General features: G+C 42.1%; 1 long non-coding RNA gene and 2 pseudogenes across 1 annotated transcript; 2 read left to right on the top strand and 1 right to left on the bottom strand.

The window, feature by feature from the left end:
* The first annotated feature begins 15,652 nt into the window (after nucleotides 1–15,652).
* On the top strand, nucleotides 15,653–47,815 carry LOC110742265. Its single transcript, XR_002519726.2, has 3 exons — nucleotides 15,653–15,884; nucleotides 33,143–33,279; nucleotides 47,127–47,815. It is a non-coding gene; the product is annotated as an uncharacterized LOC110742265 (long non-coding RNA).
* Nucleotides 47,816–58,885: 11,070 nt separating this feature from the next.
* Nucleotides 58,886–62,170, bottom strand: LOC101013235 (annotated as a pseudogene).
* On the top strand, nucleotides 62,032–64,382 carry LOC110742264 (annotated as a pseudogene).
* The last annotated feature ends 7,707 nt before the right edge of the window (nucleotides 64,383–72,089 follow it).

Here is a 72,089-nt window from a genome sequence, read left to right as displayed (position 1 = left end):
TCTCACTCTATCACCCAGGCTGGAGTACAGTGGTGCGATCTTGGCTCACTACAACCTCCACCTCCAGGGTTTAAGTGATTCTCCTGCTTCAGTCTCCTGAAGAGCTGGGACTACAGGCACACACCACCATGCCCGGCTAATTTTTGTATTTTTAGTGGAGGTGGGGTTTCACCATGTTAGCCAGGCTGGTCTCGAACTCCTGACCTTGTGATCTGCCTACCTCGGCCTCCCAAAGTGTTGAGATTACAGGTGTGAGCCACCACGCCTGGTGAGTCAACACCTTTTGTTATGTTCAGTCTGAGCACACGAGTCACAGTCTCAGTGGTTGACTGGATACATTAATGAGAGCCTCAATTGTTGCTGGGGACTGTGTCCCCTTAGTGGAGTCAAAGCTGCACAGGTATGCTGAATCTTGGTGTGAGAGTCACCAACCCACATTTGAACCAAATCCATGTATGAGAGTCAATTTTCCCACTTTTGGCTAAGTCCAGGTGTGATATTCAGTACTTCAACAGCTGTGTTCCTGTGGAAAGATGACAATCTTTACTGTTGGCTGGGTGTGCATAGGAGTGTCACAATGTCACCTGTGCACTGGGCCCTGTTACAGAGCTCTCTGTACCAACTGAGAGCTTTATGCAATAGGCATGATAGTCACAATTTGTTCTGAGACCTTAGTTCTAGTATGGACTCATAATCGTGCCTGTGGACCTAAGCCCATGTATTAGAATCAACATCTCTCCAATTGGCTGAGTCCAGAGAGAAGAGCCCTCACCTGCCTATGAGCTGGGTTTAGAAATGTGTCACTAACTTAACTGTGGTCACATAATTACATGTGACAGTCACAGTTTTTGCTGTGGAGTGTGTTCAGGTTGCAGCAAGCTGAGATCACTCCACTACATGGCAGCCTGGGTGACAGTGTGAGACTGCATCTTAAAAAAAAAAAAAAAGAGTGGTGATTCTCTATGACCTTTGCAAATAGGGGAGATTCAGGATTATGTTTGCTTTTCTAAGCCTGGCTAAGAGAGAGTGACAAAAGCCGAAATATGTCACAAGACCTCCTGTGGGCAGCGCCCAGGCAGGAGCCTCCCATTTCCTAATGTCAGACCAAGTGATATGTAACAATATGCAAAATACATAAGATTCAGGCAAAAGATGAAAGCTACATCATCTGGGTGCTGGGTCCAGTGATACATCATAATCTTTTTTTTTTGGCAGGCTGCAGGCTAAAGAAGAATCACATCACCTACGTGATGAATGAAAAGATAGGTCATAATACTCTTGCAGTCAAGGCTTATGTAAAAGACTCGCATCACTGGGCTGACAGACCCGGCTATATGTCACAACACAAAATCTATGCAGAATCCAGACAAGAGAAGAGAGTCCCATCACATAGGTGCTGGGTCCAGCGATACATCACAATTCCTTTTTGGTCAAAGTCCAAGTAGAAGAGGAAGGGTCACATCACCTAAATGCTGCCTCCAGCAACATGATACAATACCCTCTGAGAGGAGAGTCCAGGCAGAAAAGTCACATCACCAAGGTTAAAGGCCCTGAGCTATTTTATTTTATTTTTTTAAAGAAGACTTTTATTATTATTATTATCATTATTATTATCATTATTATTATTTTGAGATGAAGTCTTACGCTGTCACCCAAGCTGGAGTGCAGTGGCATGATCTCATCTCACTTCAGGCTCTACCTCCTGGGTTCACGCCATTCTCCTGCCTCATCCTCCTGAGTAGCTGGTACTACAGGTGCCACCCACCATGCCCGGCTAATTTTTTTGTATTTTTAGTAGAGATGCGTTTTCACCGTGTTAGCCAGGATGGTCTTGATCCCCTGATGTCATGATCCGCCCGCCTCTGCCTCCCAAAGTGCTGGGCTTACAGGAGTGAGCCACCGCGCCCGGCCTGTTATTTCATAATGTTATCTGTTTGTAGGGCTCCAGAAAAAGATAGAAGTCGGATAACACAGGAGCTGGGCCCACCTATATAGCACAATCACTCCAGCGGGTAGGGCCTAGGCATGAGAGAAGAGTCACATCACAAAGGTGCTCGGCCAAGTGATATGTTACATTTCCCCCTGTGGACAGATTCAGGAAAAAAAAAAAAAAAAAAAAAAAAAAGGAGAGATCTGTCATCTAGGTAATCGGCCCAGAGATATGTCACAATGACCACTTGGGCAGGGACCAAGCAATAGAATTACAAGGACCAAGTGGAAGAATTACATCCCCTGTGTGCTGGAACCTTCTGTCAATAAATCACTCTCCCTTCTTGGGCATGACCCAAGCCCAAAGATACATCACAATCTAACCTATGGACAAAGCCCAGAGAAAAGAGGAGAGTCACATAAAATGGGCTCAGAGATATGTCAAACTATTTTCAGTAAGTGGGATCCACGCAGAAAACTCACATTATCTAGGTGCAGGGCCCAGCAATATGTCACAATGTCTTACATGGGCAGGACCAAGAAAAGAAAAAGAGTAATATCCCTTTAGTACTAGGTTCAGCGATATTCCACAATCTGTTTTGTAGGAAAAACTAAGAAATAAAAGAAGAGTCACATCAGCTATGTGCTGTGAAAGGTCACAATCCTTCCTGTGAGCAGAGAGCAGGTGACAGAAGAGTCACATCACGCGTGTGATTGATGCAAAGTCATTCCAAAATGCCCCCTGTAGGCGGGGCGCAGGCATAAAAGTTGCATCACCTGGTTGTTGGACCCAGTAATATCTCACAATGGCCCAAGTGGGCAAACTGCAGACAGAAGAGTCGCATAATGTCTGTGCAGGGTCAGGCAATATGTCATAATATCCTCTGCAGGCAAAAAAGAAAAAAAAAAAAAAAAAACAAGAAAAAGATTAGGGTAATACCAGCTAAGTGCTGGTCATAGCAATATGCTATAATTTTCCCATATTTGTGACAGGGCAGAAGAAATCACATCACCTGGATGCTGGGTCCAGTCATATTTCAACAATCTTTCCTGTAATAAAGACCCAGGCAGGAGAACCACATCATCTGGTTGCTGGCCACAGCAACAAGCTACAATTTTTCCTGTAGGCAGGGTGCAGGCAGAAGAGGAGAGTCACATCTCCTAGGTGATGAGTGCAGAGATATGTCACAATGTCCCCCATAGGAAGTGCCCAGGTAAGAGACTCCCATCCCTCAGGTGTTGAGCCTAGCAATATGTCACAATACCCAAATATGTGTAGCCTCAGAAAAAGAGGAGACTTACATCACCTAGATGCTAGGCCAGTGACATTTCACAATTTCTCTGTGAGCAGAGACCAGGCAGGAGAAGAGAGTAACATCGCCATGGTGATAGGCATTCAGTTATGTCACAAATATGCCTCCTGGCAGGGCCTAGGAAAATAATGTTACCTCACCTGGGTGTTGGACCCAGCAATATGTAACAATGTCTAATGTGACATATTTTGCCACAATATGGCACAAAATATAGGGCACAGTGGCAGAGTCACATAACATGGGTGCAGGATCCAGCGATATTTGACAATACCCAAAATTTGTGGGGTCCCCAAAATAGAGGAGAGTCACAGCACCTAGGTGCTGGCTCCAGTGATATATCACAATCTTGCCTTTGGGCTGTGACCAGGTAGAAAAGTCAAGTCACTCAGTGCTGGTTAGAAGCGTTATGTCACAATCACAACTGCTGCAGGAAGGTCCAGTGATGAATTAACAGTCCTACACAGGTCCCGGTTCCAGGTATGAGAGTCACTACATTTTCTATGTTGGGTCTAAGTATGATAGCGACAATCACACCAATAAAGTGGATCCATGTATGAGATTCTGCATACCTCCTGTGAACTGTGTTCACTGTGGCCTTAAGCCCAGGGATGACAGTCAGCATGTCCCCAATTGGCTGGGGGACATGTTGACTCCCATCCCTGGGCTTAGATAGATAGAATACTCACGGGTTCAGTTACAAGAATTCTCACCTGCCTATGAACTGGATTTAGAAATGAGTCGTCATGCCAGGGCCGGTGGCTCACGCCTGTAATCCCAGCACTTTGGGAGGCTGAGGCGGGTGGGTCACCTGAGGTCAGGAGTTTGAGACCAGCCTGGCCAACATAATGAAATCCCATCTTTACTAAAAATACAAAAAATTGGCTGGGCATGGTGGCGGGCACCTGTAATCCCAGCTACTTGGGAGGCTGAGGCAGGAGAATCACCTTAACCCAGGAGACGGAGGTTGCAGTGAGCCAAGATAATGCCATTGCACTCCAGCCTGGGCAACAAGAACAAAACTCCATCCCCCCAAAAAAAGAAAGAAAAAGTCATATTTCCAACTCTGGCAAGATGTTCACATATGACAGTCACAATTTCAACTGTGGTCTGTGTTCGTATGTGAGATTCGGGACCTCACCAGTGGGCTCTATCCATGTGTGAGGGTGACCATTTTAATAGTTGCTGGGGTGTGCATATGAGAAACACAATGTCACCTGTGTTCTGAAGCCTAGAATGGCACTCTTTGTACAGTTAGAGATTTATATAGTATGTAAGAAAGTGGATATTCCCTATAGCCTTTGTAAAAGAAGGAGAGCCAGCATTATACTCATTATTTTAAGCCTAGCAATAAGAAACAGCATCTCTCCTACTGGCTGCTTTGAGGTATGAGAGCCACCACGCCCAGCATGATGGCCCATTTCTAAATCCAGTTCATAGCCAGGTGAGAATTCTTCCATCTGAACCCGTGAAGTATGAGGTATAAGCGTCTTCATCACACCTGTGAGCTGGGCCAAATTCTTTTAAAATCTCACCTGTGAATATGGAGCGAGAAGAGTCACATCACCTGGGTTTTTGGCCAGGAATACATCGCAATCTTTTCTTAGGGCAGGGACCACACAGGAGGGTCACATCAACTGAATACTCAGCCAGGAATATGTTACGACTTTCTCCTGAAAGCAGGACACTGACAGTAGAGTTGTATCTCCTGGGTGCTGAGCCCAGCAATAGGTAACAATGCTCTCTGTGGTCAAGGCCCAGGTAGGAGAAACACATCACCTGCTATCTGGGCCTAGTGACAATTCTCAATTTTTCCTGTGGGCAGAGTGCAGGCAAAAATGGAGAGTCACATCTCCTAGGTGAGATTGATGAAGAGATATGTCACAAGGCCCTCTGTAGATAGGGCCCAGGGAGGAGCCTCTCATTTTATAGGTGTTCAGCCTAGTAACATGTCCTAATATGTGAAATATTCAGGGCACAGGCAAAAGAGAAGAGTCACATAACCTGAGTGCAGGGCTTAGCTGTATGTCATAATCCATCCTGTGGGCAGCACCAAGGCTGGAAGAGAAAGTCATATCTTCAAGGTGCAGAGACAAGCGATATGTCACAGTCTTATCTGTGGACTGGGTCAAGGCAGGAGACTCAAATCACTAAGGTGCTTAGCAGATGGACACAATCACACCTGCAGGAAAGTCCAGGGATGAGGTTAGAAATTCCATATGTGCCCAGGTTCTAGGTATGAGAGTCAACACCTCCTGGATGTTGGATCTATTTATTTATTTGTTTGATTTTGTTTGTTTGAGATGAAGTCTTACTCTTGTCCCCAGGCTGGGGTGCAATGGCGTGATCTCAGCTCACTACAACCTCCACTTCCCGGGTTCAAGAGATTCTCCTGCCTCAGCCTCCAGAGTAGCTGGGATTACAGGCGCCTGCCACCATACCTGGCTAATTTTTGTATCTTTAGTAGAGACGGGGTTTCACCACATTGGCCAGGATGGTCTTGAACTCCTGACCTCCAGTGATCCGCCCACCTCACCCTTTCAAAGTGCTGGAATTACAGGAGTGAGCCGCCGTGGCCAGCCTTGGATGTTGGATCTAAGTGTGTGAGTCACAGCCTCAATGGTTGACAGAATTTTTGCAAGCGAGCCACAATTTATTCTGCAGACTTGTCCTTTCAGTGCAGTCACAGCCTCACATGTGTGCTGAATCTTGGTCTGGGAGTCACCAACCCACCTGTGGACCAGATCCACATATGAGAGTCAATTCTCTAACTTTTGACAGCCTCTTTGTGTGATATTCAGAACCTCGACAGTGGGATGTATTTATGTGGGAGAAGGACAATCTTTACTGCTGCCTGGGTGTGCATTCGAGAAACACTGTCTCACCTGTGTGCTGTGTTCCCTTATGACACTCTGTGTGTCACTTGAGGGCTTTATACAATATGCAAGAATGATGATCCTCTGTGACCTTCACACAAGAAAGAGATCCAGAGTCTTTCCTGTGGTTCTAAGTCTAGATATGAGAGTCAACATTCGCCAATTGGCTGGATCCAGAGAGGAGAGTCCTCACCTTCCTACGAGCTGGGTTTAGAAATGAGTCACCATCCCAACTGTGGCCAGAAGTTCACTTATGACAGTGACGATTCCAACTGTGAACTGCATTCATGTGTGATTCAGGACCTCACCAGTGGGCTCTGTCCATGTGTGAGGATGACAATTCTGAAGGTTAGTGGGGTCTGCATAGGACAAACACAGTCTCGCCTGTGTGCTGGGTCTTGTTATGACATTCTCTGTTACACACTAGGTCTTTATAGATGTCAGAAAGTGTAATTCTCTATGACTTTTGTACAGAAAAACTTCCTCATTTTCCTAAGCCTACCTAGGAGCAACATTATCTCTCCTATTGCCTTCTTCAAGGTATGACAGTCATCATGACATCTTTGTGCTTGGCCATGATATATGCCACTATCCTACCCGTGGGTAGACAGCAAGGACAAGAGTGACATTAACTGTGGGCTGGGCCAGTTCTTCCCTGAGGGCATGGACCAGGAAGGAGAATCACATCACTGGGCACTCAACCGAGGATGTTACAATTTCCTCCTAAAATCAGGACATGGGCAGAAGAGTAAGATCACCTGGATGCTGGGCCAGGAGATAGTCACAAGACTCACTGTGGGTGAGGCCCAGAGAGGACAGACACAATACCTGGTTGCTGGGCCCAGCGATTGTCATGATCTTCCCAGTGGGCAGGATGCATAAGTAGACAGTTTCACCTTCTGGGTGATGGATAGAGAAATATGTCACAAGGCCGCCTGTGGGAAGGGCTCAGTCAGGAACCTTCCAACCCCTAGGTATTTGTTCTAATGATATGTCACAACATCCAAAATATGAAGATCTCAGGCAAATGAGGAGAGTCATATCGCCTAGGTGCTGGACCCACTGACCTGTCACAATCTTTTCTTTTGGCAGGCCTCAAGCAGAAGAGAAGAATCACACCACCCAGATAATAAATGCAAAGATGTGCTATAATATATCTGTGGGAGGGTCCATGCAAGACAGTCACATCAACTCAGTGTTGGACCCAGAGACACGTTGCAGTACACAACATATACACGGCCCAGGCAGTAGAGGAGAGTTACATCACCTAGGTTCTCAGTTCAGCAATATTTCACAATACCTCCTGAGGGGAAGGCCTGGGCAAGAATGTCATATTACCTAGGTAAGAGGCTAGGGATATGTCACAATGCCTTCTGTGGGTAGGGCTCATAAACAAGAGGAAAGACATAACCTAGATGCAGGGCTCAGCTTTATGTTCAAATCACCCCACTGAAAAGGGGCCAAGCAGGAAAGAAGAGTCACATCACACAGGAGCTACATCAAGTGATATATCACAATTCCCACTGTAGACAAACCCTACACTGTAGAAAAGGAGAGTCACATCATGTAGAAAAAGAGGACATTTGCCTGGGCTTTGCCCATAGGAGAAATTGCAATGGGTCGAGAGATATGTTACAATGCTTCTTGTGGTCAGGGTTCAGGCAGAAAACCCACATAATCTTGGTGCTGGACCCAGCAGTATGTTTCAGTGTCTTCTAAGGGCACAGCCAGAGCAAAGAAGTAACATCACCTTAAGGTTAGATGCCATGATATGTCACAATCTCATTTGTAGGCAGAAAGTACCCCCGTGAGTAGAGAGAAGGCAGGAAATAAAAAAAAGGAACATTCCCTCAGTGATTGGTGAATATATATATATATATATTACAATGACTTCTGTAGATAGGGTCCAGAATGAAGTTACATCACCTGGGTGTTGGACTCAGCCATATGTCACAATAGCCCATGTGGGAAGGACACAAGCAAGAGAGTCACATAACCTAGGCCTAACAATATGTTACAGTACCCCTGTGGGCAGCGTTAAGAAGAGGAGACTCACATCACCTGGGTGCATGGCCCAGTGATATGTCACAATGTCCCCTGTGGACTGTATCAAGGCAAAATAGAGTGACATTACCAAGGGTCTGGGTCCCATGATATGTCACTACAAACTGGGCCCAGGTGAGAGAGTCAAATAACTCAGATGCTGGGCAGATTCACATGTCACAATCACACCTGTAAGAAGGTCCTGTGGTGACATTAAAAATGAGATTGTCAGCTGGGTGCGGTGGCTCATGCTTGCAATCCCAGCACTTTGGGAGGCCAAGGCAGGTGGATCACGTGAGGTCAAGAGTTCGAGACCAGCCTCACCAACATGGCGAAACAAAAAAAAAAATGACATTGTTTTGAATCAAGGAATGAGAGTCAACACCTCCTACATGTTGGGTTTAAGTACAATGAGTCACAACCTCAGTGGTGGACTGGATTTGTGAATGAGCCTCAATTTCTCTTGCAAACTCTGTGCCTTAGTGAAGTTACAGTCACAAAGGTGTGCTGAATCTTGGTTAAAGAGTCACCAACCCAACTGTGGACAGAATCTATGAGTGAGAGTCCATTTTCCAACATTCAGTTGCCTCCAAATATGAGATTCAGAACCTCAGAAGTGGGTTGCATTCATTTAAGTGAATGATTTGCTGTTGACTGGGTGTGAATATGAGTGTCACAATCTCACCTGTGTGCTTGTCTCTGTCAGGACACACTCTGTACCACTTGAGGGCTTTGTATGGTCTGCATGAGTCACAATCTGCTCTGAGACTTTTGTGGTCCTACGGACCCATGATCTTATGTGGCTGTAAGTCTAGGTATGAGAGTCAACATATCTCCAATTGGCTGGGTCCAGAGAGGAGAGTAGTCCTCACCTGCCTATGAGCTGGGTTTAGAAATGAGTCACCATCTCAACTGTGGCCAGATGTTCACATATGATAGTCACAATTTCAACTGTGGACTGCATCTGCGCATGAGAATCATGAACTCATCAGTGGGTTCTGTCCGTGTGTGAGAGTGATAATTCTAAAATTGGCAGGGTGTGCTTACAAGAAACATGATCTAACCTGTTTGCTATGTCTTCATCTCTCTCTGTACCATCCAAGGGCTTTATACAACATACAAGAGAGTAGTAATTCTCTATAACCTTCATGCAGAGAGGAGACCCAGGATTTTACTCCTTTTTCTAAGCCTAGCTGTGAGAGACAGTATCTCTTCCATTGGCTGGTACAAAGTATTACAGTCATCATCACACCTGTGATCTGGGCCAAGATATGTAACCAACCAACTTGTTGGCAGAAAGCACTCAGGAGAATCACATTTCCTGGATGCTGGACCAACGGTATAAAAAATTCTTCCCCGAGGGCAGTGACCAGGCAGGAGAGTCACATCACCTAGGTTCTCAACCAGTGATAGGTGACCATTTCTTCCTGAAAGTAACACATGGAGGAGATACACATCACAGATCACCTAAGGTCAGGTGTTCGAGACCAGCCTGACCAACATGGAGAAACGCCGTCTCTACTAAAAATACAAAAACAAACAAACAAACAGAATGTCACCTTAGTATTAGGCTCACTGACATGTCACAATATCCCCTGCGAGCAGAACCTAAGACAAGGAGGAGAGACATGGCAGCTAAGTGTGAGCCCAGCCATATGTCACAGTCCCTTCTGTGAGCAGGGGCCAGGCAGTAGACGAGAGCTGTATTACCTGTGTGATGGGTGCAGGTATATGTCACAATGTCCTCTGTAGGCAGGGCCTATGCAGTAGAGTTACATCACCTGGGCGTTGGACCCAGCAATATGTCACAATGACCCACATGCACAGGGCACAGGCAGGAGAGTCACAGAATGTATGTGTGGGGCCCAGCGATATGACACAATGCCCCCTGTGGAAGAGCCAAGGCTGGAGAGAAGATTCACACCACCTGGGTACAAGACCCAGTGATGTCACAATGTCCCCTGTGTGCAGTGCCAAGGCAGTAGAATAATCGCATCACCTCAGTGTTGGATCCAGTGATATGTCACAATCTCTCCTGTGGGCTGGGCCAGGGCTGGATCACCAACTCTCTCTGGTGCCGGGTAAAGTCATATGTCATAATCACACTGTCAGGAATGTTCAGGGGTGAGATTATGCATCTGGACTGGGAAGAATCAACACATCAAAAATATGACCAGACCATCCATGGTGGCTCATGCCTGTAATCCCAGCAACTGGGAGGCCAAGGTGGGAGGATACCTGGAGCTCAGGAGTTCCAGACTACCCTGGGGGCTACATGGTGAGACATCTTTATTAAAAAATGATAATTAAAGTTTAAAAAGTAATATATATAACCAGAGCCTGGACAACATACTGAGACCATGTCTCTACTTTAAAAAAAAAGGTAGGTAGATAGATAGAGCCAGGCATGGTGGCTCACGCCTGTAATTCCAGCACTCTTGGGGCCAAGGCTTCACTCAAAAATGAAAAAAAAAAGAGGAAAAAAGAAATCTAAACAGCAATTTCAGTGTACAGGAAGGAGCATGCAAGAGATAAAAGAAAAAGAAAAAATAAATAAATAAAAATAAAACAGCGGCCGGGCGGGTGGCTCAGGCCTGTAATCCCAGCTCTTTGGGAGGCCCAGGCGGACTGATCACCTGAGGTTGGGAGTTTCACACCAGCCTGACCAACATGGAGAAACCCCATCTCTACTAAAAATACAAAATTAGCAGGTGTGGTGGCGCACGCCTATAATGCCAGCTGCTTGGGAGGCTGAGGCAGGAGAATAGCTTGAACCCAAAAGCGGAGGTTGCGGTGAGCCGAGATCGCGCAATTGCACTCCAGCCTGGGCAACAAGAGCAAACTTCCGTTTCAACAAACAAACAAACAAACAAAAAACAGCAACTCAATGTACTGTGGAAACAAACTTGATGTGAGGCTAGGAAAACAAAAAACAAAACAAAAACAGAAAGATCCCCCGAGCCTCAGCTACTCGGGAGGCCGAAATGAAAGGATCGCCAGGGTGAGCCCGGGAAGGTGGAGGCCACAGTAAGCAGTAATCGCACCCTCTACTGAATTTTAGCGGTTCTGCAGCCGATGAGAGCCATCTGGTCCACCTTAAACATTTCAAGCTGGTGGCCAAGTCCTACACTATTGGCCGACATCTGGTGGACCTGGCGGCCGGACTGAGAAGCCAGCAGGCAGAGGCCCAGCGGATCCACCCTACAGGCCAAGGGTGGCGCTCGCGGCCTGAAGCTGTTTTTCTGGCATCTAAATCGCCAACCTTCCTTCTCACCGCGCCCCCAACCCGCGTCTGCTCATTAATGTGGGCAGTGTAAAGAGGAGGAAGGGTTCAAGGGCAGGGACTGCACCCCCGGTGACCACCCCACCCGTGGGGTGGGAGAGGGCCGGGACCCAGACGGCCACCCCCGGGCCCTCACAGTCACACCTGGGATGGGGCCTGCCGGGCCACACCCCCGGACACCTGCGCCTCAGTCATCCACACCATGCTTCCCCAGCGCTGCCCCAGCCCGGGCATCTAGCTGCCGCCACCCCCACTTCCAGGAATGAGGGGAGGAGCCAGGAACCAGAGGGGCAGGAGGCCAAGCAGGGGAGCCCTCCAACCCGAGGCACCCACCGCGAAGCACGCCGTCCCTTTCGGCGCTCGGAAAGCCCACGGGCGAACCCCTCCCGGGCCCGCCCCTCTCGGGCCTTCAGAAAATGGCACAGGACGGCCCCGACTCTCCATGGGGACTTGGAAATAAACTCGGCAGGAGCCTCAGACAGCAGGACCCGCGTGGGCGTCCCCGGCCCCGTGCGTCAGGCCTGGTGGGTCCAGCGGGTCAGGCCTCGGCAGTTGCGGTGCGCTTGGGATCAGCCGGGGCAGCCCCACACTCGGCTTGGGCTGGGAGCGCGGGGACAGCCTCCCAAGCCACAGCCCTACACGCCGGACCTCCGACTCACAAGGGACGCGCCAGAGCTCTGGCCCCAACGAGACAGTTCAGCTGAAGGCTGCGGGCCTTCCCGAACTCCGCCCGGCTCACAGCCGGGAGTGTCCCTCCCTCGGCAGCTGCCGCTGGAGCTCCAGAGAACAAGAGAACTTAGACAGGTGGCCTCAGATGGAGCCCCACAACCGGCGACAACCGGCGACAACCAGCGACAACCGGCGCGAATATCTGCAAGACAGATCGAGATGGCAAGGGCAGCTTGTGGACGAAATGGATCCACTCGATCCCAGAAATGATCCCCAAAACGTGGCTCTGCATAGACCACTACAGAGTCCAGTCAAAGACAACCCCTGGGTGTGGGTGTTTGGAGATGCATCTCGGACAGAGAAAGAATGACCAGAACAGGGTAGTGGGTGGTTTAGGACACACGGAGATACAGAATGAGGAGACTCTCCCAGAATCCACACAAAGACGGAAAGAGGAGGGTGGAAAGGAAGGAAGGAAATAAAACAGAGAGAAAGAAAAAGAAAGAAGAGACAAAAAAAAAATGAAGAAGGAGAAAGAAATATCAAAAGAAACATAGAGAAAACAATGAAAAGAAAAAGGGAAGATGAAAAAGGAAGGAAAAAGATGGAGAGACACAAAAAGAAAGTAAAAGAAGAAATGAAGGAAAAAACGAAAGAAGAAAGAGAGGGCAATAAATAAATAAATAAATAAATAAAATAAAAGAAGGTAGGGCATGGGGGCTCATACCTGTAGTTCCAACACTATGGGAGGCTGAGGTGGGAGAATCGCTTGAACCCAGGAGTTTGAGACCAGCCCTGACAACATAGTGAGGCTCTGCCTCTACTAAAAGTTAACCAGGCATGATGCCACGTTCCTATGGTAAGAAGAAAGGAAGGCAGGAGAGAAGGAGGAAAAAAAGGGAAGAAAGTAGGAACATAGAAAGGCAGGAAGGAAGAAAGGAAGGAACAAAAGAAGTTAGGAACCAAGTTCTACAAGGAAGAAATGTTAAAAAGAAACAGAGAAAAAGAAAGGAAGAGAGAAACACAGGAAGAAAAAGTGAAGGACAGTAAGGAAGAGACAGAAAAGGAGAAATTAGGAAAATAGAAAGAAAAGGAAAAAAAAAAGTAGAAAGATGAAAATATATCTCTGAAAGAATAATAGGCCGGGCAGGGTGGCTCACGCCTGTTATCCCAGCACTTTGGGAGGCCCAGGAGGGTGGATCACGAAGTCAAGAGATCAAGACCATCCTGGCCAACATGGTGAAGTCCCATCTCTACTAGAAATACAAAAGTTAGCTGGGCGTGGTGGCACGCACTTGTAGTCCCAGCTACTTGGGAGGCTGAGGCAGGAGAATCATACACATATACAAAACCTGCTGCCTCAGGTTTTAAACATGCACATGTATTCTGTAATCCAGGCTCATTTGATTATGAGGGCTGTTGTCAGAAATGTTACTGAGAGGAATATACATGAATTAAACCACATTTGAGGTGATACTTATAATGCCACTTGAGTGGGAAGTAAGAGTGGAGTTACAGGCACCCAGCTGGGGTTTACCCATACCAGGTTGTTTCTATCTTTGTTCTTTTTCTTTTTTTCTTTTCTTTTTCTTTTTCTTTTCTTTTTTTTTTTTTTTTTTGAGATAGAGTCTCGCTCTGCCACTCAGGCTGGAATGCAGAGGCATGATTTTGGCTTATTGCAACCTCTGTCTGCTGGGTTAGAGCAATTCTCGTGCCTCAGCCTCCCGAGTAGTTGGAATTAAAGGCATGTGCTACCATGCCCGGTTAATATTTGTATTTTTAGTAGAGACGGGGTTTCACCATACTGATCAGCCTTGCCTTGAACTCTTGACTTCAAGTGATCCAACTGCCTTGGCCTCCCAAAGTGCTGGCGTTACAGGTATGAGCCACTGCACCCGGTCAACCAACGCCAGTTTCCAGGCTCATGAGAGTGGGGCCCAGGTAAACATCACCTGTCATTGGTGACAGAAGGAAAAAGGCTGGAGGGAAGACCAGGTCGGGGAGAGGTGCTAGGCTGCAGGGCTAGGCCCTGGGCATGCTGGACCCATTAGGTCACTGAACATCTGTCTGGCTGGCCACCTGCCCCGTCACATCAGTTGAGGAAAGGGGATTGGGCCGCACTCTCCACAAGTCCCACTGTGCTGTGAGAATGGAGGAGTGCTTACAAATTGCCATCTTAGGGTAGGTTTCAGAGGGAGCTGGACTCTCTTGGAGAGCTAATGAGATGGGAGGAAGGCAGTCCCCCAGGTAAACCTTAGGGACAGAGCCTGTGAAGTAAGAGGGGGTGTGTGGAGGTGGCCTGTCCCTATGAGAGGGGGAGTTTAAAGCTATTACAGTCTGGGTGCGGTAGCTCACGCCTATAATCCCAGCACTTAGGGAGGCTGAGACGGGTGGATCACTTGAGGTCAGGAGCTGGAGACCAGCCTGGCCAGGACTGAGAAACCCCAGCTCTACTAAAAATACAAATACTAGCTGGGCGCTGTGGCACACACCTATACTCCCAGCTACTCAGGGGACTGAGGCAGGGGAATTGCTTGAACCTAGGAGATGGAGGTTGCAGTGAGCTGTGATGGTGCCTCTGCACTCCAGCCTGAGCAACAGAGTCTCACTCTGTCTCAAAAACAAAACAAAAAGAAAACAAAGAAAAGAAAAACATATTTCAATTCTACTATCTGTCAGTTCCTCTGAGCCAACTGGAAAATAGATGTCCTTCACCTTGAAGTTTTTTTGTTTTATTTGGTTTTGTTTTGTTTGAGACAGAGTCTCACTCTGTTAACATATTGGAGTGCAGTGGCCCGATCTCGGCTCACTGCAACCTCCTCCTCCTTCAAGCGATTCTCCTGCATCAGCATCAGCCTCCCTAGTAGCTGGGACGACAGGCACACGCCACCACACCCCACTAATTTTTGTATTTTCAATAGAGACAGGGTTTCACCATGTTGGCCAGGATGGTCTCTATCTCTTGACCTCAAGATCCGCCCACCTTGGCCTCCCAAAGTGCTGGGATTACAGGCCTGAACCACCGGGCCTGGCCACCTTGAAGTTTTAAGTGACACCCAAGGATAGCCACCAGTGTCTTGGCTAAGGAAGCCTTTTAATTTTATTTCTTTATCTTTGAGACAGAGTCTCACTCTGTCACCCCGGCTAGAGTGCAACAGTGCGATCTTGGCTCCCGCCTCCCGGGTTCAAGGGATTCTCCTGCCTCAGCCTCCCGAGCAGTTGGGATTACAGGCGCCCACCACCACGCCCGGCTAGTTTTTGTATTTTTAGTAGAGATGGGGTTTCGCCATGTTGGTCAGGCTTATGTCAAACTTCCGACCTCAGGTGATCCGCCTGCCTCTGCCTCTCAAAGTGCTGGGATCACAGGCGTGAGCCACCGCTCCCCGACGCCTCAGCTCACTTGTTCATTAGCAGTATTCCCCAGGCAAGTGACACCTCCTACTTGAGCCTGTTTCCCTCTCCATAAAATGCACTAATACTGGGGAGGGTGGGATTGGGAGGTGGGTCCTGGAGCTCTATCCAGTCAGTGGCACTGGCGTAGGAATCGCCCAATCAGGCGCGCAGTTGGAGAGGAGGGCGTGGCTTCCGGCATTTGGCGGGGTCTTTGTCTCTCGCTCCCGCCAAAGCTTCGCCTGGGTCTCCACTGTTTCGCGTCCCCTACTTTGGGATCTCCCCCAGCCCGGCGACTTTGTCACAGCTTCTGTTGCCCTGTAATCTGCAGGTCCTGGGAGATGCACAGCTAAGATGCCAGGGCATCCTGGAAGCTGGGAAGTGGTGCGTATGCGGGGTTGGGCATCCCGAGAGGGGAGAGCGGACTGTGAAACCGGCAGGACCGGCCTCCGCACAGTCGACTCGCGGGTCCGCTGACCTCAGTCCTCTGTGGCGCAGCTCCGCCCCAGGCCTCTCTGGCCGCAAGATGGCGGCTGGGCCCGCAACCGGGACCCCCAGCGTCTCGCCTCGTCCCTGCGAGGCGCCCTGTCTGGACCTCCCTGGGCAGCTCTGCGCCCGCAGCCCCGAGTATTTCCTGGAGCGATTAGGGATGCCAGGCGGGTCATCAGGGCAGAATCCCTACTCGGTGTGTGCGTGGGAGGAGCTGCGACCCATGGGGTTCCCAAGCTTTCCTGTTAATTTTTTTTTCTTTTCTTTTTAGACAGTCTCGCTCTGTCGCTAGGGTAAAGTACAGTGGTGTGACCTCCGTTTACTGTAAGCTGCGTCTCCCAGGCTCACGCCTCCCAAAGTGCCGCGATTACAGGGTTGAACCACCGCGTCTGGCCTAATATATTTATAAGAAATGCATTCCAGTTGGGTTTTAGATTTTTTAAATTTATGAACACAGGAGACTAGAGCCTCTTTAGTCTAATTTCCAGCTCTTTAATTATTTTAATACTCCACGGAGGAGTTTTCCTCTGTGCCTCCCTAATGTATGGCAAGCAGGGCTCTAATCCACCACTTTTTTCCCTTAGCCTAACTCAGGCTTGCAGTAAAATTATAATTTCCACTTTTGTTCCTACATTCTCAAATATGGGATATGAGGCCAACTTCCCCTCTCCAGTTTACCACACTACCAACTATTTCTCCTTTATTGTACATTAGAGACACGGTATTTTAATTGTTAATCATGATTTTACACAGCAGTGGGTGGCGGCAGATTTTTAAAGGTTTGTTTTCTGTCTAAACATTTCACATGAGAAAAAAGTAGAAAATAGTCCTCTAACACTTCACTGTAGAAAATAAAAATAAAAATTCTCTCTGCCTCTCCCACTTTTATCTTCCCAAGGCATACACACCTTATTAGTACGTCTTTGGGTTGAAGGTTTGCTTTGGAGAAATTACAGGGCCCTTTACAGCAGTGCTCCAGTCTTTTCTTGGTCATGAGTTTCAGAACTGTCTGGGAGAACCCAATGTGCCTGTAGTGACCATATCTCTTGGGGTGTCTAATGAATGTCATCCCCTGGGTCATTTCTTAGAGGACAGCCTGAGGAATGCGAGTGTACCCTCTCAGAGGAGCAACTAGGTGACCTGGGCCTGAGGACAGTCTCCTGGTATACCATTGTCTAAAAAGCTAACCACTTAGAATATTAAGGGTTTTTTGTTTTGTTTTGTTTGTTTGTTTGTTTGTTTTGTCAAAGGAATGCTTATGCACCATTGGTGGGAGTTTAAATTAGTTCACCTATCCTCGACAGTGTGGCCATTCCTCAGAGACCTAGATAAAGCAATACCATTCAACCTAGCAATCCAATTATTGGATATATACCTAAAATAATATAAATCATTCTATTATAAAGACACATGCATGTGTATGTTCATTGCAGCACAATTCGCAATAGCAAAGACATGGAGTCAACCTAAATGCCTGTCAATGATAGACTGAATAAAGAAAATGTAGTACATATACACCATGGGATATTGTGCAGCCATAAAAAAAATGAGATCATGTCTTTCGCAGGAATGTGGGTGGAACTGTAGGCTGTTAGCAAATAACGCAGGAACAGAAAACTAAATACATATTTTCACTTAAAAGTGAAAGTTGAATTATGGGAACACAGGGACACAGAGGGGAATAATCCATACTGGGGTCTATTAGAAGGAGGAGGGAGAGGATCAGAAAAAGTAACTAATGGGTACTAGGTTTCATACCTGGGTGATGAAATAATCTTCACAACAAACCCCCGTAACACACATATGTAAAAAATGTGCATAGGTAAAAATGTGTCTGGAACTCCTGACCTCAGGTGATCCGCCCGCCTTGGCCTCCCAAAGTGCTGGGATTACAGGCGGAGGTTTTTTTAAACTTTTGGTAGCTTTTCCCATAATTCCCTAAGAGTTTTTTTTTGTTTTGTTTTGCTTTTTTTTTTGAGATGGAGTCTCACTCTGTCACCCAGGCTGGAGTGCAGTAGCAGTGTCTTGACTCACTGCAATCTCCAACTCCTGGGTTAAAGCAATCCTCCTGCCTTAGCCTCCCGAGTAGCTGGGATTACAGGCATGTGCCAACACACATGTGCCAACATACAGCCAACACACCTGGCTAATTTTTGTATTTTTAGTAGAGATAGGGCTTCACCATGTTGGCCAGGCTGGTCTTGAACTCCTGATGTCAAGTGATCTGACCACCTCGGCCTCCCAAAGTGCTAGGATTACAGGCATGAGCCACCACGCTGGGTCCAAAGAATAATTTTCAACTCTGCAATTTAAAACAATTAATTTTTTTTTTTTTTTTTTGAGACGGAGTTTTGCTCTTGTGCCCAGATTGGAGTGCAATGACACAATCTCGGCTCACTGCAATCTCCACCTGCCAGGTTCAAGTGATTCTCCTGCCTCAGCCTCCTGAGTAGCTGGGATTATAGGCATGTGCCATCATGCCTGGCTAATTTTTGTATTTTTAGTAGAAATGGGGATTTCACCACGTTGGCCGGGCTAATCTCGAACTCCTGACCCTCAGGTGATCCACCCTCCTCGACCTCCCAAAGTGCTGGGATTACAGGTGTGAGCCACTGCTCCCGGCCCTATCTATGTATTTTTAATCAATGTTGTCCCTGCTTTGTTTATGACACAATTTTTTCTGGGTTTTCAATTATTTTTCATACTTTTTTAAGGCAGAGTTTCGCTCTTGTTGCCCAGGGCAGTGCTCAGCGGTACAACCTCGGCTCACCACAACCTCCCACTCCCAGGTTTAAGTGATTCTCCTGCCTCAGCCCCTCCAGTAGCTGGGATTACAGGCATGCGCCACCATGCCCAGCTAATTCTGTATTTTTAGCGAGATGGGGGTTTCTCCATGTTGGTCAGGCTGGTCTCCAACTCCCGACCTTAGGTGATCCACCTGCCTTGGCCTCCCAGAGTGCTGGGATTACAGGCATAGCCACCGCACCAGGCCTATTACTTTATTTCATCTAGGTGAGTAGTCAGGAAAATAATCTTAAATTCACAATCTACTTATAGATTGAATATATACAATTTTGTGAGAAGAACACTTGTTATTTGAAGTTAATTTTTTAAAACTTTTGTAACTTTTTAAAAGTAGTCTTAAATTTTAAATTATGGTTAAAAACATACAATAGTCATTTCAAACATTATTAGGCGTACAGTTTAGAAGTGTTAAGTGCAGTCCTGTTGTTTTGCAAGACGTTAGAAATGATTTTTGTCTTGCAAAAGTAAAAGCAAATACTCATTAAACAACAAATTGTCCTTTCCACCTCTCTCTAGCTCCTGAAGAACCCCATTTTACTTTCTTTTTTCATGACTTTGACTAAGTATTTTATGTAAGTGTGATTATAAAATATCTCTTTTTTGACTATTTTATTTTACTTGACATAATATCGTAAAGATTTATCATTATTGTAGTATTTGTCAAGATGTCCCTATTTAATTAATTAATTTATGTAGAGTCAAAGTCTCGCTGTATCCCCCAGGCTGGAGCGCAGTGGCGCCATCTCGGCTAACTGCAACCTTTGCTTCCTGGGTTCAAGCAATTCTCCTGCCTCACCCTCCTGAGTAGCTGGGATTGCAGGCTCGCATCACCACGCCCAGCTAATTTTTGTATTTTTAGTAGATAAGGGGTTTCACCATGTTGGTCAGGCTGAGATGACCCTATTTCAAAAGACTGAATAATATCCTACTGTATGTATGTGCTACATTTGTTTAATCTACTCATTTGTAAAGGGACATTTGCTTCCGGTTATTATCTTTTGTGAGTAATACTGCAATGTACAAGAATGTAGAAATATCTATTCCATGTTTTGCCTTGACTATGGAATATTTTGAATACACTGATTTAGTGTCATGTACATGGTCTTACTTTTTGTTGTTGTTGTTTTGAGATAGAGTCTCACTCTGCCACCCAGGCTGAAATGCAGTGGGGTGATCTTGGCTCACTGCAACCTCCGCCTCCCGACTTCAAGTGATTCTCCTACCTCAACCTCCTGAGTAGCTGGGATTATAGGTGTGCACCACCATGTGCGACCATGTTTTAAAAATAAAACGTGGTTTTATTTTTAGCAGAGACGGAGTTTCACCATGTTGCCCACCCAGGTCTCTAATTCCTGGCCTCAAGTGATCCACGTGCCTTGGCCTCCCAAAGTGCTGGGATTACAGACGTGAACCACGGTGCCTGGCTATGCTCTTACTTTTATTGCCTGATCTTTTGATGTTGTATTCCCCAAATCATTGCCAAAACCCATTATCGTGAAGCTTCCCCCTTTTGTATTGTTCTAGGAGTTTTACAGTTATAGATTTTATGTTAAAGCCTTAGTTCAATTCTTTTTCTTTTTTTTCTTTTTTCTTTCTTTTTTTTTTTTTTGAGGTGGAATCTTGCTCTGTCACCCAGGCTGGAGTGCCATGGCACAATCTCGGCTTACTGCAACCTCTGCCTCCTGGGTTCCAGCGATTCTCCTCCCTCTGCCTCCTGAGTAGCTGGAATTACAGGTGCACGCCACCACTCCTGGCTAAGTTTTGAATTTTTAGTAGATACGGTGTTTCACCATGTTGGCCAGACTGCTCTAGAACTCCTGACCTCAGGTGATCCAGTCGCCTCCACCTCCCAAAATCCCTCCACGCTGGGATTACAGGCATGAGCCACTGCGCCAGATCTCTTTTTCTTTTTCTTTTCTTTTTTTTTTTTTTTTGAGAGTCTCACTTTGTTCCCGAGGCTGGAGGGCAGTGGTGCAATCGTGGCTCACTGCAAAGTCTACCTCCTGGGTTCAAGCGATTCTTGTGCCTCAACCTCCTGAGTAGCTTGGATTACAGGCATTTGCCACCACTTCCAGCTAATTTTTTTTTTTTTTTTCCTGGGACGTAGTCTCTCGCTCAGTCACCCAGGCTGGAGTGCAATGGCACTATCTTGGCTCACTGCAACCTCTGCCTCCCAGGTTCAAGCAATTCTCCTGCCTCAGCCTCCCAAGTAGCTGGGATTACAGGGGTGAGCCACCACACCCACCTAATCTTTGTAGTTTTAGTAGAGATGGGGTTTCACCATGTTGGCCAGGATGGTCTCCAACCCCTGACCCCAGGTGATCTGCCCTCCTCAGCCTCCCAAAGTGCTAACACTACAGGCGTGAGCCACCGCGCCTGGCTAATTTTTATCTTTTTATTGGAGATGGGATTTTGCCACATTGGCCAGACTGTACTTGAATTTCTGGGTTCAAGTGATTCACCCGCCTTGGCCTCCCAAAGTGCTGGGATTTCAGTCTGGAGCCAACACGCCCAGCCTTATCTTTTATTTATTTGTTTATAGACAGACTCTTATTCTATCACCCAGACTGGAGTGTAGTGGTACAATCATAGCTCACTGTAACCTCAGACTCGCAGTCTATCTTCCCACCTCAGCTTCCCTAGTAGCTGGGGCTACAAAAACATGCCACCATGCCATGTCTATTTATTTTTTTTGTAGAGACAAGGTCTCATGTTGTTCAGGCTGGTCTTGAACTTCTGACTTCAAGTAATTCTCGTCTCAGTCTTTCACACTGTAAGAATTACAGTCATGCGTCATCACACCTGGCCTTTGCTAACTATTTTGTAATATGCCACACTTTTTTATTCATCATTGTCATCCTACTGTGTAATAGAAAACCAGAACTTACTCTTCTTATCTAATTGGAACTTAATATTTGTTAAGTAACCGCTTCCCATCCTCCCACTTTAGTCTCTGGTGACACCTGTTGTATTCTTTGCTTCTACAAACCCTTTTTTTCAGAGTCCTTGTATGAGTAAAATTATGAGATCATGAAGTATTTGTCTTTCTGTATATGACATTTCACTTAACATGATATCCTCGAGGTCCACCCATGTTGTTGCAAATAGCAGAGGTGCATAAATTTGTTTCTGAGCTTATTGGGCACATTGACCTATGTGTTTGTTTTTATGTGAGTACAATGCTGTTTTGGTTACAATGGCCGTGTAGCAAATTTTGAAGTCAGATATTATGATGCCTTCAGCTTTGTGCTTTTTAAAAAAAATATAAAAAGTATTTCCTAGACAAGTGGCAGGTTACATTTTATAAACAAAACCATCTTTGAAAATACTGGCTGATTCTTCTTTAAAACATACAAATAGGTCTTTTTAAAAAACTTAAGTTCAGGGGTACAAGTGTACGTTTGTTGCATTGGTAAACATGTGTCATGGGGGTTTGTTGTAAAGATTAAGCCTAGTACCCATTAGTTATTTTTCCTGATCCTTTTCCTCCTCCAACCTTCCACCCTCTGAAAAGCCCCAGTGTGTGCTGTTCCCCTCTGTGTGTCCATGTGTTCTCATTATTTACCTCCCACTTATAAGTGAGAACCCAAGAAGTGGAGGTTGTGGTAAGCCAAGATCATGCCATTGCACTTCAGCCTGGGTGACAGAGTGAGACTCTATCTCAAGAAAAAAAAAATAAAAGGAAGGTATTGCAATGTGTCACTGGGAGTGACACCTAGGTTATGATACTCTCTCCTGCCTGAGCCCTGCATAAATTGTATATTTTGACGTATCACTGCATTCAGGATATGGCTGATGCAACTCTAGCACATAGGCTCTGCTCATGGGTATATTAGGACATACATTTTTCTTCATCACCTAGATCCTGCCAAAAGGAAAGATTGTGACATACCACTGGAACCAGCACTTAGGCAATGTGACTTTTCTGCTCTGCCTGAGAACCACATTTTTTGGTATTGTGACATTTCACTGTGCCAAACACCTAAACAATGGGAGGCCTTGCCTCAGCCCTGTCCACAGGGGTTCTTGTGACATGTATCTGCATCCGTTACATAAAAAATGTGACTCTGTTTCTACCTGTCCCCTGCTCGCAGGAAAGATTGTGACATAATCCAGGGTCCAGCCACCAGGCGATGTGTCTCCTGTGTGTGTATTATTTTTAGGAAGAAATGGTAACGTATCATTGGTTGAGAACTCTGGTGATGTGACTCTCCTGCCTGGTCAGTGCCCTCAGGGAAAATTTTACATATCATTGGCCCAGCATCCAGGTGATGTGACAGTTCTGGGTACTTTCTGTCAACAAGTAGGTTGGTGACGTATATCTTAGTCCAGCTCACAGGTGTGATGATGACTCTAATACCTTGTACCAGCCAATGGAAGAGATACTGTCTCTCACAGCTAGGCTTAGAAAAAGGAGTAAAATCCTGGGTCTCCTCTCTGTATGAAGGTTATAAAGAATTACTATGCTGTCTCATATTGTATAAAGCCCTCAGATGGTGCAGAGAGTGTCATCATAGTACAAAGCAAACAGATTAGATCACGTTTCTTATCAGCACACTCTGTCAATTTTTAGAATTACCACTATGACACAGAGACAGAACCCATTGAGGAGTTCATGATTCTCATGTGAAGATGCAGTCCACAGTTAAGATTGTGATATCATATGTGAACATCTGACCACAGTTGAGATAGTGACTCATTTCTAAACCCAGCTCATAGGCAAGTGAGGACTCTCCTCTTTGGACCCAGCCAATTGGAGAATGTTGACTCTCAGACTTAGAGCCACATAAGATCATAGGTCCATAACACCACAAAAATCTCAGAGGAGATTGTGACTCATGCAGACCATATAAAGCCCTCAAGTGATACAGAGAGTGTCTTGACAGGGCCAAGCACACAGGTGAGATTGTGACACTCATATTCACACCCAGTCAACAGCAAAGATTGTCATTCACTTAAATAAACACAACCCTTTTCTGAGGTTCTGAATCTCACATTGGGAGGCAGTTGGAAAATGAACTCTCGTGTGTGGATTCTGTCCACAGTTGGGTTGGTGACTCTTTAACCAAAATTCAGCACACCTTTGTGGCTGTAACTTCACCAAGGCACAGGGTTTACAAGAGAAATTGAGGCTCTCATGCACAAATCCATTCCACCATTGAGATTGTGACTTCTTGTACTTAGACCCAACTTGCAGGAGATGTTGACTCTTATTCCTTGACTCAAGACCTTGTCATTTTTAATGTCACCAAAGGACCTTCTTATAGGTGTGATTGCGACATGTGCCTCTACCCAGCATCTGAGTTATTTGACTCTCACCTGGGCCCAGTACCCAGTGACATATTAGGGGACACAGACCTTTGATAATGTCACTCTATTCTGCCTTGATACAGCCCACAGGAGGCATTGTGACATGTCACTGGGCCTTGCCCTCAGGTGATGTGAGTTTCTTCTTCTTGGTGATGCCCATATGTGTATTGTGATATATTGTTGGGCCTAAGTTATGTGACTCTCTTGCTTGTGTTCTTCCCACTTGGGCTATTGTGACATAAGCCTGAGGCCAACACCCAGATGATGTAAGTCTTCATCCTGGACCCTGTCTACAGAAGTCATTGCAATATATGTCTTCACCAATCACTGAGGTCGAACACCCAGTGATGTGACTCTCCTTCCTGGTCCATGCTCTCAGGGAAGATTGTGACATACCCCTGGCCCAGCACAGAGTTAATGTCACTCTTGTGCTTGCTCACTACACACAGGTAGGATTGTGACATATATCGTGCCCAAGCACAAAGATGTAATGATGACTGTCATACCTCGAAGTATGCAATAGGAGAGATAATGTTGCTCCTAGATAGGCTTAGGAAAATGAAGAAGTCTTCTTTCTGTACAACTCTCACTCTCTGACATATATAAAGACCTAGTATGTTACAGAGAATGTCATAACAGGGCCCCATCACACAGGTGAGATTGTGTTCTATACACAGACCACCAATCTTTAAAATTGTCACCCTCACACATGGACAGAGCCCACTGGTGAGGCCCTGAATCACACATGAATGTAGTTCACAATTGGAATTGTGACTGTCCTCAGTGAATGTCTGGCCACAATTTGGATGGTGATTTTTTTTTTGAGACAGAGTCTTGCTCTGTCACCCAGGCTAGAGTGCAGTGATGCAGTCTTGGCTCACTGCAACCTCTGCCTCCTGGGTTCAAGCAGTTCTCCTGCCTCAACCCCCTGAGTAGCTGTGATTTCAGGCACCTGCCACCACGCCCAGCTAATTTTTGTATTTTGAGTAGAGACAGGGTTTCACCATGTTGGCCAGGCTGGTCTCAAAATCCTGACCTCGTGATCTGCCCAACTCGGCTGGGATTACACATGTGAACCACCATGCCAGGCAGTGATTCATTTCTAAACCCACCTTGTTAAAAGGTGAGGACCCTTCTATCTGGACTAAACCAATTGGATAGGTGTTAATGCTCATATCTGGGCTTGGAACCACAGGAAAGATTCTGGATCTTCTTGGACAAAGGTCACAAGGATTGCCACTCTTGCATATTGTATAAATCCATCAACTGAAACTGTATCATAAGAGAACATAGCACATGGGTAAGATTTTGTGTTTTGAATGCACACCCAGGCAACAGTAAAGCTTGTCATTCTCCCATAAACACATCTCACTGTTGAGATTCTGAATGTCAGACACAGAGACTGTCAAAAGTTGAATAATTGACTCTCATGTGGATCTGGACTACAGGTGAACTGGTGACTCTCAGAGCAAGATACAGCACATATATGAGTCTGGGACTTCACTGAAAGGACAAGCCTGCAGAAGAAATTGTGGTTCTCCTGCTCACATTCTGTCAACCATTTATATGTGACTCACATACTTAGACCCAACACACAGAAAGTGTTGACTCATACCTAGAACCTAGACATATGTGGAATTTCTACTCTAATTCCTGGACTTTTCTGCAGGTGTGATTGTATGCATCTGCTAACCACCTTAGTGATTTCACTTTCCTACTTGGCCCAGCCCACAAATGAGAGTGTGACATATTGCTTGACTCTGCACCTTGATGGTGCAATCTCCACTCACTCCAGCCTCTGCCTCCTGGGTTCAAGCGATTCTTCTGCCCCAACCTCCTGAGGAACTGGGATTACAGGCATGCACCACCACACCCAACTAGTTTTTGTATTTTTAGTAGAGGTGGGGTTTCACCATGTTGGTCAGGCTGGTCTCGAACTCCTGACCTTGTGATCCGCCCACCTCAGTCTCCCAAAGTGCTGGGATTACAGGTATGAGCCACCATGCCTGGCCTGGCTGGGCCTTTCACCAAGGTGATGTGAGTTATTTTTCTTGCCTTGGTACTGCCCACAGGGTGCATTATGACATATTTCTAAGCCCTTCACTCATGTTATGTGACTCTACATTTTTGCCTGTGCCCTATTTTGCATGTTAGGACATATACGAGGCCCAACACCTATAAAATGAGAGGCTCTGGGGGGCGCGCCCAAGATGGCCAAATAGAAACAGCTCCAGCCTCCAGCTCCCATTGTGAGCAACACAGAAGATGGGTGATTTCTGCATTTTCAACTGAGATACTGGGTTCATCTCACTGGTGTGTGTCGGACGGTTGGCGCTGGTCTGTGGGTGTAGCCGGACCAGCGAGAGCTGAAGCAGGGTGAGGCATCGCCTCACCTGGGAAGCGCAAGGGGGAAGGGAATTCCTTTTCGTAGCCAAAGGAAATTGAGACACACAACACCTGGAAAATCGGGTAACTCCCACACTAATACTGTGCTTTACCAAGGGTCCTAGCAAACGGCACACCAGGAGATTATATCCTGCACCTGGCCCAGAGGGTCCCATGCCCATGGAGCCTAACTCATTGCTAGCACAGGAGTCTGAGATCTAACGGCAAGGCGGCAGCGAGGCTTAGGGAGGGGCGTCCACCATTGCTGAGGCTTAAGTAGGTAAACAAAGCCACCGGGAAGCTCGAATTGGGTGGCGTCCACTACAGCTCAAGCAGGCCAGCCTGCCTGTGTAGACGCCTCCTTTGGGACAGGTCATAGCTAAACCAAAAGCAGCAGAAACCTCGGCAGAGGTAAACGCCCCTGTCTGACAGCTTTGAAGAGAGCAGTGGATCTCCCAGCACGGAGATTAAGAGCTGGGAACAGACAGACTGCCTGCTCAAGTGGGTCCCTGACCCCTGAGTAGCCTAACTGGGAGACATCCCCCACTAGGTGCAGACTGACACCTCACACGGTGGGGTACACCCCTGAGACAAAGCTTCCAGAGCAAGAATCAGACAGCAACACTCGCTGTTCAGCAATATTCTATCTTCTGCAGCCTTCGCTGCTGATACCCAGGCAAACAGGGTCTGGAGTGGACCTCAAGCAAACTCCAATAGACCTACAGCTGAGGGTCCTGACTGTTAGAAGGAAAACTAACAAACAGAAAGGACACCCACACCAAAACCCCATCAGTATGTCACCATCATCAAAGACCAAAGGCAGATAATACCACAAAGATGGGGAAAAAGCAGTGCAGAAAAGCTGGAAATTCAAAAAATCAGAGCGCATCTCTTCCTCCAAAGGAATGCAGCTCATTGCCAGCAACGGAACAAAGCTGGACGGAGAATGACTTTAACGAGTTGAGACAAGAAGGCTTCAGTCGATCAAACTTCTCAGAGCTAAAGGAGGAACTACGTACCCAGCACAAAGAAACTAAAAACCTTGAAAAAAGAATGGATGAATGGGTAACTAGAATAATCAATGCAGAGAAGACCTTAAAAGAACTGATAGAGATGAAAACCATAACACGAGAACTACGAGACAAATTCATAAGCCTCAGTAAAGTAACCAACTCGATCAACTGGAAGAAAGAGTATCAGCAATTGAAGATCAAATGAATGAAATGAAGCGAGAAGAGAAGTGTAGAGAAAAAAGAGTAAAAAGAAATGAGCAAAGCCTCCAAGAAATATGGGATTTTGTGAAAAGACCAAATCTATGTCTGATTGGTGTGCCTGAAAGTGATGGGGGAAATGGAACCAAGTTGGAAAACACTCTGCAGGATATCATCCAGGAGAACTTCCCCAACCTAGTAAGGCAGGCCAACATTCAAATTCAGGAAATACAGAAAACACCACAAAGATACTCCTCGAGAAGAGCAGCTCCAAGACACATAATTGTCAAATTCTCCAAATTCGAAATGAAGGAAAAAATGTTAAGGGCAGCCAGAGAGAAAGGTCAGGTTACACACAAAGAGAAGCCCATCAGGCTAACAGCAGATCTCTCAGCAGAAACTCTCCAAGTCAGAAGAGAGTGGGTGCCAATATTTAACATTCCTAAAGGAAAGAATTTTCAACCCAGAATTTCATATCCAGCCAAACTAAGTTTCATAAGTGGAGGAGAAATAAAATCCTTTAGAGACAAGCAAATGCTTAGAGATTTTGTCACCACCAGGCCTGCCCTACAAGAGATCCTGAAGGAAGCACTAAACATGGAAAGGAACATCAGGTACCAGCCATTGCAAAAACATGTCAAAATGTAAAGTCCATCGATGCTAGGAAGAAACTGCATCAACTAGGGGCAAAATAACCAGGTAATATCATAATGACAGGATCAAGTTCACACATAACAATATTAACCTTAAATGTAAATGGACTAAATGGTCCAATTAAAAGACACAGACTGGCAAATTGGATAAAGAGTCAAGACCCATCAGTTTGCTGTATTCAGGAGACCCATCTCACATGTGGAGACACGCACAGGCTCAAAATAAAGGGATGGAGGAAGGTCTACCAAGCAAATGGAAAACACAAAAAAGCAGGGATTGCAATCCTAGTCTCTGATAAAACAGACTTTAAACCATCAAAGATCAAAAGAGACAAGGCCATTACATAATGGTAAAGGGATCAATTCATCAGGAAGAGCTAACTATCCTAAATGTATATGCACCCAATACAGGAGCACCCAGATTCATAAAGCAAGTCCTTAGAGACTTACAAAGAGACTTAGATTCCCACGCAATAATAATGGGAGACTTTAACACCCCACTGTCAATGTTAGATAGATCAACGAGACAGAAAGTTAACAACGATATCCAGTAATTGAACTCAACTCTGCACAAAGCGGACCTAATAGACATCTACAGAACTCTCCACCCCAAATCAACAGAATATACATTCTTCCCAGGACCACATCGCACTTATTCCAAAATTGACCACATAGTTGGAAGTAAAGCACTCTTCAGCAAATGTAAAAGAACAGAAAGTGTAACAAACTGTCTCTCAGACCACAGTGCAATCAAACTAGAACGCAGGACTAAGAAACTCAATCAAAACCGCTCAACTACATGGAAACTGAACAACCTGCTCCTGAATGACTACTGGGTACATAACGAAATGAAGGCAGAAATAAAGATGCTCTTTGAAACCAATGAGAACAAAGAGACAACATACCAGAATCTCTGGGACACATTTAAAGCAGTGTGTAGAGGGAAATTTATAGCACTAAATGCCCACAAGGGAAAGCAGGAAAGATCTAAAATTGACACCCTAACATCACAATTAAAAGAACTAGAGAAGCAAGAGCAAACACATTCAAAAGCTAGCAGAAGGCAAGAAATAACTAAGAGCAGAACTGAAGGAGATAGTGACACAAAAACCCTCCAAAAAATCAATGAATCCTGGAGCTGGTTTTTTGAAAAGATCAACAAAATTGATAGACCACTAGCAAGACTAATAAAGAAGAAAAGAGAGAAGAATCAAATAGATGTAATAAAAAATGATAAAGGGGATATCACCACTGACCCCACAGAAATACAAACTACCATCAGAGAATACTATAAGCACCTCTATGCAAATAAACTAGAAAACCTAGAAGAAATGGATAATTTCCTGGACACTTACACTCTCCCAAGACTAAGCTAGGAAGAAGTTGAATCCCTGAATAGACCAATGGCAGGCTCTGAAATTGAGGCAATAATTAATAGCCTACCAACCAAAAAAAGTCCAGGACCAGATGAATTCACAGCCGAATTTTACCAGAGGTACAAGAAGGAGGTGGTACCATTCCTTCTGAAACTATTCCAATCAATAGAAAAAGAGGGAATCCTCCCTAACTCATTTTACGAGGCCAACATCATCCTGATACCAAAGCCTGACAGAGATACAACAAAAAAAGAGAATTTTAGACTGATATTCCTGATGAACATTGATGCAAAAATCCTCAATAAAATACTGGCAAACCGAATACAGCAGCACATCAAAAAGCTTATCCACCATGATCAAGTGGGCTTCATCCCTGGGATGCAAGGCTGGTTCAACATACACAAATCAATAAACGTAATCCAGCATATAAACAGAACCAAAGACAAAAACCACATGATTATCTCAATAGATGCAGAAAAGGCCTTTAACAAAATTCAACAGCTCTTCATGATAAAAACTCTCAATAAATTCGGTATTGATGGAACGTATCTCAAAATAATAAGAGCTATTTATGACAAACACACAGCCAGTATCATACTGAATGGGCAAAAACTGGAAGCATTCCCTTTGAAAACTGGCACAAGACAGGGATGCCCTCTCTCACCACTCCTATTCAACATAGTGTTGGAAGTTCTGGCTAAGGAAATCAGGCAAGAGAAAGACATAAATGGTATTCAGTTAGGAAAAGAGGAAGTCAAATTGTCCCTGTTTGCAGATGACACGATTGTATATTTAGAAAACCCCATCATCTCAGCCCAGAATCTCCTTAAGCTGATAAGCAACTTCAGTAAAGTCTCAGGATACAAAATCAATGTGCAAAAATCATAAGCATTCTTATACACCAGTAACAGACAAACAGAGAGCCAAATCATGAATGAATTCCCATTCAGAATAGCTTCAAAGAGAATAAAATACCTAGGAATCCAACTTGCAATGGATGTAAAGGACCTCTTCTAGGAGAACTACAAGCCATCGCTCAGTGAAATAAAAGAGGACACAAACAAATGGAAGAACATACCATGCTCATGGATAGGAAGAATCAATATTGTGAAAATGGCCATACTGCCCAAGGTAATTTATAGATTCCATGCCATCCCATTAAGCTACAAATGACTTTCTTCACAGAATTGGAAAAAACTGCTTTAAAGTTCATATGGACACAAAAAAGACCCCAAATTGCCAAGACAATCCTAAGCCAAAAGAACAAAGCTGGAGGCATCACACTACCTGACTTCAAACTATACTACAAGGCTACAGTAACCAAAACAGCATGGTACTGGTACCAAAACAGAGATATAGACTAATGGAACAGAACAGAGCCCTCAGAAATGATACCACACATCTACAGCCATCTGATCTTTGACAAACCTGACAAAAACAAGAAATGGGGAAAGGATTCCCTATTTAATAAATGGTGCTGGGAAAATTGGCTAGCCATAGGTAGAAAGCTGAAACTGGATCTTCTCCTTACTCCTTATACGAAAATTAATTCAAGATGTATTAGAGACTTCAATGTTAAACCTAAAACCATAAAAAGCCTAGAAGAAAACCTAGATAATACTATTCAGGACATAGGCATTGGCAAGGACTTCATGTCTAAAACACCAAAAGCAACGGCAACAAAAGCCAAAATTGACAAATGGGATCTAATTAAACTAAAGAGCTTCTGCACAGCAAAAGAAACTACCATCAGAGTGAACAGGCAACCTACAGCATGGGAGAAAATTTTTGCAATCTACTCATCTGACAAAGGGCTAATATCCAGAACCTACAAAGAACTCAACCAAATTTACAAGAAAAAAACAAACAACCCCATCGAAAAGTGAGCAAAGGATATGAACAGACGTTTCTGAAAAGAAGACATTCATACAGCCAACAGACACATGAAAAATTGCTCATCATCTCTCGCCATCAGAGAAATGCAAATCAAAACCACAATGAGATACTATCTCACACCAGTTAGAATGGCGATCATTATGAAATCAGGAAACAACAGGTGCTGGAGAGGATGTGGAGAAATAGGAACACTTTTACACTGTTGGTGGGACTGTAAACTAGTTCAACCATTGTGGAAAACAGTGTGGCGATTCCTCAAGCATCTAGAACTAGAAATAGCATTTGACCCAGCCATCCCATTACTGGGTACATACCCAAAGGATTATAAGTCATGCTGCTATAAAGACGCATGCACACGTATGTTTATTGTGGCACTATTCACAATAGCAAAGACTTAGAATCAACCCAAATGTCCATCAGTGACAGACTGGATTAAGAAAATGTGGCACATATACACCATGGAATACTATGCAGCCATAAAAAAGGATGAGTTCATGTCCTTTGTAGGGACATGGATGCAGCTGGAAACCATCATTCTCAGCAAACTATCACAAGAACAGAAAACCAAATACCACATGTTCTCACTCATAGGTGGGAATTGAACAATGAGATCACTTGGACACAGGAAGGGGAACATCACACACCAGGTCCTATTGTGGGGAGTAGGGAGGGGGGTGGGATAGCATTAGGAGATATACCTAATGTAAACGATGAGTTAATGGGTGCAGCACACCAACAAGGCACATGTATACAAATGTAACAAACCTGCCTATTGTGCACATGTACTCTAGAACTTAAAGTATAATTTTTAAAAAAAGGAAAAAAAAAGTGAAGTATAATGATTCTTTGATATAACAAATTTATTATGGAAAACGTATTTGGAATAGCAGAAATTCCAAATCCTGTAAGTATTGACCCTTTGGGTGTTCATCCAAAGCCTTCCATGACTGTGGGTAACCACAGCATCTTTCACATTAATCTGAGCATCTTCGGAGACTTTTGATTCTTCCTGATTTCTGGTTTCTGGTCCCATTCCCACTCACAGGTGGGAATTGAACAGTGAGATCACTTGGACACAGGAAGGGGAACATCACACTCCAGGTCCTGTTGTGGGGAGGAGGGGAGGGATAGCATTAGGAGATATACCCAGTGTAAATGATGAGTTAATGGATGCAGCACACCAACATGGCACATGTATACATATGTAACAAACCTGCATGTTGTGCACATGTACTCTAGAACTTAAAGTATAATTAAAAAAAAAAAAAAAATGAGAGGCTCCTCCCTGGGCCCTGTCTACAGAGGGCCTTGTGACATATCTCTGCATCAATTACCTCAGAAATATGACTCCGTTTTTGCCTGCACTCTGTCCACAGGAAAAATTGTGACTTATCACTAGGCCCAGGTACAGTTGATGTGTCTCTGGTAACTGGACCTTGACCACAGAGAGGATTGTTACCTATTGCTGGGCTCAGCCCCTATGTGGTGTGACTATACTGTCTGTGTCTTGCTTTCAGGAGAAGGCTGTAACATATTCCTGGTTGAGTATTCAGGTGATGTGACACTCCTGTGTGGTCCCTGCCTTCAGAAAAGATTGTGACGTATTCCTGGCCAAAAACCTGGTGACGTGACTCTTATCCCTCTCTATTCACAGGTAAGATTTTAAAATGCCTTAGTCTAGCTCACAGGTGTGATAATGTTGATCTTTTTTTTTTTTTTTTTTTTTTTTGAGACGGAGTCATTCTGTCACCCAGGCTGGAGTGCAGTAGTGTGATCTCAACTCACTCCAACCTCTGCCTCCTGGGTTCTAGGGATTCTCCTGCCTCAGCCTCCTGAGTAGCTGGGATTACAGGTGTACACCACCAATCCCAGCTAATTTTTGTACTTTCAGTAGATAATTGGTTTCACCATGTTGGCCAGCCTGGTCTTGAGCTCTTACCTCAAGTGATCTGCCCGCCTCAGCCTCTCAAAGTTCTGGGATTACAGCATGAGCCACCGTGCCTGGCAACGAGTGTGATGATGACTCTTATACCTCAAATCAGCCAGTAGAAGAGATCTTGTTTCTTATAGCTAGGCTTAAAATCGTGAGTATGATCGTGGGTTTTCTTGTACGAAGGTCCTAGAGAAATACCACTTTCTTTTATGCTATATAAATCTCTTATTATACAGAGATTGCCATTCCAGGGTTCAGAACACAGGTGAGATTGTGTTTCTCATATGCATACCCCAGCAACCATTAAAATTGTCATCTTTACACATGGACAGAGCCCACTGGTAAGTCCTGAATCTCACACATGGAAAAAATCCACAGTTGAAATTGTGACTGTCATATATGAACATGCATCCAGAGTTGAAATGATGAGTCATTTCTAAATCCAGCTTATAGGCAAGTGAGAATTTTTCTGTCTGAACCCGAGAGAATAAAAGATTGTTTTAAATTAGACAAAATAGAGCAAAAATTCAAACAAATGGTGGAAGGATTGTAAAAATCTTGCAAAGAATTCCATGTGTGGATATATTGACTAAATTCAAAAAGGTACTACATGGTTTTTCTGTAAATAAAAAACTGAAATCAAAGCACAACAAGGTGTTTGTAATGCACTAATCTGCTTTTTAGCAAAATTTGTTAAAAGTTATAAAAGATTGTTGCTTCTTTAAAATTTCTGAGTCATTGTAACAAAATAAGCAATTTACGATAATCTGAAATTCTATTTTATAACATCAAGTGTTTCAAATCTCTAACACTTAACATGCTTCCCAAAATCAAACTTTAGTTTCAAAATTGCCTTTCCTGATTCCTGGCTTTTCGATGATTCAGAGGGCCCCTGGAGTATCCAAAAGAGAGGTAAACAGAATTATTTGACATATTTAGGTACATGAGATTGGCAAAATGGTGTTTATTCAATCTTCTTTGGTTTATATTTTGGTGAATAATACTAATATATGTTCCAAAATTATTTGGGTTTTCTAAAATTCTAATATATGGTATCAATGATAATAAAGGTTGTAAGTTATCGTAAACCACAGAGATAGCCAAACTTCTTTGTCAATTGTGTTTCTAACTATAACTAACCTAGACATTTTGTTATTCGCTGACAAGTGTTGTCTTGTTTTAATCCTTTTTAAAAGATGGTTTATATTAAGGTATATAATGTTCACAGGTGCTCTCAAATACAAGTTTCTGATAGCCTTGGAGATTGTGACATTGGAATAAAGGAAAAAAGGATAGGATTCAGGGCCGGGTTTGGTGGCTCAGGCCTGTAATCCCAGCACTTTGGGAGGCTAAGGCAGGTGGATCACGAGTTCAGGAGATCAAGACCATCCTGGCTAACACGGTGAAACCCAGTCTCTACTAAAAATACAAAAAATTAGCTGGGCATGGTGGCTGGCACCTCTAGTCTCAGCTGCTCCAGGGGCTGAGGCAAACCTGGGAGGCAGAGGTTGCAGTGAGCTGAGATCGCACCACTGCACTCCAGCCTGGGCGACAGAGAGACTCTGTCTCAGAAAAAAAAAAAAAAAAAGCACAGGACTCATGAGGAGCTAACATGTTCAGGAATATCAAGCAAAACAAGAGTTAACTAAATGAACTGAACTCAGAAAACTAAAGCAACCTTTTTGACTTTTGCTTGCTATATTGCTGATTCTTGTTTCATGTTTTAGAGTCAAGGAAACTTGTTTTTAACTATTTTTGGCCTTCAATAATTGAGTAAAGTATACTCCTATGAACAAAATTTGGAATATGTTTGTTTTTCTCTGCCTGTTTCCTCTAGAATTTGGAAACTATCTGTGAGTATTCTTAACTTATGGCAATATAGTTGTTTGTATGAGTGCAATAAGAATCCATTTTCTTTAACAACAGGATGCAATTGGAGAAACTGTTTTTTGTTTGTTTGTTTATTTTAACCAAGACTTTGACTGAAAGGGTACGCTTCCCTTTAAAGAGTCAAGCTTGACTTGCAGAGATGATAAAAACCCTTGAAAAAACTACCCTCATATCCTTGTCTACACAGTCTTTGTACAGCCTTCCTGACCTGTGGTCAGTGAAAAATATCACTTTTTAACAGGCTTAAGAGCTCCAAGTTTATCTTGGGACCTTAAGAGGAAAGGATTACCCAGCTCGCAGGTATTTGAGGATACAAACACATGGCTGTGCCTCAGCTTTAGAAGGTCTTATTCCTTGTGGACTAGATTTCCATCAAAGCCAATCTAAAAGACCTATGTAGAGATAGTCATTTTTGCTCTACCTTATGCAAATAATCAGGGCAAGTACAGGAGTAAAGTCTATGTTGCAAACAACTCAGTCCTGTTATGAATTTTTTTTTTTTTTTTTTTTTTTTTAGATGGAGTCTCGCTCTGTCGCCCAGGCTGGAGTGCAGTGGCACAATCTTGGCTCACTGCATCCTCTGTCTCCCAGGTTCAAGCAATTCTCTGCCTCAGCCTCTTGAGTAGCTGGGATTATAGGCGCCTGCCACCATGCCCTGCTAGTTTTTATATTTTCAGTAGAGACAGGATTTAGCCATCTTGGCCAGGCTGCTCGTGAACTCCTGACCTTGGGATCCACCCACTTCGGCCTCCAAAGTGCTGGGATTACAGGTGGGAGCCACAGTATCCAGCCAGAACCCAATATATTCTACAACAATATTTTATACATTTCTTTCTACATGGATTATATAAATTGGGCTTTCCAGCAGAAAAAGGGGGGGAAAAAAGCATATGTCTCAATGAGAGCACACAATTATGGGAATGGCAACCATGCAAAGAAAAATTGCAAGGACTTAGTGCTGGTGAGGATTTAGAGCAACTAAAACTAGAAACATAAAATGATACAGTAACTTTGGAAAACAATTTAGTGGTTTATTGTAATGTTATATATATACATTTACATGTTACCAGGATGTCCACTCCTAAGTCATTACTAAAGCAAAGTGAAAACTCATGTTGAAATGAAAACTTTTTGTGGCTGTGTATTGCTAACTTTATTTTTAATTGCAAAAAACTAGATATAAACCAGATGCTTTTCAGCAGTTGAATAAATAAACTGTGGTGCATCCATAAAACAGAATCCTAGTTGTCAATATCAACAACATAAAACAAATTGTTGATCCACATCGCAGTATGCATGAGTCAGCAATGCATTTCTTCCAGTGAAGGAAGTAAGATCCAAAAGGCTACATATTATATAATCCAATTATATGGCATTGTAGATAAAGAAAGTTATAGAGATTGATTATAATCAAGCTAGGCTTGATGGCTCAAACCTATAATCTCAGGATGTTGGGAGGCTGAGGTGAGAGAGTTGTTTGATCCAAGGATTTTAAGAGCAACCTGAGCAATATTGCAAGACCTTCCTAAAAAAGAAGAAGAAAGCAGAAGGAGAAGGAGAAGGGGAGAAGGAGAAATAGAAGGAGGAGAAGGAGAAAAGGAAGCAGAAGAAAAAGAGGAGGAGGAGGAGGGAGAATCAGGAGGAAGAGAAGGAGGAGAAAGGAGAACAAAAAGTAGTAGTAGTAGTTAGGACAATGAAACAGTTCTGTGTGGTACTCTGAAGATGGGTATGTGACTCTAGACAGTTGTCAAATCTTATGAAACTGAACATCACAGGGAATAAATTTTCCTCTCTGCAAAGCAACACACAAAAAAAACAAAAACAAATGATTTGGAGTATATTTAGATACAATGTAGAAAATTTAAAAAAGAGCTTAACCTAATAGAAATGTATTACCTAACCCTATCAAAGAAGGTTGGAATGAGGCTGGCGCGGTTGCTCATGCCTGTAATCTCAGCACTTTGGAAGGCCGAGGTGGGTGGATCACCTGACGTCGAGGATTTGAGATCAGCCTGACCAACATGGAGAAACCCTGACTCTACAAAAAATACAAAATTAGCCAGGTGTGGTGGCGCATGCCTGTATTCCCACCTCCTTGGGAGGCTGAGGCAGGAGAATCACTTGAACCTGGAGACTATATGTTACAAAGAGCCAAGACCGTGCCATTGCACTGCAGCCTGGGCCACAAGAGCGAGAACTCCATCTCAAAAAAAAAAAGGATGGAATGAAAGGTCTTAATTTAAATCACTTTGAAAAACAATGTTTTGATTGAATACTGTAAGAGTCAAAAACAATACACAAACTGTATTCTTGTTGGTGTTGTTTCTTCATAAGCATATGAATTAGCAATTTTTAAAACTATATGTTGTCGTATACTCACACACACGTAGTAATTACTGCCTGTTTTTTGAACTTGAAAAATACTAGCAACAAAGGGAGAATTTTAGAATAAGTGATATGATGCTGGACTGGAGTTGCACATGTTTTTGTTTTTGAGACAGAGTCATTGTCACCCAGGCTGTAGTGCAGTGGTGCATTCCTGGCTCTCTGAAGCCTCCATCTCCCAGGTTCAAGGGATTTTCATGTTTGAGCCTCCTGAGTAGCTAGAATTACAGGTGTGTACCAACTTACCTAATTTTTGTATGTTAGTAATGATGGGGTTTCACCATGTTGGCCAGGCTGGTTTCAAAATCCTGGCTTCAAACAATCCACCTGCTTTGGCCTCCCATAGTGCTGGGATTACAGGCACGAGCCACTATCCCCACTAGGAATATTTGGATAAATGTGTGTTTCATAATATCTTCATTTAGAGAGAGACAGAGAAAAAGAGATTTATTCATACGTGAGTGTATATTGGTAAGTACATTGCCAAACTCTGTCTGCTGAAAGGTTTCAGAAGCTGTGACACCCCAGTATTAATGAGCATACCCAGCTTTCATATTATGGTTTCTAAGTACTATTCCTCAATAAGGGGAATAACACTATTGTAAAAATAGGTAAGTCTAGCACTGGAATAGAAAATCCAAGTTAAGGTAGAGTATCTTGTGAAGCCAGAAAGTTAAAAGCACTTTATGAACAACAGAAGAAGACATGTCAAATGAAGCCAATCTGAAAGACTTTCTGGCAGCCCAAGCTGGAACAATGTGAGAAACAAAATAAATAATCATAGCCTTGGATTATAACTCTTTGAATAAAAGAAATGTCTATGAGTCCATTAAAAATATTGATTTTTTAAATATTGGGGAAAACAGAAAGAAAAAAAAAATCTACAGAATTTCAAGTACTAATCAATGTAGATGGATAATGCAATATAGGAAATCAGTAGGACACCACAGTAATTACTGTCGACAAGATATGTTGGGGAATGTAGAAATTGTGGGTTAAAGTTAAAGGAGAAACAGTGTATTTACACAGCCTCAAAGTATCTGCATCCAAATATTTATAAATACCATTTTCAATATATATATATATTTTTGAGACAGAATCTTGCTCTGTCACCCAGGCTGGAGTGCAATGATACAGCTTAGGCTCACTACAACCTCCACGTCCTGGGTTCAAGTGATTCTCCTATCTCAGCCTCCTGAGTAGCTGGGACCACAGGTGTGTGCCACCATGCCCAGCTAATTTTTGTACTTTTAGTAGAGATGGGGTTTTACCATGTTGGCCAGGCTGGTCTCAAACCTCTGACCTTTTGACCTTCCAAAGTGCTGAGATTACAGGTGTGAGCCACCACACCCAGCCTGTTTTTTCAATAAGACTTATGACTCCCACCTCAGACTTCCAAGTATCCTGGACCCTCTGGTGAGATCCTTTCTCTACTTTTAAAAAATACCAAACAACAACAACAACAACAACAAAACAAAACAAAAACCACCATAGCTCTGTTTTTTGTTAATTTTTTAAAGTAGAGACAGGGTCTTGCCATATTGCCCAGGCTGGTCTCAAATTCTTGAACTCAAGCAATTTGCCCTTTTTGGCCTTCCAAAGTGCTGGGATTACAGGCAGTATATTACTTGGTAAGAATTCATTAAGCTTTGCACGAATGAATGCTTTCCACATATATTTCTGTATGCATGTTTTATATCAACAAAAAGTACATAGTACCTATTTGCCCAAAATGTTGACTCTACCTCAGAATAATGGCAGTATTTTTTGGTTTGTTTATGGTGGAACATAGGGCATGATCATACAGATTGTAATATTCCAAGGGGTGTAGAGGACTGTGTGCTCGCAAACGAGATGTTCCCGATAAGCCCTGCTCTTGCAAACAAAGCAGGACATTCCTTCTCTGCAAACAAGAAGGATGAAGGAGCCAGCTGTAAGCAGCGGGCTCTGGGAACTGGTCAATGTTTTACTGATCTTGCGAGTCAAGGAAAGATCAGAGAAGCAACACACTTCCCGTGATTTGGCAACATTCTACAAACGGCTGGATAAAATAAAGCAGAGTGTGCCGTTCAGCGCGGCCGCCATGTATGTCTTGTCCTGTGTTGTCTTGTGTGTTCATTCCTTTGTTTAGGAAACACGCGGACCCCAACAAAGGGGAGTATTACAGCCCTACCCCTTGAGTGAAACTGTAGGTCTTTTTATTTTTACCTCAGTCTGGTTCATGGTATGTTTTTTATTTTAAGATAATGCAATTTTTTTTGTTGTTGTTTGTTTTTTCCAGAAAAATTTCCCTCACAGCAATGATTGCCAATGCCAAGGCACCTAGCACAGTGCCTTGCTCAGTGGGTACTCAGTATATATGGAACTGGGTTGATTACGGCACAAAACTAACAGCAAGATTGGTTCAGTGAAGAAGAATAGTTTAGTAATACTGGTTACACTAAAAGGCCATGACTTAGCAGCAAACATTTTTACATTCATTTGAGAAATAATTTACAATTAGGTCACCAAAAAATGTTAATTTACAGTGGTGGCATTTAAGCTTGGCTGCACTCTGTCATCACCTATACAGATTAAAATCACACTGTTGCTCAGGTTCAACTCAAGCAATTCTGATTTAATTAGGGTGTGGCAACTTGTGTTTAGGGGATTTTTTTAACACCACCCCACTCCTCTCTGCCTTGCCCCAAGTGATTTTTAACGTGCAGTCTGGGATGAGAACAATTTGTTCAGGGTGAGGGATGGATTCACTGTGTGTGATTTCCATATGTGCTGCTGAGATTTGCCCCATGGCTGCTTCTGACTTTGGGATCTTGAAAATCAGCACTGCCTTTCTAAAAATCAAAAGACAACTTCAAGATGTACTCAAATACTTTGCTAAATTGCAACAGAATAAAATGTCTTCTTAGCAGATCCGTCTATAGCCACTTGAATTCAAAGTAAGAGATTGTTTTAGGCACAGTAGTTTTAGTAAGTGTTGAAAATCATAAATAGCCTACACATATCAAGAAACTATTTTAATTCTTTGACATATTTGACAGGCTTTTCTAAATCAAATTTTAGCTTACAAATTGTCTCTGTTTTTTTTTTTTTTTTTTTTCTATTGCCCTGGCTGGAGCACGGTGCTCTGATCTTGGCTCACTGCAACCTCTGCCTCCCAGGTTCAAGCAATTCTCCTGTCTCAGCCTCCCAAGTAGCTGGGATTACAGGTGTGCGCCACCATGCCTGGCTAATTTTTGTATTTTTAGTAGAGACAGGGTTTTGCCATGTTGGCCAGGCTGGTCTTGAACTCCTGACTTCAGGTAATCTACCTGTCTCTGCCTCCCATTAAGTGCTGGGATTATAGGCATGAGCCACAGCACCCAGCTGAAAAATTGTGTCTTTTTTGACCTCTAACTTTTGGATACTATAGACCACCAATGCCAATGCAGCACATAAAAGAATAATAAACAGAATTATTTTTTGTGTTGAATTACGTGGAAAGCATTGTCAAAAATGTTTGATCTTCACCTTAATATTTTAATACATGTTATTAATGTTTATTTCATAATGTATGAAATTTCTTTTTTTTTTTTTTTTTTTTTTTTGAGACGGAGTCTTGCTCTGTTGCCAGGCTGGAGTGCAGTGGTAAAATGTTTGCTCACTGCAACCTCCTCCTCCTGAGTTCAAGTCATTCTCCTGCCTCAGTCTCCCAAGTAGCTGGGACTACAGGAACACGCCACCACACCCAGCTAATTTTTTTTTGTTTTCTTTTGAGACGGAGTCTCCATCTGTCACCTAGGCTGGAGTACAGTTGTGAGATCTTGGCTCCCTGCAACCTCCGCCTCCAGAGTTCAAGTGATTCTCCTGCCTCAGTCTCCCGAGTAGCTGGGATTACAGGCCCATGGTACCACACCCAGCTAATTTTTGTATTTGTAGTAGAGATGGGGTTTCACCATGTTGGTCAGGCTGATGAACTCCTGTCCTGACCTGGTTTTGAACTCTTGAGCCTGCCTCGGGCTCCCCAAGTCCTGTGATTACAGGTGTGAGCCACTGCACCCAGCCTAATTTTTGTATTTTTAGTAGAGGTGGTGTTTCACCATGTTGGCCAGGATGGTCTTGATATTTTGACCTTGTGATCCACCCGCCTTGGCCTCCCAAAGTGCTAGGATTATAGACGTGAGCCATCACACCTGGCCAATGTATGAAATTTCTAAAAATCTAATATATCTGATTATATGCTAATTGTCATAATTATGGTTATTAGGATAAATAATTATAGGCTGAAGATACAATCCATTTATTTTTATTTGTTTCTTTATAACCTTTTTTTTTTTTTTTTAAGATGGAGTTTCACTGTTGTTGCCCAGTCTAGAGTGCAATGGTGTGATCTTGGCTCAGTGCAACCTCTGCCTCCCAGGTTCAAGTGATTCTTCTGCCTTAGCCTCCCAAGTAACTGACATTACAGGCATGCACCACCATGCCTGGCTAATTTTTGTATTTTTAATAGAGAAGAGGTTTCACCATGTTGATCAGGCTGGATGGTCTCGAACTTCTGACTTAGGGTGATGTACCCACCTTGGCCTCCCAAAATACTGGGATTACAGGCATGAGCCACCGTGCCCAGCCTCTTTATAACCATTTTAAGTCATTTCCATAGTTAATGGTCTAATTCTAATGTAGTTTCTCAAAACTCCAAAAGCTTGTGAAATTGTAAAGTATTGTGTCTTTAAGGAGGTTTATGAAAACATGAGTAAAGTCAAGTATAGGTTTCTGATCAGTTTAGGATTTTATTGTTTGGACTGGGTAAGGATTGTGAGAATCCTAATGAAGAGATTGAGTCTTATAAAACTGCTAACCCAAGCAAAACAAAGATTAATTAAATATTAGAAAAATATTCTGCCACATATGTTAAATCAGCCAGTACTGAAATTTTTTAGATATGCCGTTTGAATTAACTCTGTGGCCTAAGTCAAATTACCTATGAAAACCCCTTAGTCATCAGTGCTATGCACCTAAATTGGAGAAACACATCTGGTATTTAAGAGGACAGATTTAATGTTAAATGTGGACTCTTGGAGAATCTAGACAGCCAACAGCCACTTGTTCATTCCTGACTTCTTAAAGCTTCCATTATTAACAGCTCTGCATTCCATTACTCACCACAGAAGAGATAAAATAATCTAAATTAAATATAAATTAAGTGTGTGTCTGTTTGTGTGTGGTAACCCTTCTAAATTACTAAAACAGATTAATACCAATTTTTTTTTGTCAAACATATAATCCCACATTTCTGTTACCTGATGAGCCATTTAAACATTTATGCATATTTTTTTTTTGCCATTTTTAATGCATGCTTTCCTGTATAAAAGTTTTCTCATTCAAGAGGGTTGATGTTATAACAGTAACTTAAAGGATATTAGGATACCTGTTTTCTCATGGAACATTTCTGAAAATATCTTCAATGATAAAGATACTTATTTCTCTAGACAAGTTCTAAAACTGTTAAACAAGATAGTCTGGGCGTGGTGGCTCACAGCTGTAATCCCAGCACTTTGGGAGGCCGAGGTGGGTGGAACACTTGAGGTCGGGAGTTCGAGACCAGCCTGACCAACATGGTGAAACCCCGTCTCTACTAAAAAATACAAAAAATTAGCCGGGCATGGTGGTGCATGCCTCTAGTCCCAGCTACTTGGGAGGCTGAGGCAGGAGAATTGCTGGAACCCAGGAGGCAGAGGTTTCAGTGAGCCGACATCGCGCCACTGCACGCCAGCCTGGTGACAGAACAAGACTGTCTCAAAAAAAAAAAAAAAAAAAGAGAGAAGATATTATAGATACAGTAGTATTGAGCAAAGCCAACTAAATTGACTGGATTGCTTTTGTAATTGCAGATTGATGACATATCAGATCCATTTAGAGTGGAAAAAATATGTTGACCATTTAAAAATAGTAATTGAAAGGCCTATGCACCTAAGAGAACCTCATGTATCTTCTGCTACTGAAGTCTAATATTACTAAATTCAACAAGGCTTTAATGCATTATGACAAAGCATATGAAAGCCTTAATAGTCTACTGACTGAGGACACTAAAACCCTTTTTTATCTAGAACCCAGAGATTGAGTCTGCCTGCCATCTACACTGAAGCAAGACTTCAAGACTTTGAGCACTGGGTTGATAATCTCACAACTTAGAAGGGCCCCTCTAAACTCTTTAATTGTACACCCATAGGAGATCTTAAAGTAAAGCTAACCAGAAAGGTTTCTCCTAAAAAGCAGATGGACACCTTTATGTAGATAGCTTTTTTTAATAAAATCAAAAATCAAGACACATCTGCTACCATGATACTCTAAGTTAAGTCTGTTTATGGCTCGACAAGCAATAGAAATTTAAAAAGCATCTTTTGTGTGCACTCATTAGCTATACTTATATGTAGAGAATTTTGCAGCCAACATATATGCAAAATATAACATCTTTTATATGTAAAAAAATGAAAGGCAGGCCAGGCACGGTGGCTCACGCCTGTAATCCCCAGCACTTTGGGAGGCTGAGGCGGGCAGATCATGAGGTCAGGAGTTCGAGACCAGCCTGATGAACTAGTGAAAACCCGTCTTTGCTAAAAATACAAAAATTAGCTAGTGTGATGGTGCACTCCAGTAATCCCAGCTATTCAGGAGGCTGAGGCATGAGAATTGCTTTAACCTGGGAGGCAGAAGTTGCAGTGAGCTGAAATCACACCACCACACTCCAGCCTGGGCTACAGCATGAGACTTTGTCTCAAAAAATAGAAAAAAAAAAAAAAAGGAAAGCCAATGTGGATGAGAAATTTTAATGGGACATTTGTTGTCTCATAATATCAGAACCAGAATGTACGTCCACTGCTCTTAACCTGTTTCACAAGTTAAAGAGAACTTATTCAAAATAGGTTAAAGAGCATTACCAGGATGCCATTACTTTTCTAAATGGGCATCCTTTGATAGGTCTTTTTTTTCCCCATGGTTTAGAATAAATGAGGCAATGGTTAGAAATTTATCCCCTATCCTAGGGCTTTATAGCAGATTACACTGTAAAGGCTATGGTTACACAGTAGACTTTACATTTTTTACTAAAGTTGTGCTGAATGATAGAATTTCTTTGGATTACTTACTGTATAAACAGAGAAGTGTCTGCATTTGCTAATACTTGTAGTTGCACATGGAGAAATATATTGGGTATTACAGAGATGCAGTTGCAGGGGATTAATGAACAGGCTATTTGATTAAAATAAGTAGACTATAACTAATTATTTGATCTATTTAATGTTGACAGTTCATGAGGACCCTGGCTAAAAAGCATGTTTCAAACTTGCTATTATCCTCCTGATAGTCAAAATAGTAGTCTCTCTGCTGCACTGTATTCTCTCAAAAGTTTGCAGGCAGTCACCTGTAGAATATCAAATTGTCACTCCCTAACTGGAATGACAGAAACTCGAAGACATATGTGACTATGACGAAACCATAACCTGTGAATGATATAAGAACAAAGACCCTAAATAATGGAAACAGAGTGATACTAAGGCCCTGAGTTTTGGATACACTGTGCACTGTTGACAATTTTTTGAACCAAATTATTAGAGGCCATCATTCTGGACTGAGTTTGTGCACTAGGTCTAAACAGAAAAAAAAAAAACCAAAATGAGTCACTCATGCTAACTGTGACATAATCAAACTGAAAATTTAAGGAAATAGGTAGATTCTAATACAGGCCAGGTTTTGTTTTTCTCCTGTAAACAGCAGATTTCAACACAAGGAGTTTCCCTCTGCTCAAACCTTTAAAAATAATAATAAAATAATAACCTGAATTTCTTGATTTCACTTTACAAAACCCGCAGTTCTGCTGTTTCACAGTGGCATCTGAGACCAGGTGCATTTTTTATTTTGACACAGTGTTATCAATGTCTAAAGTTTTGGTCTATCAAAATTGAGAAGATGATCAAAAAAGGAGAAGTTGTTTAATTATACTCTAAATTAGCTACCCCCTTTCATGTTTAAGTTTGGTCAATATGTTTTGTTGTTTTGTTTTGTTTACATAGTAAACTGAAACTTAACTGAATGTGTAAATAGACTGTACTCATTTTTGTACCAACCACTGTGTTTTGACCAACAAAAGGATGTCAAATGTTCAAACCATGTTTAAATAAGGAAAATCCCAAGCTGTAATCAATCTAACTGTTCCTGTATTTCATTTCCATTTTCTGATGTCATGTGGCTTCTTCTGTCCATAAATCTTTCACCATCATGTGGCCATGCTGGAGTCTTTCAGAGTCTACTTTGGATCCACAGGCTACTCAATTTGCAAATCCCTCTTTGCCCAATAAAACTCTGTTAAATTTAGTTTGTCTAAAGTTGTTTTTCTTTTAGAAGTTTTCAGATTTATTCTCTAATCAAAAATGAATAATCTATTGTTGGGCTTTGATTTTCGAAACTCATCCCTCAGCTATTTTTCCAAATTATTCTATGTCCTTTCAAAATGTTTCTACAATGTTTTTGAGATGGGGTCTCACTCTGTCACCCAGGCTGGAGTGTAGTGGTGTAATCAGTTATGGCTTACTGCAGCTTTTGCCTTCCATACTCAAGCCATCCTCCTGCCCTAGTCACTGAGTACCTCGGACTACAGGCATGCAACATCATGCTTGGCTGATTCTTTTTCATGAAGATAGGATCTTACTATGTCGCCCAGGCTGCAGTTGAACTGCTGAGCTCAAGTTATTCTCCCATCTCAGCATCCCAAAGTGCTAAAATTACAGGTGTGAGCCACCATGTGCTTCTGCAATTTCTTGACAGGATTATTTCCAATAATAAACAGTACTATGTGGGCACAAATCTTAAAAAAAAAAACAAAAAAAAAAAAACTGTCTTCTATTGCAGAAGTGTCACTTTCCAGAATTTCAAGGGTCTGTAGCAGTTACTCTAGTAATATAGTTTGATCTGTGGAGGTGGGTGAGCTTTGGAGTCAGAATTTATCCTGAGGTTCAGCCCAGCCAATTAGTATTTTTGGGTCTTTGGACAAGTTTCTTGATGTGAAAGAGTTGTATAAACCACATATGCAAAAAAGGCAGAATGATACTAATTGCAGAAATTGTAGCAATTTTTCATCCCTCCTATAAACTTTGCCAGGTGCTTTTACAGCTGTTCCCATTGAGACATGGAATCTGTTTTCCAAACCCTAGATACGGCTGACCTTATTTCCTCAGGACAGTAGAAATCTGTGAACATGACCGTGTGCTAGTTTGGGGGCTAGGCTCAAATGGTCTTGAATACTTCTGTTTTTCTTTCAGAATGCTGCCATCTCCACGAACAAAGCACATGTTAGCCAGCTGGAGGATAACATAACATGGGGGAGTAGGGGAGAGAAGCAAAGTGCCTCTGTTGACAGCCCCAGAAGCAGAAGCTCATCCCCAGAAGCAGAAGATCACCCCCAGAAGCACAGCTGCCTAGTCAACAAGCAGCTGATGATACATGTCTGAAGGAACTCAGCTGGGACCAGAAGAACAGCCCCAGTGAGCCCAGCCTAAATGACTGACCATCTCAATTATGACTTAATAAGTTTTGGATGGCTGGTTATGCTGCAATAGCTAACTAATACATGCACCCAATGCAGATACGTGCCATGGTTTAATGACAGGTTAGTTACTAGTTACCTTCTAACAGTGGGCTCCATAAAGATACTAATATTTTCCCCTGATTTAAAGTTAGATGTGTTGAAGATAATGTTGAGTAATGCTGCAATACATATAGACATGTATGCATGTGATTGGTCCTTACACAGTTCCCCCCACACAGGAGAAGATGTAAAACCACAGCCTGACACTTAGGGCCAAATCAAAATAGCAAAATAATTTTGCCTTTAATCTGTTTTCTTCATATCTAACATTGGAGGTCAAGACTGTGGACAGATCTGAAGACACAGAGTTTTCTTCCCCTGTGGCCCCATCATCTTTTGTTCAGTGATCTCTGGAAGAAAGGTCCCATCCTTCCGTGTGTCCTTCCCTTCCTTCCCTTCCTTCCTTCCTTCCTTCCTGCCTTCCTTCCTTCCTGCCACCACCTTCCTTCCTTCCTTCCTTCCCTTCTTCCTTCCTTCCTTCCCTTCCTTCCTTCTTTCTTTTCTTTCTTTCTCTTTCTCCCTTCCTCCCTTCCTTTCCTTCTTTCTTTCTCTCTTTTCTTTTCTTTCTTTCTTTCATCTCCCTCCTTCCTCTCGCCTCCCTCCCTCCCTCCCTCCCTCCCTCCCTCCTTCCTTCCCTTCCTTCCTTCCCTCCCTCCCTCTCACTCTGTCACCAGGCTGGAGTGCAGTGGCATGATCTCGGCTCATTGCAACCTCCACCTCCCGGGTTCAAATGATTCTCCTGCCTCAGCCTCCGAGTAGCTGGGATTACAGGCACAGTCCACCACGCCCAGCTACTGTTTTTTATTTTTATTTTTAGTAGAGATGGGGTTTCACTTGATGGCCAGGCTGGTCTCAAATTCCTGACCTCAGATGATCCACCCGCCTCAGCCCCCCAAAGTGCTGGGGTTACAGGCATGAGCCACGGCGTGCGGTCTATATTCTTTTGATTTGTGAACATTCATATAGCATACTATCTATAAATGCATATGATCTTACACGGAAGGTTAAAGGCAATACCCTCTGGGGTGGGCCTGGCTCAGTTCAGGGAGGAAGCTCTGCCTGGAAAGGCTGCAGCCTACCCTCTTGCTCTTCATTCAGCCCAGCATCTCATCACATCTTCTGTCACTCAGGGCCGGAGGGGGCGGGGCCTTAAACGTTATCCAATCAGGGATAGGGACCGTCCAATCAGGCACGCAGCTGGAGCAGACAGGGCGGCTTCCGGGATTTGGCGCGGTCTTTGTCTCTCCCTGCAGCAGAAGCTACAGGCCTCGTCTGTCGTCTGCTTTGTGTACTCTGCTGCTAGAGGCCCAGCCTCTGTAGCCCTGCGAACTGCGGGTGTTGAGAGATCCACAGCTAAGAGGCCAGTGCCCCCTGGAAGCCTAGACATGGTGAGAGTGCCGGTCTGACATCCCGAGAGAGGAAACGGGGCTGGTTTGAACCAGTGGGAAGTGGCTGTGGCGGGACTCAGGCCTCACCGCAGTCAGCTTCACAATCTGCGCCCGAGTTCTTGCCCAGCTCGGCCTCAGTCCCCTTCAGCCATAAGATGGCGGCTGCGCTGACAGCTGGGCCCGGGCGTCCTGTCTTCCTGCAATGTGCGCCCTGGCCTGAAGCCCTCTCTTGGCAGCTCTGCACCCGCAGCGCCGCGTCTCTCCCAGATTGTGCAGGTACCAGGGAGGATCGTCAGGGGAGAATCCTGACTCGGGATGCGGGTTCATGAATGGGAAGAGCTTTGGTCCATGGCGTTCTCAATTCCTCTTTCCTTCTGTTAAAAATTTATGGGAGTCACGGCCAAAATATTAACGAATTTAATTAAAGAGTGATTCTAAAATTGTAGAGCACCCAGCTTTGGGGTGTAGTTGTTATCCATGGGACGAGCTTGAAGGAAAGACTTTTAGAAGATGCATTATGCAGAAACCCAAATTCAAAAATCGGTTAGGTACAGTTACATAGTTTCTAAATTAGCACCTATAGGGTACACATTTTCTGATTATATAATCAAAGCTTAATACGCAGTTTATAGTTTGTTACGCCTAAATTTTGTTTTCCCCAATGTAGTAATTTACAAAAAAATACATTTGAGTTACATTTTTTTTTTTTTTAGGTAGGAATCCAGGCATCGCAGCCACATACCTCGAATTGCCTGTTACTTAACTATATTCACACTCGACAGGGGACAGATCTTCTGCATTTTTTTTTCTTGTTTCTCAAACGGAGTCTGACGTCTACCCCTCAACCCCTCCAGCTTAATTCTGACTTGCAGTGAAATACTAAATTTCCAGTTTCTTCTGATTATCCCAAATGCCAACTTTCCTTCTCTAATTCACATTATTCACTATTTATCCTTTAGTGTAGACTTTTGATACTATATTTTATTTTTTGACAAACCATTGGGTGGGACATTTAAAAAGATTTGCTTTCTGTTTGTAAATATTGCCCTAGAAAATAAACCAAAAAATAATTCCCTGACACTGTATTGTAAAAAAATCTTTGTGCCTTTTTCTTTTTGTTTTAATTTAATTTAATTTAACTTAATTTAGGAGAGCTAAGTAATTAAACATGAGGCCAAAGTACGTAAGAAAGTGGCAGTCTTTTATTTGCAAATATGCACACACTCTCGGGCGAAGTTCTCTGGTCCTCAGGTGTAGGGGGCCAGGGAAGTCCCCCCGGTGCTCTGGGGTGATGTTCTCCGGTCCACAAATGCGGGGGCCGAAGAAGTCACACTGGCTCCTGCCGGCAGCGGACTTTTATGCATTGGTACTGGAAGAGGGAGGGCAGTGGGCGGGATAAGGGTGTGGTAGGGGCATCTCCATAGGCGTGGCCGGATAAGTTTCGATCTCTTCGGATTGACATCACCTGGCGCATGCTCGGTTGATCTGCATCTTCCCCTGGGGGGCTGAATTTTCCCACGCGCGGGAAAGTTGGTGAGGAAGAACCCGGAAGCAACATGGATTATGCCTTCTTGTTCACCTTCCTCCATCTTGTCCTTTCTCCTTCACCCAAACACTTTTGTGTTCCTGCACAGAGACCTTATGAAAATGTTTTGCAGTCAATTTTTTGTTTGTTTGTTTTTGTTTTTTAATCTTGATGGGCTGATGTATCCTCAGCCACCCTTCAGTTTTTTCCTGGTCCTGGTTTTCAGTACTGGCTGTGAATAAACCAGGGTACTCACCATGGCTATGTCTGCTAGAGTGTTTGATGATTATTAGCTTCTGGGTCATTTTTTCTCACAGGACAAGAAGAGGTATGAAGTGCAGTCTCTCAGGAGAGCAGATGGATGCCCTGGGGCTAAGAGGAATCTCCTGGTGTACTCTTGCTTTGAAAAGCTAACCACTTGAGACATTAAGATTGTCTTCACCCAACCTAGCTTCCCTTTCTTAGAGACACATTTCAGGTCAGCCAATCTTATGCTGGTATTGAGGGAAAAACAGAAATGATTTCTGCCCCTTGGATTCTCTGAGATTCCTGAAAAAAATAGTATCCTAAAAGACAAAAAAAACAAAAAAACAAAAAACAAAAGCAACCTGACCCCAGTGAGATGGTGCAAAAAAAACTTGCAAAGTAAAATGCACTTGGGGCACTTAGCAGGGACATACTGCAGTGTCTCCTGAGAGGGCACAAAAGAGGTGAGTTTCGAAAATAATTAATCATACATTTCAGTTGTTTGAAATTCTCGTTTATGTTTCTCTTTTTCTGTAAGGTTTTTTTTTTTTCTTGTGGGAGGGGTGGGCTGGGTGGTTTCGAATAGGATTTCAAGACTTAGCTTTTAGAATGCTGCCAAATAAAAGAATAGGTAAAATCTCTATGCCGTTTTGGCTGTAGAAACTGCATGCATTTTGCTGGGAGCAGTGGCTCACTCCTGTAATCCCAGCACTTTGGGAGGCCCAGGCGGGCAGATCACGAGGTCAGGAGATGGAGAGCATCCTGGCTAACACAGTGAAACCCCGTCTCTACTAAGAATACAAAAAAATTAGCCGGACTTAGTGGCGGGCGCCTGCAGTCCCAGCTACTCCAGAGGCTGAGGCAGGAGAATGGTGTGAACTCGGGAGGCGGAGCTTGCAGTGAGCCAGGATCGCGCCACTGCACTCCAGCCTGGACGACAGAGCGAGACTGTCTCAAAAAAAAAAAAAAAAAAAAAGAGAAAATGCATAACTTTTATAAGAAGATATTGTAGATAATGGGTGAGTTACAAGATTTATGAAAACGTCGGTTGTTATTTTTACAGGGCAAATTTGTGACAGTGAATATCTGTTCTATATCCTGTTTTCTTAATTTCTGAGTTTAATGCTAAATTTTATAAAAAGAAAAAGAATCATCTGCAAACAGAGATTGTTTGATTTCCTCTCTTCCTCTTTGGATGTATTTTATTTCTTTCTCTTGCCTGAATGCTCTGGCCAGGACTTCCAATTTTATGTTGAGTAGTAGGGGTGAGAGGACGCATTCTTCTCTTGTGCCAGTTTTCAAGAAGGAATGCTTCCAGCTTGTGTCCATTCAGTATGTTGGCTGTGGGTTTGTCATAGATAACTCATTATTTTGAACTATTTACCTTCAATGCCAAGTTTGTTGAGGGTTTTAAACGTGAAGGATATTAACTTTTATTGAAAACTTTTTCTGTATCTATTGAAATAATTTTGTGGTTTTTATCTGTAGTTTGTTTATCTGATTAATCACACATACTGATTTGTGTCTGTTGAACAAACCTTGCATCCCAGGGATACAATCTACTTGATCATAGTGAATTAGCTTTTTAATATGCTGCTGGATTTGGTTTGCTAGTATTTTGTTGAAGATTTTTACATCAATGTTCATCAAGGATATTAGCCTGAAGTTTTCTTTTTTTGTTTTATCTCTGCCAGATTTTGGTATTAGAATGATGCTGTTGCTGGGAGCAGTGACTCACGCATATAATCCCAGCACTTTGGGAGGCTGAGGTGGGTGGATCACGAGGTCAAGAGATGGAGACTATCTTGACCAACATGGTGAAACCCTGTCTCTACTAAAAAACAAAAAATAGCTGGGTGTGGTGGCGCACGCCTGTAATCCCAGCACTTTGAGAGGCTGAGGCGGTAGAATCGCTTGAACCTTGGAGGTGGAGGTTGCAGTGAGCCCAGATCGCGCCACTGCACTCCAGCCTGGCAACAGAATGAGACTCCATCTCAAAATATAAATAAATAAATAAATACATAGAATGATGCTGTTTTTATATAATGAGTTGGGGAGGTGTCCCTTCTCAATTTTTAAAAATAGTTTTATAAGATATAATACTGGTTTTTCTTTGTACATTAGTTAGAATTCAGCTGCGAATCTGTCTGGTCCTGGATTTTCTTCCTTTCTTTTTTTCCCAGATGGAGTCTCGCTCTGTTGCCCAGGCTGAAATGCAGTGGTGGGATTTCGGCTCACTGCAGCCTCTGCCTCCCAGGTTCAAGCAGTTCTCCTGCCTCAACCTCCCGAGTAGCCAGGACTACAGGCCAGTGCCACCATGCCCGGCTAATTTTTGTATTTGTAATAGAGACAGTATTTCACAACATTGGCCAGGCTGGTCTCGAACTCCTAACCTCAGGTGATCCTACCACCTCTGCTTCCCAAAGTGCTGGGATTACAGGCATGAGCCAGCATACTCGGCCAGTCCTGGGCTTTCTTTTGGTTGGTAGTCTGTTTACTACTATTTCAATTTTGGAGCTTGTTATTGGTCTATTTGCTGATTCATTTTGTTGTTTTTGTTCAGTTATGGGAAGATGGATTTTTCCAGAAATTTATCCTTTTTTTTTTTTTTTTAAGATTTTCTAGTTTGCATAGAGATGTTTATAGTAGACTTCAATATTTATTCATATTTTTGTGGGGTCAGTGGTAATGTCCCTTTTGTCGTTTCTAATTGTGTTTATTTGGATCTTATTTTTTCAGTAATCTTATTAGTGGTTTATGTTTTTTTTTTTTTTTTTTTTTTTTTTTGAGACGGAGTCTCGCTGTGTCTCCCAGGCTGGAGTGCAGTGGCGTGATCTCGGCTCACTGCAAGCTCCGCCTCCCGGGTTCACGCCATTCTCCCGCCTCAGCCTCCCAAGTAGCTGAGACTACAGGCGCCCGCCACCACGCCCGGCTAGTTTTTTGTATTTTTAGTAGAGACGGGGTTTCACCATGTTAGCCAGGATAGTCTCGATCTCCTGACCTCGTGATCCACCCGCCTCGGCCTCCCAAAGTGCTGGGATTACAGGCTTGAGCCACCGCGCCGGGCTTAGTGGTTTATCTTATTAACTTTTTCAAAAGATTTAACTCAATAGATTTCTTATTTGTATGACTTTTCATGTCTAAATCTCCTTCAGTTCAGATCTTCTTGTCTTCTGCTAGCTTAGGAGTTGGTTTTCTCTTGTTTCTTTCATTCTTTTATTTATGATGTTAGGTCGTTATATAGACGTCTTTCTAACTTTCTGATGTGAGCATCAAAAAGTGCTATAGATTTCCCTCTTACCACTGTCTTAGCTGTGTTGCAGATTCTAGTATGTTGTATCTTCGTTCCCATTTGTTTCAAAAAACTTCTTAATTTCTACCTTAATTTCATTATTTATTCAAAAGTCATTCACATGCAGATTCTTTAATTTCCATGTAATTGTATAATTTCAAGTCATTTTCTTGGTGTTGAATTACATAGTTATCAAGCTGTGGCCTAAGAATATGTTTGGTATGATATGGGGATTATTAAATTTGCTGATAATTGTTTTATTTCTGATTGTGTGGTCAGTTTTAGAGTATTTGACACGTGGTGGTGAGAAGAATGTATACTGTGTTGATTTCAGATGGAGAATGTTGTAGATGTCTATTAGGACTATTTGGTCAAGGGTTTAGTTCTGATATCTCTGTTAATTTTCTGCCTCGATGATCTGTCTAATAGTGTATGTGGGGTGTCATAGGAGTCAGAATCTAAGTCTCTTCATCGTTCTCTAAGAACTTTTTTGTGTGTGTTTGTGATGGAATCTCACTCTGTCACCCAGGCTAGAGTGTCGTGGCGCGATCTCAGCTCACTGCAACCTCTGCCTCCTGAGTTCAAGAGATTCTCCTGCTGCTTCAGCCTCCTGGGCAGCTGGGATGACAGGAGCGTGCCACCACGCCCGGCTAATTTTTGTATTTTTAATAGAGACCAGGTTTCACCATGTTGGTCAGGCTGGTCTTGAACTCCTGACCTCGTGATCCACCTGCCTCAGCCTCTCAAAGTGCTAGGATTACAGGCATGAGCTGCCATGCCCAGCAGAACTCATTTTATTCATTTGCATGCATGGATTTTTAATAGCATTTTTTCTGTCTGCTTTTTTTTCATAAACATTCTTTCAAGTGCACACAGTATGCCCAAGGCTACATCTTAGATGTCTGCATCCAGTGTCTACTGAAATTCAGATGTCAAGTGTTCAAGAACATGTCCAGAGACTTGGCTGTTGTAGAAAAAATTATAAATTAAAGATAAGAGGCTTTATTGTCTTACCTGAAAGTAAAGGAGGATATTTCATTCATCCTTCTTTTTTTAAAAAAAAACATTTAGATTACACGTAGATAGTTTTCTCTGCTTTTTGGAAATATATGTAAATCATAGTAACAGCTATGTAAACCTTTTGTTATTCCTTCTGACTCAGAATTGTCTTCATCTAGGACCTCAGAACCATTGCTTTGTTTTTGCTTTGGCAAAGGTTTTTTTGTTTGGTTGGTTTTTTGTTTGTTTGTTTTTTAGTCTTTTAAAATAGACACAAATTTGTTTAAAGCTTTTTTTTTAAGACAGAGTTTCACTTTTGTCACCGAGGCTGAAATAAAATGGCACGATCTCAGCTCCCTGCAACCTCCACCTCTCAGTTCAAGTGATTTTCCTGCCTCAGCCATTCAAGTAGCTGGGATTAGAGGCTCCTGCCACCACCCCCGACTACTTTTTTGTATTTTTAGTGGAGATGGGGTTTTGCCATGCTGGCCAGGCTAGTCCCGAACTCCTGACCTTAGGTGATCCACCCGCCTTGGCCTCCCAAAGTGCTGGGATTACAAGCATTAGCCACCACACCTGGCTGTTTAAAGCTTACTTTAAGAGCACACAAAAGTTGAGCACAAAGATAAGATTAAATTTTGCAACACAGAATGATAAAGAATTAAAAGGATACTCAGTAAATTTTTTTGACAGAAAACTGATTATCCAAGGTAATTATCTCATATTTGCAGACTGAAATACTTACACTGCAAAGGCAAGAACAGTTCAGTTTATTCACTAAATAGTGGAATCTGTAGGTGTACCTTGGTTTCTGTTACTTCAGTACAATTAGTATAATTAGGTGTAGTGTTTGTAGACAACTTGCATTCACATAAATTAGATAACATTTTGTACAATAGTATGAATAGAAGGCCACAATATTTGAATAAATCCCTTAATTAGTCATTTTAATATTGTTATTTATACTCTTGAACTATAAAGTGTTTTAACTGAATTATGGTTATAGATATTTTTAAAGTTCTACATACATTATGACAAGTACTTTAAAATTATTATACTTAGATATTTATAGCTAATATCCAAAGAAAATTCACTACAAAATTGTTATAGTAGATATTAGTTTGACATGCTTATTAATTTATCCAATAGGGATAATTATAGGTAAACATGGTTTGTGTCTTTCATTTCACTGAATTCGAATGCTGCTATTACAGGACAAACAAACATGATGGGTGATGTGACGACCCAAAACCATAATAACTCTTCAGTTAGCTATGTTGCAAGCTCAAATATATTCCACTGTATAACAAAGTCAGATTCCAGTTTTTCATGAAAAAGTGCTGGTGAAAATTGTCAGATGTATTCCAGTGTAGATCCCCAATTCACTGGTTAGGAGATGGGAGGGCAGAAGACATGAAAAAGAACGCTTGTAAAATTCTGCTGAGAGCATGCCTTTTCTTTCATAATGCTCATGTTTCTCATGCTGACATGCTGAGAGTAGTTGTGCATTCTGAGTGTTTTGAGAAAAATTCCTTTTGGGGGATTATCTTCTGACCAAGTTTGTTAGTCTTACATCTAATCTGAGTTTTTTCTTGAAGATGCTTTTAACTTATTTTTTCTTTCAATATAATCTTGCTCAGATTGAGAGCTGTTTTTCTCTCCAGTGCTTTGGGTGCCTGTTTCAGAAGCCCTGTTAGTATCCCATGGTCTCTATGAATGAGATGGGTTGTCACACGGAGAATTCTTGGAGCTATCTCTATCTGGATTCATGCTGGAAATCTAGCAGTATTTTTTTTTTTATGTCACCATTATAAATAGAAACTGAGGCTGAAATACTGCTCCCATTCCCATTACTGTGAAGGTGCAGTTCTTCTGAGAGTAAATTTTGAAGGAGCTTTGCAGGCTCTTCTCCCTGCAGCCCGAGCTTCACTCTCTGATGTGACACTAGAATGCTGCTGTGGCATTGGGGTTCATGTAAGATGTGAGCTAGCAGCTTTGAGCTGTGTGTTGTGGACTGTGTCTCAGTGGAAGTTTGTAGGCTTAAAGAGAGGACCCTGGCCATCAGGAGAACCCAAGCAGTGTGCTTGAACCCAGTCCTCGGGGAGTAAAGAGCCATTGCTTTAAAATGCATATAGCCAAAACCATAACACCCTATTCAACAATTTCAGTAGGAGAGTGAGAGCCTGTCTTATCAGCAGGGTCCTGGCTTCAAGTTGCAAAATTACCTCCTGTCGTGAAAAGGTAAAAATTTTATTTTGTCATTGCATAACCAATTAGCATACATGGATGGCCTCCCTAATTACCAGTGAATTTAGGATGAACTGTATATGACATCGTGCTATAAATTCTTCTACTTTTGGATTAGTTATGGTGATTCTCTCTCTGTCTTTCCAATCTCTTAAGCAGGTTCACTGTGATGCATGTCCTATTCTGGTTTAATTTTGTAATAAAACAGTATACTTTCTGTTCTATCATTGTGGAGTTTCTCTGGGGCTAGAGAAAGTTTTTATTTTATTATTTCACAAACACTGTCTAGAATTACCAGAATTTCACCACATTGACCAGGCTGGTTATGAACTTGTGACCTCAAGTGATCCACCTGCCTCAGCCTCCCAAAGTGCTGGGATTACAGGTGTAAGCCATCACCCCAGCCACAAATTCACTTGTACCTGTATAGATTTCAGACAACTAGAATCTTTGTTCCCAGGTTAAAATCCTCAAGCTTGGTCCAAATAAACTGTCTACTTATATTCATGTTCTGTCATCTGTTTTTCCATTTCTGTAAACTATTATCTAGAAGAGCAGCTTCTGTGAGGGGACCTCTCTTTCAATTGTACTTTACTTGCTGTAACACCCAAAAATGCAGAGTGAGGTTAATCCCACCCAGAATCTGCACATAAGTTCTGTCCTCTGCCTGGGATTTACAAGACAGGCCAAGACTTTGGATTGAAAATGTACAGAAAACTAACTGGAGGCATTTTCTGCATTGTGAAATGTCAACACAGACATCTTGAAGTCTTCCTTTGAGAGTGTGGCTTTTTGAGCTCTTCATATCTAGTTTGGTGACCTGCTACATGTTCTACATTCTGTGAGAGGTTCTGAGAGTAAATAGAATCCGATGGCCAAATCTATAAGTGTAAACAAGCATCTTAGGAGTGAAAGATCAAGGCTAGAAAGTATCCAGAGCCATAACCACAGCTATACCTACCGGTAAAATGCAAGACTTGAGTAGAGTATTCTTGTCCTTCCTGTTACTCAAGAGCTAGAATCAGGACAGGTGATCCAGGTTCTGGAGCTCCACGAGAGCAGTTCCATTTTTTATTTAGAATCAGCCTGTCTCTTCTGCCTGGCTTATCATTGGGCAGTCAACCCGGGGTAACTGGGAACCCTCTTACAATTACCTAGCCATCTTTGAAACATTTGAGAATGTCCAGAGCAGAATTTTATCAGGCTGACAAGAGGGGTTAATTCTACTTCTTTCTCAGTGTAAAAGAAATGAGTCATTCTGTGTGTGTTCCTCCCTCATACAAGAGATAATTTTTGTTGGTACTCAGGTGACAGTTTCCCCAGTTTTCTTGTACTTGGGTGAAAAACAAAGAGGTCTGGAAACTAAAACAGATAAACTGATTGCTTTCATTTCGTATTATCATTAGAAAAATAGGTAGAGCAGTTGTGGGGTTCTTACCATACTAGAAACTTTTAGTCTGGACTAGTGATATGTCTTGGCTGTGTCACCACCCAAATCTCATCTTAAATTGTAACTCTCACAGTTTCTACATGTTGTGGTAGGAACCCAGAGGGAGGTGATTAAATTATGAGGGCAGGTCTTTCCTGCACTGTTCTCATGACAGTGAATGAGTTTCACAAGATCTGATGATTTTGAAAATGGGAGTTTCCCTGTATAAGCTCTGATTTTGCTTGCCACCATCCATGTAAGATATGACTTGCTTCTCCTTGCCTTCTGCCATGATTGTGAGGCCTCCCCAGCCATATGGTATTGTTTAAGTCCATTAAATCTCTTTTTCTTCCCAGTCTCTGGTGTGTTTATATCAGCAGTGTGAGAACAGACTGATGCAAAAAATTTTTACCAGTAGAGTGGGACATTGATGAAAAGATACCTGAAAATGCGCATGTGACTTTGGAACTGACTAACGGGCAGAGATTGGAGCAGTTTGGAGGTCTCAGAGGACAGGAAAATATGGGAAAGTGTGGAACTCTCTAGAGACTTGTTGAATGGCTTTGACCAAAATGCTGGTAATGATATGGAAAATAAAATCCAGGCTGAAATGGTCTCAGATGGACATGAGGAACTCGCTGAGAATTGGAGCAAAGGTGACTTTTCTTATCTTTTAGCAAAGAGACTGGTGTTATTTTGCCCCTTCCCTAGAGATTTGTGACACTTCGAACTTGAGAGAGATGATTTAGATTATCTGGCAGAAGAAATTTCTAAGCAAGGCAGGTCTCTATTGAGCCGTGGATGTCAGTCTGTGTTCTGCAGGATAGGTTTTGTTAAAGTTGTTAAGAATAATGCCTATTTTAAGAGATACCAAATGAAATTTAGAGGACAAGAGGGTAAAACTAATTATTATTCTTGGAAATGCTTGGTGATACAGGATAAAAATAAATACACCACACCCAAATACAGGATGATAATTTTTTTGTTAGTTGGGTTTTTTAAAGCATAATACAGGAGTAGATTTATTATAGCTACTCCAAATGTTAGAGTGATACAATGACCACAGAGTTAAAAACTCTCGCTGTTATAGCTGTTTATTTGACAATAATTGGTTTAGTCTACAAGTTTAAGGCAAACATATTAATGCATTTGCTTTTCTTCAGAATTCACAAAGATTACATAAAATCTGTCCCAAAACTTCTAAGAAATATTCAGTAGTTAAAAATAAGTCTGATTAAGATGCTTTTTTAGTATACATGAATGAACTAAGGCGGTATATAATGCTTTTTTAAAACAAAATTTTAAAAAATTCAATAAAGGCAATCTTTATCTTGTTTGAACAATGCATTCTGAAAAGGTTAAACTTCAGAAATTATTTAAAGGTAAATAAGATTGGCATCCATAAGGAATACTATTTATAAAATAAATGCAGTTATGGAGGCTACTTCAAAGAAGAATAAAATTTGGACTTCTGAGTATGATGAGTGCACAATAATGAACCACTGTCTTGGGGAACACAGTTCAGCATTACAGCACACAGACTGGCATCGTCTGTACATGGCGTTGCTCCATTTTTCTCAGAAAAAGAGTAGGTCCATTTTGTCAGCTGTTTTTTATTTGTTCCCAGGGAGCATAAATGCTTAACATCATTAAGAAGACAAAAATAAAATCTGAAGGAAGGCAGCCCTTTTCAACAGGAAGGCAGAGTGTGGCTTACATGTCTTTGTTTAGCACTGCCAGGCAGTTTGGCAGCAAATCTAGTTACCTTTTGCATGATTCAGTTCTAACGCTGCCAGTTCCAGTAATTTTTTCTGAATGCAGCCACACTTCTTTTCTTTTTTTTTTTTTTTTTTTGAGACGGAGTCTAGCTCTGTCGCCCAGGCTGGAGTGCAGTGGCCAGATCTCAGCTCACTGCAAGCTCCGCCTCCTGGGTTTACACCATTCTCCTGGCTCTACACCATTCTCCTGGCTCAGCCTCCCGAGTAGCTGGGACTACAGGCGCCTGCCACCTCGCCCAGCTAGTTTTTTGTATTTTTTAGTAGAGACGGGGTTTCACCGTGTTAACCAGGATGGTCTCGATCTCCTGACCTTGTGATCCGCCCGTCTCGGCCTCCCAAAGTGCTGGGATTACAGGCGAGAGCCACCGCGCCCGGCCAGCCACACTTCTTGTCTGAAAATCTATAAGTTCTTGTTTTGCAGACTGAGATTTTTATTTTCAAATTTCTGACTACATAATTATTGGAAAGTTTTAGCCAGCAGAACATCTATATTTTTTGCTCTTGCTTTATCCAGTGCTGTTAGCATTTTCATAATCCACTAGTGACCTAGACCTTCAATACAGGAGATCCTTAGCAGCTTGAGGTCTCTTAAGTAATATTTTTATTTTTATTTTTATTTTTATTTATTTTTTTTTGAGACGGAGTCTCGCTCTGTCACCCGGGCTGGAGTACAGTGGCCGGATCTCAGCTCACTGCAAGCTCTGTCTCCCAGGTTTATGCCATTCTCCTGCCTCAGCCTCCCGAGTAGCTGGGACTACAGGCGCCCGCCACCTCGCCCGGCTAGTTTTTTTGTATTTTTAGTAGAGACGGGGTTTCACCGTGTTAGCCAGGATGGTCTCGATCTCCTGACCTCGTGATCCGCCCGTCTCGGCCTCCCAAAGTGCTGGGATTACAGGCTTGAGCCACCGCGCCCGGCCTAAGTAATATTTTTAAGGGTCAGAAAGTTCGAGGGCCTCATCAGCAGACACTCATGCTTCTATTTTTCTTGTTTTAGCCAACATTTCTGAAACTTTGAGAAAAAACTTTCATATATCTGTAGAATCCTAAGTTCCTAAAGCATATAATGAAGAACCAATTCTATTGTAATCATCTGCAGCACTTTTGTGGGTTCTTGTCATTCTACCAGAGTTAACAGATGCATCCTTAACTCAGTTATGATATTCTAAAAGAAATGTTCATTCATGTTCAAAGAAATTATCTACATCCTTTTCTCCTGAAACAATTACTCCATCTGCTGATTTAACCATGTTTTTAAAGAAATCTTCAAGTTTCTCTTTTTATTTGTCCTCGCACACTCAAATTTTGATTATATTCCAAGAAGACATGGAAATTTGAATATTTTCTCAAAATAGGATGTGCTGTCACATGACATAGGAACACTTCATGCATCGCAACTGTCTTCTTGAATATTCCCAAATATTCAGCTTCCAGTTCCTGTTTCATCTTTGTGAATTCTTCCTTTGTCATTGACCCTTCTTCTGCAAGCTTCTGTACTTTTTCCTTTGAAGCATCAAAATCAGGTCTTGGTGGTGCTGGTGAAATGATGTAACCTGCATAGTCTTCATTTTTAACAAAGCAATCGTGATGCCAGATAAATTGCTTGTGTTGCTGAACAACAGAAAACTCACTTTGTTTAAAATTTGGCAATAAACTTTTTGTGTGAACAGTGAATTTTACTTTATCCCACTCAAAGAGCATCAGAGATGTCCACCTGCAGAGGAGGATCACTTTGAAGATCTACATTTATTGCTTTAAGTCTACAGTTCTCTTCCCGAGAGGAAGTCAGGGCCATCATCCAGGTCTTCCATCATGGCTGCTCCCCAGGATGATAGTTTGTGTAACAAACAGAGATATTGTCAGATTACGTACATCCATATAGAATAGGACATGATAGTATGCACAGCATATGCACGTAAACTCCCAAAATGTGATGTGAAGGTTGGCCTAACCAATTACACTGCAGCATATTGTACTGGCCTGCTGCTGGCCTACAGACTCCTCAATAGGTCAAGATCTGTGACCTATGACATGGACAAGATCTGTGAAGGCCAAGTGGAGATGACTGGCAATGAATACAATGTGGAAAGCACTGATGGTCAGCCAAGTGCCTTTACCTACTATTTGGATGTAGGCCTTCCCAGAACTACCACTGGCAATAAAGTTTTTGTTCCTGAAGAGAGCAGTAGATGGAGGCTTGTTTATCCCTCACAGTACCAAACAATTCCCTGGTTATGATTCTGAAAGCAAGGGATTTAATGCAGTAGTACACCAGAAGCACATCATAGGCCAGAATGTTGCAGATTACATGCACTACTTAGTGAAGGAAGATGAAGATGCTTACAGGAAATTGTTCTCGCAATACATAAACAAAAGCATAACTCCAGACATGAAGGAGATATATAAGAAAACTCTTGCTGCTATGTGAGAGAATCCAGTCTATGAGAAGAAGCCCAGGAAAAAAGTTAAAAAGAAGTGGAACCATCCCAAAATGTCCGTTGCTCAGAAGAAAGGTCAAGTAACTCAAAAGAAGGCAAGCTTCCTCAGAGCTTATGAGTGGGCTTCTGAGAACTAAACCAAACAATTTTTAATGAGGCTTTTTCAGATGAAGAAAATAAACTTATTGACAGCAACATTTAAAAAGAAAAATTAAATTTATAAGCAGCAAAACATTCAAGAGATTACTTGGGTTCTCTTAAAGGCATTCAGTTTCAAAATGGAAACAGAGCATTAAAGTTTGGAAAATTTGCAGCCTGACAATGCAATAGAATAGAAAAGCTCATTTTTTGGAGGAGAAATATTAGCCAGCTGTGGGAAAAATGTCTCCAGGTCATGACAGAGATCTTCTCCACAGGCCCCTCCATCACAGGCCCAGAGGCCTAAAAGAAAAAGATGGCTTTATGGGTCAGGTCCAGGGCTTCCCTGCTCTGTGAAGCCTAGGGACTTGGTACCCTGTATTCCAGCCACTTCAGTCATGGCTAAAAGGGGCCAAGGTAGAGCTCAGGCTGTTGCTTCAGAGAGTGGAAGCCCCAAGCCTTGGCATCTTCTATATGGTGTTGAGACTGCGGGTTCATGGAAGTCAAGAATTGAGGTTTGGCATCGTCCACCTAGATTTCAGAGATATATGGAATGGATGTCCAGGCAGAAGGTTGCTGCAGGGGTGAAGCCCTCATGAATGAACATCTGCTAGGACAGTACAGAAAAAATGTGGGGTTGGAGCCCCCACACAGAGTCCTTACTGGGGCACTGCCTTGTGGAGCTTTGAGAAGATTCCAGAATGGTAGATCCACTGACACCTTGCACCATGTGCCCGGAGAAGCCATAGACAAGCTCATGAAGGCAGCCAGGAGAGAGTCTGTATCCTGCAGAGCCACAGGGGTGAAGCTGCTCAAGACGATGGGAACCCACCTTTTGCATCAGCATGACTCAATGCAGAACATCGAGTCAGAGGAGATCATTTTGGAGCTTTAAGATTTGACGGTCTTGCTTGATTTTGGATTGCATGGGGGCAGTAGCCCCTTTGTTTTGGCCAATTTCTTCCCTATGGAATGACTGTATTTACCCAATGCTTGTACCCTCATTATATCAGGGAAGTAATTAACTTGCTTTTAATTTTACAGGCTCATAGGCAGAAGGGACGTACCTTGTTTCAGATAAGATATTGAACTGTGGACTTTTGAGTCGATGTTGAAATGAGTTAAGACTTTGGGGTACTGTTGGGAAGGTATGATTGGTTTTGCAATGCAAAGACATTAGATTTGGGAGGGGCCGGGGTGGAATGACATGGTTTGGCTGTGTCCCACCCAAATCTCATCTTGAATTGTCATTCTCACAAGTCATGGTGAAAACATGGTGGGAGATGATTCAGTTATGGGAGTGGGTCTTCCCTGCACTGTTCTCGTGATAGTGAATGAATTTCAGAATATATGATGGTTGTAAAAATGGGAGTTTTCCTGCACAAGCTCTCTCTTTGCCTCCCGCTGTCCATGTAAAATGTGACTTGCTTCTCCTTGCCTTTTGCCATGATTGTGAGGCCTCCCCAGCCACATAGAACTGTAAGTTCATTAAATCTCTTTCTCTTCCCAGTCTCCAGTATGTCTTTATCAACAGTATGAGAACAGACTAATAAAACTAGCAACTGAATAAAAGGTTGAATTATGCATCATATAGTAGGTAAATAAATGTGTGCAAAAAAACTTGGGCTTTATTTCGGCCATGTTCTTTATATTGTTGTGACTTTTGGTGTTTTTACCTAAAAGACTATTTCTGAACAGAAGAGTTATTATTATTTGTATTTCTTTTACCTTACTAAAAACACATATTCATCTTTTAATAAAATTATCCTAGGAAACCTTAAATATTTGTTTAAATGGCTTATTAGTATATGATATGAAATTGACAGGAGAGTGGCTATAAAAGGTTTAAATTACACAAACTCTGAGATACAAATTTATCTTAGGTAAGCTTAGGAAAAACAAAACTGGAAATACCCGCATTGGCATAGAGAACCAAATTTTAGCTAGGGTCCACTCCCTGTCCCAGTTCTGTTCAGATTCACCCCTTTTGAAGGTCTTATTTAGGTCTGGCCCTACGCTGAAGTCTCCTCTCACAGAACTGATTAGAAAAGATCAGTTTTGGGTGATGAATCCTGTTCCACTTTTGGAGCTGGTGCTCACAATTTTCTGAAACAGAAAAGCAATACATGAGAAATATAAAGCATGAATTTTAGAGTCTTTTTAAAATTATTAAAACCAGTGCTTGCAGAGACATTTTATTTAGCAACTTGTTTTCCATTCCTGCAGAGCTAGTAGTTGCTCCCCAAGCCACAAGAAGTAAATATAAACACAATAAAATTTCCTGTAAGTTATATTAAACTCTTCATTTCTCTATTCCTCTCATCTGTTATGTTTAGCTTTTATTCTACACATTTTAAAAAAACGGTCAATGACAGAGAAACAGAAAAAAAACTGGGTCATTTTTCTAAATACTGGGAATTATTGAACACTTAGTATCAATACACAGGGTGTTATTAAGATTAAATTCTGTAATGTGCTATCACAGTGCCCTGCAGCATCTTATTGAGCATGTAGTACTTGAATAATAAACACTGCATTACTATATGTGTACATGTTGTTTTCTAAACGCAGACTTAAACATTGTTGCTTTCTAAATTCAAAAACAAAAAAAAACAAACAAAAAACATTGTTGCTTTGTTTCTTCTGTAAACTTAAAAAAAGCCAGCAAAGATTATAATACTTTAAGGTGGAGATTGGTTGTCCCTATTTATACCAAAAGTATTTGTGTTGTCACAAGAGTGCTGAGTGTAAGGAACTCGGTGCTGTGCCTGCTTGCTCTAACTAATGCTAATAATGACCCCAGGTGGAGAAACATCAGCATTGATAGGAAACTTGTTTATAACACCCATTCATGTACCCTTTCAAAACCTGCAGAATCACATTTCATAGAATAGGGCCCAAATTACCAAGTGATTTGTAATCTTGTCAAAGCTGGAGAGGCAATGCTTAAATGGTTATAAGCCCAGGCTTCTAATTAGAATCATGTGACTCTAAGTTGAGGCCAGAATCAAATATGAGGGTTCAAGATACATTTATGATAATTAATTCTCACCTTTGCATTAACGGGTGATCCCAGAACCTGTTCTGTTCGGGTTTCTTAGGAACCGGGCAGTGCGGCCCACATTTTTATTACTGTAGCAGAAATTGCTGGTGTCTGTGGCAGGGGAGGACACCTGAGGACAGGAAAGGAGAAACTTATATTTTTACATCTGTGGAGCAGCTTGTTTTTCCTGAATCTCTTCTGTTATAAAGGACAGAAATGGGTAGAATTTTTCTGTATTCGTCCTGCCTATGAGTGTAGTGGTAGCAGGTAAAGATGTGGTGCTTACATCTTTCAAGGCATATTCTGCAGATGCAGATGTAATTTTTTTCAAAATCTCATCTGAGAAGAAATTCCAGAGAAAGAGGAGAAGATAAAAAATGGATTTTTTTCCAGCTAAACATGCCTTGGAGTAAGAGTTGTGTCCATTCTGCCTGCTAGAATGCCATGCCTTTAGTACTTGCAAAACTTTAATTCTCTACTTGTACTTTTCCTCTTAAATGAGTTTGTTGTAACTACATTTTAAAATTCTTATAATTGTCAAGGATCTCTGAAAAATATTTCTTTCCTATGTACCAGAGCCTTCTCTACATTCTGTACTTCATGGCTTCTTATATGCCATGCAGTATTCTCACCTTGAATTTATAATCTGCATCATTAAAAATGTTCCCTTTGTGACTGTTGAACATGGGACGGTGTGGATGCTCAAGATTCCTATTGGGGAAAAGCTGGGGTTCTTCATAAAAATAAAGACCAGGTAATGTTGAGCTTCTGTCTCTGTTCTCCATCAGCTCTGTGTAGAAAAGGATTAAGAAAATGCTTATTTAAACAGGATGGCATTTGTTACCCAGTAAATTCTGAAAAAAATTATTAGGAGATACTTGTTCTCCAGGGTGCTAAAGAAAGACTATTTAAAATAACTATTAACTATTAACAATTACAGAACATGGGAGACATCTGTATTTTGAACTTTGCATAAAACTGATGTTTCTTTATAGTTAAATTCAAACTATAATTTACTTTTGGAGGGCCAATATTACAACAGTGATGCTGTGTCCTGTGTGCATCTACACATCATAAAAATTGTCTTAGTCCAGTTGATATTAATAACTCAGTTGATTAATGAAGCTCTCTGACAGATTTCTTCAATATGGAGTTAATTATTTCTCTCTTCATTAGTAAGTTTCTTTATGCAGCTGATGTGCAGAAAGCATCACATTTAATCTGGCAGCTGCCCTTCTTTCTCATGTTTTCTTTGTCTTTATCTGCCTTTGGAAAATGAAAGTTCTAATCTTTGTTACAGGCCAGAAAAACTGGAAAAAAAGACCACAGACTCTTCCAATTACTCCAATTTGACAAAATAGCCTTCTTAGGCCATAAATATTGGCATCACGGGTGATCTTGGTTTTTTTGTTTGTTTGTTTTTCAGACAGAGTTTCACTCTTGTTGCCCAGGCTGTAGTACAAGGGCACAATCTTGGCTCACCACAACCTCTGCTTCCCAGATTCAAGTGATTTGCCTGCCTCAGCCTTCCCAAGTACCTGGAATTACAGGCATGTGCCACCATGCCTGGCTAATTTTGTGTTTTTAGTCGAGCTGGGGTTTCTCCATGTTGGTCAGGCTGGTCCCAAACTCCCGACCTCAGGTGATCCGCCTGCCTCAGCCTCCCAAAGTGCTGAGATTACAGGCATGAGCTCCCGCACCAAGATCCAGAAACTCAGGCTTTATTCCAGACCTTCTGTCACAGACTGCATTAACAAGATCTTCAGTTTATTGTATACATTAAAATTTGTGCAATACCTTCTAACTCAGTATGAATTTTCCATCTGAAAAGTTTACACAACTCTTTCTGTATGATGTAAATATAGCACTCAAAAATGTACATGTTACTGTTCATGTCCTACTTCATCATCTGGAAAAGTATCATATATACACTGATATTTTGGGTCTTATGCCACTCTCTCTTCTTGGAGTTAGAGTATACATGAGAGAATATTTCTGTGTTGAAAGTTATTAGATAATTTCAGTCACCCCTATAAGTAAGACCCAGTTATCTTTACTCTTATTTCACCTTGAGTCAAATTTAAAATTCTGCCCATGGCCACTTGGTAAATATGTGTGTGTGTTTATGTGTTTCAGGGAGCATTGACATTTAGAGATGTGGCCATAGAATTTTCTCTGGAGGAGTGGCAATGTCTAGACACTGAACAGCGGAATTTACATAGACATATGATGTTAGATAACTACAGAAACCTGGTCTTCCTGGATGAGGATAACCTTAATACACAATTGCTAATATATCTTATAAGTTTCATTTATTTTTGTAAAAATGTTATGCTTTCAGATCCCGGGTGTTTTTTTTTGTTTGTTTTTGTTTTTCTTTCTGTCTTCAGGATTTGTCTATGTAGAATAGAATTTCAAAATGTTTTATTTTGACCTTTACTTTCCACTTTCCTGAGCTGATTTGTTTCCTTCGAACCTATAAAATTAAAATATTTTTAAATATTTAGCAATTTTTCTTTATTTTTTTAATTTTTTTATTTTTTTGGAGACAGAGTCTCTGTCATCCAGGCTGGAGTACAATGGCACAGTCTCAGCTCACTGCAACCTCTGCCCCCTGGGTTCAAGCGATTCTCCTGCCTCGGCCTCCTGAGTAGCTGGGACTACAGGCATGTGCCACCACACTTGGCTCATTTTTTTGTATTTTTAGTAGAGACAGAGTTTCACTATGTTGGACAGGCTGGTCTCGAACTCCTGACCTCGCTCTGATCTGCCTGCCTCAGCCTCCCAAAGTGCTGGGATTAAAGGCATAAGCCACTGTGCCCAATATATTTAGAAATTTGTTATAAATTATTATTTTGGGGTTAATTTACTAGAATATTCCATTACATTCTCTTTACTGAGAGCATTACTAAGTTGGTAATTGGAGAATATGAGCAAAATTCATGTTACTTTTCATAAAACAGGTATTGCTGTCTCAAAGCGAGACCTGATCCCCTGTCTGGAGCAAGAAAAAGAGCCTTGGAATGTGAAGACACATGATATGGTAGCCAAACCCCCAGGTAGGTGAGAGTAAATACAATAGACAAGACTGATAAGAGATCTATAGTTAAAAAAAAACAGTTTTAAAAATAATTTGGGAAGCTGTTTTACTAAGGAAATTGTTTCTGTTTCTTTTTATATTGCTCTAAAAAAAATTTTTTTTCCTCTCACATAGAAGCATCTTTTGCTTTATCTTTATTAAATCTCTAAAAATTCTTCTTTCCCTTTGGTAATCTTACTTTAAGTTTACAGAGAGAGCCAAAGTCCATTTCATGGCATATAATAGACTACACAATCTGACTGCGTTTCCATTGTTTCTGGAAATACACAGATATTTGCATAATTTTGAGAAACTTTATGTCGAACTATTTTTATTTTATTTATTTATTTATTTATTTTTGAGACAGAGTCTCACACTATCGCCAGGGCCGGAGCGCAATGGTGCGATCTCGGCTCACTGCAACCTCTGCCTCCCAGATTCATGTGATTCTCCTGCCTCAGGCTCCTGAGTAGCTGGGATTACAGGCATGCACCATGACACCCAGCTAATTAAACTATTTTTTAAGTTCTCTTTTTGCATTATGGCTGAAATATGTGAGAGTAGTGGTTTCTGTTTCATTTGTTATTTATTTATTGCTAATTTTCTGCACATTCCATGCTGTTTTATTACTATAGTTTTGAAATATAGTTTGAAATTATACAGTATGATGTCCTCTTGCTATTTTTTTTTCTTTCAAGATTGCTTTAGCTATTCAAAGTTTATTGTAGTTTTATGTAAATTTTAAAATAGTAGTTTCTATTACCTTAAATAACTGGAATTCTGATGGGTGTTTATTAAATCTAGAGACACCTTAGATGACAAGGCACTTTAGCCTGGGCACGGTGGCTCACACCTGTAATCCCAACACTTTGGGAGGCCAAGGTGGGCGGATCATGAGGTCAAGAGTTCGAGGCCAGCCTGGCCAACATAGTGAAACCCTGTCTCTACTAAAACTACAAAAAGTTAGCCAGACGTTGTGACAGGCGCCTGTAATCCAAGCTACTTGGGATGCTGAGACAGGAGATTTGCTTGAATCCAGGAAATGTAGATGGCAGTGAGCCAAGACTGTGCCACTGCACTTGATCCTGGGTAAGAGAGCAAGGCTCTTGTCAAAAAGTAAAAATAAAAAATAAGACACTTTAGCAATATTTATTCTTTCAATTAATAGACAAAATATTTTTAAATTTATTTGTGTCTTCTCTAATTTTTTTAATTGATATATCTTTCATTTAAAATATTTTTTAGTTCCTTGATTAAATTTGTTCTCAGAAATTTATTTTAGTGCTATTGTAAATAAGATTGCTTTCTTTCTATATTTTATCAGATAGTTTGTTTTAAGTGTTTGAAACCATAATGTGTACTTGTATGTTAATTTTCTATTTGCTAATTTATTGAGTGTAATTATAACTTTAATCAGGTTTTAATGTACTGTTTATGGTTTTTTATATATAAAGTCAAATGCTCTATAAACAGCAACTTCTTACTTGTCTTCAATTTCAGTGACTTTAAAACTTTATTTTGACTAATTTTTCTGCCACATACCTTCAGTGCTATGTTTAAGTAGAAGCATTGAGAATGGGCACAATATGGTTTTGCATTGGTCTCTGTGAATTTTAAGAAGCAAACACCTCTTCAAGTTTTTATAAACTGGCTTTAAGATGTAAAGATATTATTTTGTTGGGTGCCCAGAGTGATAGAATGCCCTCTGGGCTTGCAGTGGAGAGGGGTTGTAGCTTGGTCACAGGCTGCTGGGTCTTCACTAGGGTCCAACTTTAGTTGACTTGTTACAAGGGGCTTGGGTAGTTGTAATTCCCATTATATTTTTGGCAGAGTGAATATCCTTTAGGACTTCGCTCTATAGGGTAAACACTAGGGCAGGTTTCTGCAGTTGGTTATACATATATGGTGGACTTTATATCAAAATGTAGATGAAAATGGTTTTCACTGGGTACCAGAAAGGATTTCCCCAAGTCTCTGTATGGGTTTCCATGTAGGTAGAACTGACCATGAACTGTGACTCAAAGAACTGGAACTGAGTCATGGAAGTGCTTCAGGGAAGACAGTAAGGACCAAGGTCTGCAGTCTTGTCTGCGTGGCTATAAATGAGGGTCTTTCTCCAGGCCTCTGAAAAGGCAGGACCTCTTCCAGTCCTTGGCTGGGAAGAGTTTTGGATGGTTTCCTGAGTAGCTGGGATTACAGGCACCTGCCACCATGCCCAGCTTGTGTTTTTAGTAGAGACAGGGTTTCACCATGTTGCCCACGCTGGTCTTGAACTCCAGGGCTCAAGCAATCCACCCGCCTCAGCCTCCCAAAGTGCTGGGATTACAGGTGTGAGCCACCGTGCCCGGCAATTGGTTTAATTCTGTAACTTTTTGATGTGTGTTTAAATCAGAAACTATAAAGCCTCCAACATTGTTCCCTTTTTTTCTTTTTTTTGAAGATTGCTAAGTACTTTATTGTCTGTTGAGATTCTACATAATCGAGGGGTTGCTGTTCAAAAATGCAATGAGAAATTTGAAAAACATTGTATTAAATCTGTAGATTACATTGAGCAGGATGGACATATTTACAATATTAACTATTTCAGCCTTTCCACAAGAGCACGCTCAAGAGTGTGTTGTTTAATTTTTATATATATTTGTGAATTTTTTCGTTTTTTTCTCTTATTATTTATAGTCTCATTCCATTTTGGTCATATAAAGTAATTTATAAAATTTTAGTTTTAAAAAGTGTGGTAAATTTTTTTTTTGGCCTAGGAAGTTGTCTATCAAGGAAAGTGTTCTATGAGCTATTGATAAAAGTGTGTATCCTAAGGTTGTTGAGGGGTGCCCTCTATACCTTTGTTAGGAATAATTGTTTTATACTCCCTTCAAGTTGTCTGTTTTCTTACTAATATTCTGTCTTGTTTTATTTTTATTACAGAAAGTGCCGTATTAAAATATACTATAATTATATTGCTCTCTATGTATTTCTGTCAATATTTGCTTTATATGTTTGGAGCCCTAATGTGAGATATATGTATACACACACACACAGAA

Source organism: Papio anubis, chromosome 20 (genome assembly GCF_008728515.1).
Source record: "Papio anubis isolate 15944 chromosome 20, Panubis1.0, whole genome shotgun sequence".
Lineage (NCBI taxonomy): Eukaryota > Metazoa > Chordata > Mammalia > Primates > Cercopithecidae > Papio > Papio anubis.
Note: the sequence above shows the minus strand (reverse complement) of the source record. Positions and strands in the feature narration are given on the sequence as shown.